Source organism: Bufo gargarizans, chromosome 2, assembly GCF_014858855.1.
Source record: "Bufo gargarizans isolate SCDJY-AF-19 chromosome 2, ASM1485885v1, whole genome shotgun sequence".
NCBI lineage: Eukaryota > Metazoa > Chordata > Amphibia > Anura > Bufonidae > Bufo > Bufo gargarizans.
The window spans coordinates 34,608,934-34,681,022 of record NC_058081.1 but is presented as its reverse complement, the minus strand read 5'-3'; the positions used below and the strand labels follow the sequence as shown (position 1 = coordinate 34,681,022).

General features: G+C 45.6%; 1 protein-coding gene across 2 annotated transcripts; it reads right to left on the bottom strand.

The window, feature by feature from the left end:
* Positions 1-23,020: 23,020 nt before the first annotated feature.
* LOC122927163 (histidine N-acetyltransferase-like) lies at positions 23,021-63,677 on the bottom strand. 2 transcript variants are annotated; one of them, XM_044278760.1, is made up of 4 exons: positions 63,573-63,677; positions 40,131-40,346; positions 27,627-27,851; positions 23,021-24,578 (listed from the first exon to the last, which is right to left on the bottom strand). In XM_044278760.1, exons 2-4 carry the CDS (start codon positions 40,311-40,313, stop codon positions 23,961-23,963), a joined length of 1,026 nt encoding a protein of 341 aa, XP_044134695.1. In that variant the 5' UTR covers positions 40,314-40,346; positions 63,573-63,677; the 3' UTR covers positions 23,021-23,960. The 2 variants fall into 2 exon arrangements, with proteins under 2 accessions (XP_044134695.1, XP_044134693.1); XM_044278758.1 differs by lacking the exon at positions 63,573-63,677 and adding an exon at positions 57,401-57,503.
* Between the last annotated feature and the right edge of the window lie 8,412 nt (positions 63,678-72,089).

Genomic DNA, 72,089 nt, shown 5'->3' with positions numbered 1-72,089 from the left:
GATTGGAGGTGACTTTCAGGTCATCTTCCTTATTGCAACAACCAGCTGTGTGACAAAGGATCTGTCATTCTTCTGTGAAGTTTCTGACCACGCTTAGGGTGTTAGGACCCCTGCTGTGCCGGGGCCGCTCAGACTATAGAGAGGGCACTTTTATGGGGTTTTGTCAAGACAATATCAGATTGATGGATGTATAACCCAGCATGGGGTCAGGAAGAATCTTTGACAAGGATTTGCTAATTTACCTCTGCTCTGTGAGCTGTAACTGAAAGTTTTAACTGTTTGTGTGAATGAGAGGGCACTTGTGATTTTTGTAATTTTAAAACCAGATGCATTCATGATTTATTCATATTGCCAAGATCGCAAAGCATCACAGTAGGGTATCATTTTTGCGGGATGAGATAACGGTGTGATTCTTACAACTTTTTGTGATGTAAGATGAGGAAAACAAAACAAAAAAACGCTTTTTTGACACCGTTTTTTTTTTTTTACGGTGTTCACCTGAGGGGTTAGATCATGTGGTATTTTTATAGAGCAGGTCGTTACAGACGCGGCAATACCTAATATGTATAGTTTTTTATTTATTTTTTTACATTTAACACAAAAGCATTTTTGAAACCAAAACACATAAAAATCATTTTTTAGTGTCTCCATAGTCTGAGAGCCATTTTTTTTTTTTGGGGGGGGGTGATTGTGCTATGTAGGGGTTCATTTTTTTGCGGGATGAGGTAATGGTTAGATTGGTACTATTTTTGGGGGGCATACCCTTTTTTGATCACTTAGTGTTTCACTTTGAGTGATCCAAGATGACAAAAATTGCTTTTTTTTTTTACACAGTTTTTAATTATTTTTATTTTCTATGGTGTCTATTGGACAGGGTGGAAAAGGTGATATATTTATAGAGCAGGTCGTTACGGACGCCGTGATACCTAATATGTGTGTTTCTTCTTTTTTTCAATTTTTATTATAAAATCAATGGGCTTTTTCTTTTTTTTTTTTATTGAAACTTTATTTATTTTTTATTGAAAACACTTTTTCTTACTTTTTTTAAAACTTTATTTCTGTCCCAACTTTTGGGAGACTGATCCCCTCTGCAATGCATTACAATACATCTGTATTGTAATACATTGCCTGTTAGTGCATTACACTGAGTAATACACTAACAGATTGCCTAGGAGACCCAGTCTGTGGCTGGATCTCCTGGGCACCCGTAGAAGGCAGTAGTGTTAAGTGCGAATATTTGTATTACGCATTTTTATCGCGAATAACGGCATTTCGAGAATTCGCAAAAATTTCGAATATAGTGCTATATATTCATTTTTTATTTTAACACAGTACACATCAGGTGATCATCCCACCCGTCTTCTACCTTGTGGGCCAATGAGAAGGCTTTGTCACAGCTTAGCAACATTCCTAGCAACCAATAGAAAAAAGTTACCTACCCCTTCACTACTGCATATAGAGTGAGAGAGTGAAGGTGGAAATACTATGCTGTGCTTTTTCAAATTACATTCCAAATTGCATATAAATATTACAGATAGTTAGTGTTAGATAGTAATAGGTTATAGTGTGTCGCAGGAAAATAAATGTGCAATGTGAGATTTCTCTGCTGTCCATACATACATGCTACAGGAATAGTGCTGTGATGTCACAACAATACTAAGTTCAACAATCGTATTATGTTGTCAGACCTGATTAAAAGGTGAAGTTGTATGTATTGCGCTAAAATATTTGAATCAATAGTGGCGATTTGTGCGATCTCAAAAACTTAGAGTTTTTCTATCTGCATATAAAGCTATTATTACATGCATGGAATTTTTATCTAAAACCGTGCTGTAATGTACAATTACTTACAGTGATCAGGAGTAGAGTTGAGCGAACACCTGGATGTTCGGGTTCGAGAAGTTCGGCCGAACATCCCGGAAATGTTCGGGTTCGGGATCCGAACCCGATCCGAACTTCGTCCCGAACCCGAACCCCATTGAAGTCAATGGGGACCCGAACTTTTCGGCACTAAAAAGGCTGTAAAACAGCCCAGGAAAGAGCTAGAGGGCTGCAAAAGGCAGCAACATGTAGGTAAATCCCCTGCAAACAAATGTGGATAGGGAAATGAATTAAAATAAAAATTAAATAAATAAAAATTAACCAAAATCAATTGGAGAGAGGTTCCATAGCAGAGAATCTGGCTTCCCGTCACCCACCACTGGAACAGTCCATTCTCAGATATTTAGGCCCCGGCACCCAGGCAGAGGAGAGAGGTCCCGTAACAGAGAATCTGTCTTCATGTCAGCAGAGAATTAGTCTGCATGTCATAGCAGAGAATGAGGCTTCACGTCAGCCACCACTGCAACAGTCCATTGGCATATATTTAGGCCCAGCACACACACAGGCAGAGGAGAGAGGTCCCGTAACAGAGAATCTGGCTTCATGTCAGCAGAGAATCAGTCTGCATGTCATAGCAGAGAATCAGGCTTCACGTCAGCCACCACTGCAACAGTCCATTGTCATAAATTTAGGCCCAGCACCCAGGCAGAGGAGAGAGGTCCCGTAACAGACAATCTGGCTTCATGTCAGCAGAGAATTAGTCTGCATGTCATAGCAGAGAATCAGGCTTCATGTCAGCCACCACTGCAACAGTCCATTGGCATATATTTAGGCCTAGCACACAGGCAGAGGAGAGGTTCATTCAACTTTGGGTAGCATCGCAATATAATGGTAAAATGAAAATAAAAATAGGATTGAATGAGGAAGTGCCCTGGAGTCCAATAATATATGGTTATGGGGAGGTAGTTAATGTCTAATCTGGACAAGGGACGGACAGGTCCTGTGGGATCCATGCCTGGTTCATTTTTATGAACGTCAGCTTGTCCACATTGGCTGTAGACAGGCGGCTGCGTTTGTCTGTAATGACGCCCCCTGCCGTGCTGAATACACGTTCAGACAAAACGCTGGCTGCCGGGCAGGCCAGCACCTCCAAGGCATAAAAGGCTAGCTCTGGCCACGTGGACAATTTAGAGACCCAGAAGTTGAATGGGGCCGAACCATCAGTCAGTACGTGGAGGGGTGTGCACACGTACTGTTCCACCATGTTAGTGAAATGTTGCCTCCTGCTAACACGTTGCGTATCAGGTGGTGGTGCAGTTAGCTGTGGCGTGTTGACAAAAGTTTTCCACATCTCTGCCATGCTAACCCTGCCCTCAGAGGAGCTGGCCGTGACACAGCTGCCTTGGCGACCTCTTGCTCCTCCTCTGCCTTGGCCTTGGGCTTCCACTTGTTCCCCTGTGACATTTGGGAATGCTCTCAGTAGCGCGTCTACCAACGTGCGCTTGTACTCGCGCATCTTCCTATCACGCTCCAGTGCAGGAAGTAAGGTGGGCACATTGTCTTTGTAGCGTGGATCCAGCAGGGTGGCAACCCAGTAGTCCGCACAGGTTAAAATGTGGGCAACTCTGCTGTCGTTGCGCAGGCACTGCAGCATGTAGTCGCTCATGTGTGCCAGGCTGCCCAGGGGTAAGGACAAGCTGTCCTCTGTGGGAGGCGTATCGTCATCGTCCTGCCTTTCCCCCCAGCCACGCACCAGTGATGGACCCGAGCTGCGTTGGGTGCCACCCCGCTGTGACCATGCTTCATCCTCATCCTCCTCCACCTCCTCCTCATCCTCGTCCTCCTCGTCCTCCAGTAGTGGGCCCTGGCTGGCCACATTTGTACCTGGCCTCTGCTGTTGCAAAAAACCTCCCTCTGAGTCACTTCGAAGAGACTGGCCTGAAAGTGCTAAAAATGACCCCTCTTCCTCATCCTCCTCCTCCTCCTCCTGGGCCACCTCCTGTTCCATCATCGCCCTAAGTGTTTTCTCAAGGAGACATAGAAGTGGTATTGTAACGCTGATAACGGTGTCATCGCCACTGGCCATGTTGGTGGAGTACTCGAAACAGCGCAACAGGGCACACAGGTCTCGCATGGAGGCCCAGTCATTGGTGGTGAAGTGGTGCTGTTCTGTAGTGCGACTGACCCGTGCGTGCTGCAGCTGAAACTCCACTATGGCCTGCTGCTGCTCGCACAGTCTGTCCAGCATGTGCAAGGTGGAGTTCCACCTGGTGGGCACGTCGCATATGAGGCGGTGAGCGGGAAGGCCGAAGTTACGCTGTAGCGCAGACAGGCGAGCAGCGGCAGGATGTGAACGCCGGAAGCGCGAACAGACGGCCCGCACTTTATGCAGCAGCTCTGACATGTCGGGGTAGTTGTGAATGAACTTCTGCACCACCAAATTCAGCACATGCGCCAAGCAAGGGATGTGCGTCAAATTGGCTAGTCCCAGAGCTGCAACGAGATTTCGCCCATTATCACACACCACCAGGCCGGGCTTGAGGCTCACCGGCAGCAACCACTCGTCGGTCTGTTGTTCAATACCCCGCCACAACTCCTGTGCGGTGTGGGGCCTGTCCCCCAAACATATGAGTTTCAGAATGGCCTGCTGACGTTTACCCCGGGCTGTGCTGAAGTTGGTGGTGAAGGTGTGTGGCTGACTGGATGAGCAGGTGGAAGAAGAGGAGGAGGAAGCCGAGAAGGAGGAGGTGGCAACAGGAGGCAAAGAATGTTGCCCTGCGATCCTTGGCGGCGGCAGGACGTGCGCCAAACAGCTCTCCGCCTGGGGCCCAGCTGCCACTACATTTACCCAGTGTGCAGTTAGGGAGATATAGCGTCCCTGGCCGTGCTTACTGGTCCACGTATCTGTGGTTAGGTGGACCTTGCTACAGATGGCGTTGCGCAGTGCACACTTGATTTTATCGGATACTTGGTTGTGCAGGGAAGGCACGGCTCTCTTGGAGAAGTAGTGCCGGCTGGGAACAACATACTGTGGGACAGCAAGCGACATGAGCTGTTTGAAGCTGTCTGTGTCCACCAGCCTAAATGACAGCATTTCATAGGCCAGTAGTTTAGAAATGCTGGCATTCAGGGCCAGGGATCGAGGGTGGCTAGGTGGGAATTTACGCTTTCTATCAAATGTTTGTGAGATGGAGAGCTGAACGCTGGCGTGTGACATGGTTAAAACGCTTGGTGACGGAGGTGGTGGTGGTGGTGTTGGTGGTACATCCCCTGTTTGCTGGGCGGCAGGTGCCAACGTTCCTCCAGAGGCGGAGGAAGAGGCCGAGGCGGCAGCAGCAGAATAGGCCGAGGCGGCAGCAGCAGAAGAGGTAGCAGGGGGAGCCTGAGTGACTTCCTTGGTTTTAAGGTGTTTACTCCACTGCAGTTCATGCTTTGCATGCAGGTGCCTGGTCATGCAGGTTGTGCTCAGGTTCAGAACGTTAATGCCTCGCTTCAGGCTCTGATGGCACAGCGTGCAAACCACTCGGGTCTTGTCGTCAGCACATTGTTTGAAGAAGTGCCATGCCAGGGAACTCCTTGAAGCTGCCTTTGGGGTGCTCGGTCCCAGATGGCGGCGGTCAGTAGCAGGCGGAGTCTCTTGGCGGCGGGTGTTCTGCTTTTGCCCACTGCTCCCTCTTTTGCTACGCTGTTGGCTCGGTCTCACCACTGCCTCTTCCTCCGAACTGTGAAAGTCAGTGGCACGACCTTCATTCCATGTGGGGTCTAGGACCTCATCGTCCCCTGCATCGTCTTCCACCCAGTCTTGATCCCTGACCTCCTGTTCAGTCTGCACACTGCAGAAAGACGCAGCAGTTGGCACCTGTGTTTCGTCATCATCAGAGACATGCTGAGGTGGTATTCCCATGTCCTCATCATCAGGAAACATAAGTGGTTGTGCGTCAGTGCATTCTATGTCTTTCACCGCTGGGGAAGGGCTAGGTGGATGCCCTTGGGAAACCCTGCCAGCGGAGTCTTCAAACAGCATAAGAGACTGCTGCATAACTTGAGGCTGAGACAGTTTCCCTGGTATGCATGGGGGTGATGTGACAGACTGATGGGGTTGGTTTTCAGGCGCCATCTGTGCGCTTTCTGCAGAAGACTGGGTGGGAGATAATGTGAACGTGCTGGATCCACTGTCGGCCACCCAATTGACTAATGCCTGTACCTGCTCAGGCCTTACCATCCTTAGAACGGCATTGGGCCCCACCATATATCGCTGTAAATTCTGGCGGCTACTGGGACCTGAGGTAGTTGGTACACTAGGACGTGTGGATGTGGCAGAACGGCCACGTCCTCTCCCAGCACCAGAGGGTCCACTAACACCACCACGACCATGTCCACGTCCGCGTCCCTTACTAGATGTTTTTCTCATTGTTATGGTTCACCACAACAACAAATATATTATTTGGCCCAATGTATTGTATTCAAATTCAGCGGGATATAAATTTGAGGCCTAGTATTTAGGCGCTGGGTGACCGGTATGGATTTAGTGACAGAATTAGACTTGGAAATGCACAGAAGCGTGTGTGTGAAGTTATTCTGAATGACCCAATGTGCACCTTGAATATTATATACCCTTTTTGGGATAGATTTCAAATAGCTCTGATATAGCAGGAACCACTAAATTATGAAATTGCTAAATTGGGAATTGTACTTCAACCCAGAACAAAAAATGTGCTTTGACGGGCACTAAATAACTTTCCCAGCTACAACAGGACAGCGGTAACGAGAGATTTAGAGGGATTTAAATTTGAGGCCTAGTATTTAGGCGCTGGGTCACCGGTATGGATTTAGTGACAGAATTAGACTTGGAAATGCACAGAAGCGTGTGTGTGAAGTTATTCTGAATGACCCTATGTGCACCTTCAATATTATATACCCTTTTAGGGATAGATTTCAAATAGCTCTGATATAGCAGAAACCACTAAATTATGAAATTGCTAAATTGGGAATTGTACTTCAACCCAGAACAAAAAATGTGCTTTGACGGGCACTAAATAACTTTCCCAGCTACAACAGGACAGCGGTAACGAGAGATTTAGAGGGATTTAAATTTGAGGCCTAGTATTTAGGCGCTGGGTCACCGGTATGGATTTAGTGACAGAATTAGACTTGGAAATGCACAGAAGCGTGTGTGTGAAGTTATTCTGAATGACCCTATGTGCACCTTCAATATTATATACCCTTTTAGGGATAGATTTCAAATAGCTCTGATATAGCAGAAACCACTAAATTATGAAATTGCTAAATTGGGAATTGTACTTCAACCCAGAACAAAAAATGTGCTTTGACGGACACTAAATATCTTGCCCAGCAACAACAGTACAGCGGTGGGTAACGAGAGATTTAGAGGGATTTAAATTTGAGGCCTAGTATTTAGGCGCTGGGTCACCGGTATGGATTTAGTGACAGAATTAGACTTGGAAATGCACAGAAGCGTGTGTGTGAAGTTATTCTGAATGACCCAATGTGCACCTTCAATATTATATACCCTTTTAGGGATAGATTTCAAATAGCTCTGATATAGCAGAAACCACTAAATTATGAAATTGCTAAATTGGGAATTGTACTTCAACCCAGAACAAAAAATGTGCTTTGACGGACACTAAATATCTTGCCCAGCAACAACAGTACAGCGGTAACGAGAGATTTAGAGGGATTTAAATTTGAGGCCTAGTATTTAGGCGCTGGGTGACAGGTATGGGTTTAGTGACAGAATTAGACTTGGAAATACACAGTAGCGGGTGTGTGTGAAGTTATTCTGAATGACCCAATGTGCACCTTCAATATTATATACCCTTTTTGGGATAGATTTCAAATAGCTCTGATATAGCAGGAACCACTAAATTATGAAATTGCTAAATTGGGAATTGTACTTCAACCCAGAACAAAAAATGTGCTTTGACGGACACTAAATATCTTGCCCAGCAACAACAGTACAGCGGTAACGAGAGATTTAGCGGGATATAAATTTGAGGCCTAGTATTTAGGCGCTGGGTCACCGGTATGGATTTAGTGACAGAATTAGACTTGGAAATGCACAGAAGCGTGTGTGTGAAGTTATTCTGAATGACCCTATGTGCACCTTCAATATTATATACCCTTTTAGGGATAGATTTCAAATAGCTCTGATATAGCAGAAACCACTAAATTATGAAATTGCTAAATTGGGAATTGTACTTCAACCCAGAACAAAAAATGTGCTTTGACGGGCACTAAATAACTTTCCCAGCTACAACAGGACAGCGGTAACGAGAGATTTAGAGGGATTTAAATTTGAGGCCTAGTATTTAGGCGCTGGGTCACCGGTATGGATTTAGTGACAGAATTAGACTTGGAAATGCACAGAAGCGTGTGTGTGAAGTTATTCTGAATGACCCTATGTGCACCTTCAATATTATATACCCTTTTAGGGATAGATTTCAAATAGCTCTGATATAGCAGAAACCACTAAATTATGAAATTGCTAAATTGGGAATTGTACTTCAACCCAGAACAAAAAATGTGCTTTGACGGACACTAAATATCTTGCCCAGCAACAACAGTACAGCGGTGGGTAACGAGAGATTTAGAGGGATTTAAATTTGAGGCCTAGTATTTAGGCGCTGGGTCACCGGTATGGATTTAGTGACAGAATTAGACTTGGAAATGCACAGAAGCGTGTGTGTGAAGTTATTCTGAATGACCCAATGTGCACCTTCAATATTATATACCCTTTTAGGGATAGATTTCAAATAGCTCTGATATAGCAGAAACCACTAAATTATGAAATTGCTAAATTGGGAATTGTACTTCAACCCAGAACAAAAAATGTGCTTTGACGGACACTAAATATCTTGCCCAGCAACAACAGTACAGCGGTAACGAGAGATTTAGAGGGATTTAAATTTGAGGCCTAGTATTTAGGCGCTGGGTGACAGGTATGGGTTTAGTGACAGAATTAGACTTGGAAATACACAGTAGCGGGTGTGTGTGAAGTTATTCTGAATGACCCAATGTGCACCTTCAATATTATATACCCTTTTTGGGATAGATTTCAAATAGCTCTGATATAGCAGGAACCACTAAATTATGAAATTGCTAAATTGGGAATTGTACTTCAACCCAGAACAAAAAATGTGCTTTGACGGACACTAAATATCTTGCCCAGCAACAACAGTACAGCGGTAACGAGAGATTTAGCGGGATATAAATTTGAGGCCTAGTATTTAGGCGCTGGGTCACCGGTATGGATTTAGTGACAGAATTAGACTTGGAAATGCACAGAAGCGTGTGTGTGAAGTTATTCTGAATGACCCTATGTGCACCTTCAATATTATATACCCTTTTAGGGATAGATTTCAAATAGCTCTGATATAGCAGAAACCACTAAATTATGAAATTGCTAAATTGGGAATTGTACTTCAACCCAGAACAAAAAATGTGCTTTGACGGACACTAAATATCTTGCCCAGCAACAACAGTACAGCGGTGGGTAACGAGAGATTTAGAGGGATTTAAATTTGAGGCCTAGTATTTAGGCGCTGGGTCACCGGTATGGATTTAGTGACAGAATTAGACTTGGAAATGCACAGAAGCGTGTGTGTGAAGTTATTCTGAATGACCCTATGTGCACCTTCAATATTATATACCCTTTTAGGGATAGATTTCAAATAGCTCTGATATAGCAGAAACCACTAAATTATGAAATTGCTAAATTGGGAATTGTACTTCAACCCAGAACAAAAAATGTGCTTTGACGGACACTAAATATCTTGCCCAGCAACAACAGTACAGCGGTGGGTAACGAGAGATTTAGAGGGATTTAAATTTGAGGCCTAGTATTTAGGCGCTGGGTCACCGGTATGGATTTAGTGACAGAATTAGACTTGGAAATGCACAGAAGCGTGTGTGTGAAGTTATTCTGAATGACCCAATGTGCACCTTCAATATTATATACCCTTTTAGGGATAGATTTCAAATAGCTCTGATATAGCAGAAACCACTAAATTATGAAATTGCTAAATTGGGAATTGTACTTCAACCCAGAACAAAAAATGTGCTTTGACGGACACTAAATATCTTGCCCAGCAACAACAGTACAGCGGTAACGAGAGATTTAGAGGGATTTAAATTTGAGGCCTAGTATTTAGGCGCTGGGTGACAGGTATGGGTTTAGTGACAGAATTAGACTTGGAAATACACAGTAGCGGGTGTGTGTGAAGTTATTCTGAATGACCCAATGTGCACCTTCAATATTATATACCCTTTTAGGGATAGATTCCAAATAGCTCTGATATAGCAGGAACCACTAAATTATGAAATTGCTAAATTGGGAATTGTACTTCAACCCAGAACAAAAAATGTGCTTTGACGGACACTAAATATCTTGCCCAGCAACAACAGTACAGCGGTAACGAGAGATTTAGAGGGATTTAAATTTGAGGCCTAGTATTTAGGCGCTGGGTGACAGGTATGGGTTTAGTGACAGAATTAGACTTGGAAATACACAGTAGCGGGTGTGTGTGAAGTTATTCTGAATGACCCAATGTGCACCTTCAATATTATATACCCTTTTTGGTATAGATTTCAAATAGCTCTGATATAGCAGGAACCACTAAATTATGAAATTGCTAAATTGGGAATTGTATTTCAACCCAGAACAAGAAATGTGCTTGAACGGACACTAAATAACTCGCCCAGCTACAGCACTAGGGACAGATTTAGCTGGATATAAATTTGAGGCCTAGTATTTAGGCGCTGGGTGACCGGTATGGATTTAGTGACAGAATTAGACTGGGATATGGCCAAAAAATAAACAGACTATTGCTGGTTAAATGCACTTGGTGTGACAGCTTCACCCTGATGTAGGCTTTAGCCAAAAAACAACCACACCATTGAGGGTTAAATGCACTTGGTGACAGGCGCAGCTTGCCCCTGATTTTGTATATGGCCAAAAAATGAACAGACTATTGCTGGTTAAATGCACTTGGTGTGACAGCTTCACCCTGATGTAGGCTTTAGCCAAAAAACAACCACACCATTGAGGGTTAAATGCACTTGGTGACAGGCGCAGCTTGCCCCTGATTTTGTATATGGCCAAAAAATGAACAGACTATTGCTGGTTAAATGCACTTGGTGTCACAGCTTCACCCTGATGTAGGCTTTAGCCAAAAAACAACCACACCATTGAGGGTTAAATGCACTTGGTGACAGGCGCAGCTTGCCCCTGATTTTGTATATGGCCAAAAAATGAACAGACTATTGCTGGTTAAATGCACTTGGTGTGACAGCTTCACCCTGATGTAGGCTTTAGCCAAAAAACAACCACACCATTGAGGGTTAAATGCACTTGGTCGCAGCTTGTGCTGGCGCACCACAAGACACAAAATGGCCGCCGATCACCCCAGAAAAATGAGACTGACAAACGGTCTGTGCAGCCTAAAAACAGTGAGCAATTGAGGATCAGCAGCTCAATGATCCACAGCTGCAGATCGATCAGTTAATCAAGTCCTTTGGAGGAGTTAATCTGCCTAATCTCGCCCTACTGTCGCAGCCGCAACCTCTCCCTACGCTAATCAGAGCAGAGTGACGGGCGGCGCTATGTGACTCCAGCTTAAATAGAGGCTGGGTCACATGGTGCTCTGGCCAATCACAGCCATGCCAATAGTAGGCATGGCTGTGATGGCCTCTTGGGGCAAGTAGTATGACGCTTGTTGATTGGCTGCTTTGCAGCCTTTCAAAAAGCGCCAAGAAAGCGTCACAAAAGCGCCAAGAAAGCGACGAACACCGAACCCGAACCCGGACTTTTACGAAAATGTCCGGGTTCGGGTCCGTGTCACGGACACCCCAAAATTCGGTACGAACCCGAACTATACAGTTCGAGTTCGCTCATCCCTAATCAGGAGTTCTTCCTCACTATCTCGAAAATTGCTGCCAACCATTTTCATCACTTATGTAGCTAATAGTGCGTGCGTATTTGGTGAAAGCAGGTATATCAAACCCCTTAATCAGTATTTTGTGGAAGCAGGTGTATCACAGGCCTCAATCAATATTTGGTAGAAACAGGTACAGTGAGGAACAGAAGTATTTGAACACCCTGCGAAGTTCTCCCACTTAGAAATCATGGAGTGGCCTGAAATTCACATTGTAGGTGCATTCCCACAGAATAAAAAAAATAAAAAATAAATTCAGGAAATCACATTGTAGGATTTTTAAAGAATTTTTTTTTCTTGCACTGCTGAACATAAGTATTTGAACACCTGAGAAAATCAGTGTTAATATTTGGTACAGAAGCCTTTGTTTTCAATTACAGAGGTCAAACGTTTCCTGTAGTTCTTGACCAGGTTTGCACACACTGCAACAGGGACTTTGGCCCACTCCTCCACACAGATCTCCTCTAGATCTGTCAGGTTTCGGGGCTGTCGCTGAGCAACACAGTTTCAGCTCCCTCCAAAGATGTTCTATCAGATTTCGGTCTAGAGACTGGCTGGGCCACTCCAGAACCTTGATATGCTTCTTACGGAGCCACTCCTTGGTTATCCTGGCTGAGTGCTTCGGGTCGTTGTCATGTTGGAAGACCCAGCCACGACCCATCTTCAATGCTCTGAATGAGGGAAGGAGGTTGTTGCTCAAAATCTCACAATAAATGGCCCCATTCATCCTCTTCCTAATACAGCGCAGTCGTCCTATCCCCTTCGCAGAAAAGCACCCCCAAAGCATGATGTTACCACCATCATGCTTTACAGTAGGGATGGTTTTCTTGGGATGCAACTCATCCTTCTTTTTCCTCCAAACACAACAAGTGAAGTTTAGAACAAAAAGTTCTACTTTGGTCTCATCTGGCCACATGACTTTCTCCCATGCCTCCTCTGGATCATCCAGATGGTCATTGGCAAACTTCAGATGGGCCTGGACACGTGATGACTTGAGCAGGTGAACCTTCCGTGCAATGCATGATTTGAAACCTTGACAGCGTAGTGTTCTACCGACAGCTCTCTTCATGTCATTGACCAGCTCCTCTATTGTAGTTCTGGGCAGATTCCTTTCTTATCATTAGTGATACCCCACGAGGTGAGATCTTGCACGGAGCCCCAGTCCAAGGGAGACTGACAGTAGTCTTTAGCTTCTTCCATTTTCTAACAATTGCTCCAACAGTTGATCTATTTTCACCAAGCTGCTTGGCAATCGCCCCGTAGCCCTTTACAGCCTTGTGGAGGTCCACAATTTTGTCTCTGGTGTCTTTTGACAGCTCTTTGGTCTTGCCCATGGTAATAGTTGGCGTCTGACTGACTGTGGGGTGGACATGGATCTTTAAAGAGCTCAAACAGGTGCTACTAAGTTAGATTAATGCATGGAGTAGAGGTGGACTTTTTAAAAAGGCACAATAACAGGTCTTTGGGAGCCAGAATTTTTGCCTTTTCTCAGGTTTTCAAATACTTATGTTCAGAAGTGCAAGACAAATACATTGACACTGCTTAAGGACCGGGTCACCTTAAGGACCAGACTGATTTTTGCAAATCTGACCTGTGTCACTTTATGTGGTGATGACTTTAACCCCATAGGGACACAGCCTTATTTAACCTTAAGGACCAGGCCATTTTTTGCAAATCTGACCACTGTCACTTTAAGTGCTGATAACTTTAAAACGCTTTGACTTATCCAGGCCGTTCTGAGTTAGTTTTTTCGTCACATATTGTACTTCATGACACTGGTAAAATGAAGTAAAAAAATTAAAAAATTTGCACAAAATAATACTAAATTTACCCAAAATTTTAAAAAATTTGCAAATTTCAAAGTTTCAGTTTCTCTACTTCTGTAATACATAGTAATACCACAAAAAATTGTGATGACTTTACATTCCCCATATGTCTACTTCATGTTTGAATTATTTTGGGAATGATATTTTATTTTTTGGGGATGTTACAAGGCTTAGAAGTTTAGAAGCAAATCTTGAAATTTTTCAGAAATTTTCAAAAACCCAATTTTTAGGGACCAGATCAGGTCTGAAGTCAATTTGTGAGGCTTACATAATAGAAACCACCCACAAATGACCCTATCTAAGAAACTACACCCCTCAAGGTATTCAAAACCGAATTTACATACATTGTTAACCCTTTAGATGTTGGTTTTTGGAGGGCTGATTTTTATGGACCGGTTTATTTACACCGTGTCCTGTTTCAACCCCCCTGATGCACCCCTGGAGTAGAAACTCCCTAAAAGTGACACCCATCTAAGAAAGTACACCCCTCAAGGTATTCAAAACTGATTTTACATACATCATTAACCCTTTAGGTATTGCACAAGAGCAATTGGCAAATGGGGATGAAATTTGAAAATTTCATTTTTTTTGCCTTATTGTCCATTTTAACCCATTTTTGCCACTAACAAAGCAAGGGTTAAAAGCCAAACAAGACTGTATCTTTATTGCCCTGACTCTGCCGTTTACAGAAACACCCAATATGTGGCCGTAAACTACTGTACGGCCACACAGGGGGGCGTAGAGTGAAAGGTGCGCCGTTTGGTTTTTGAAGGGCTGATTTTCTATGGACTGGTTTATTTACACTGTGTCCTGTTTCAACCCCCCTGATGCACCCCTGGAGTAGAAACTCACTAAAAGTGACCCTATTTTGAAAACTACGGGATAAGGTGGCATTTTTTGGGGACTATTTTTAGTGTAAATATGGTTTTTGGTTAATCTATATTACATTTTTTTGAGGCAAGGTTACCAAAAATTGAAATTCTGAAATTTCATCTCCATTTGCCATTAACTGTTGAGGAACACCTAAAGGGTTAATAAAGTTTGTATAATCAGTTTTGAATACCTTGAGGGGTGTAGTTTCTTAGATGGGGTCACTTTTAGGGAGTTTTTACTATAGGGGGGCATCAAGGGGGGCTTCAAAAGGGACATGGTGTCAATAAAAAAGGCCATCAAAATCGGCCTTCCAGAAACCATGTCGATCCTTTCCTTTTGCGGCCTCCCTTTTACTGATACAGCAGTTTACGACCACAAATGTGGCATTTCTGTAAACTGCAGTATCAGGGTAATAAATATTAACTTTTGCTTGGTTGTTAACCCTTGTTTTGTTACCGTAAAAAACGTATTGAAATGGAAAAGTGCCAAAAATAGAGTTTTTAACACCATTTTTTTTTTTTAACCGTGTTTATCTGAGGGGTTAGGTCATTGGATATTTTTATAGAGGAGATTCTTACGGACGTGGCAATACCTAATAAGTCTATTTTTTACAATTATTTAGGTTTTTGACTATATTATCCTTTTTGATACCCAAATATTATTTTTGTATCTCTAAAGTCCAAGTCTCATTTTCTTTATTTTTTTTAATCCGATTATCTTATGTCGGGGCTCATTTTTTGCAGGACGAGCGGACGGTTTTATTGGCACTATTTTGGGGGCTATGTGACTTTTTGATCGCTTGCTATTAAACTTTTTGTTATGTAAGCTGACAAAAAAATTCTTTTTTGCACTTTTCTTTTACTTAATACTTAATAAGTCTACTTTTTTACATTTGTTTAGGTTTTAGACTATATTATCCTTTTTGATACAATTTTTTTTTTATATCTCTAAAGTCTAAGAGTCATTTTCTTTTTTTTTATCCGATTATCTTATGTGGGGGCTCATTTTTTGCGGGATGAGACAACGGTTTAATTGGCACTATTCTGGGGGCTATATGACTTTTTGATCGCTTGCTATTAAACTTTTTATTATGTAAGGTGACAAAAAAAAACTACTTTTTTTGCACCTTTTTTTTTCTGGACCGTGTTAATCTGGGGGGTTAGGTCATGGGGTATTTTTATAGAGGAGATTATTACCGACGCGGCAATACCTAATATGTCTACTTTTAATCCATTATTTTAGTTTTTTGGGGTGTCTCAAGTCTGAGAACCAGCTTTTTTTTATCCGATGTCAGTGCTAAATTGGGATATAAATTTAGTACTCCATGGAAGTGTGATACTCCCTGAAGCAACCAATAATGCAGAGGCCCGGATGATCAGGGCACGTGTCACATTGAGTTGTGGTGTCCTTCCGTATCCCCCTCCTGTGACACTCTTTTTTGGGTTCGTCCCTTCTTTCCAGTATGGTGGACCACACCTGGAAAGTGTTGGCCAGGGACGATCGGGGCGCCTACAGTTCCCGAGGTACTTCAGCCTGCTCTTTCCCGGTCCAAAAAGATCAGGGCCTTGAGGACTGCCTCATAGAACTGGAGGAATGTCCCTGTGCTGCCAGCGCTTCGGGAGAGCACAAAAGAGTTGTACATGGCAACCTGTACCAAGGAGACCGCAACTTTTTTGTACCATGCCTGGGTTTTGCGCATGGCGTTATATGGCTTGAGGACTTGATCAGAGAGATCAACTCCTCCCATATACCAATTGTAGTCGATGATACAATTGGGCTTTAGGACCGTTGCCGCGGTACCTCGCACAGGGACAGGGGTGATGCCTTTACCATGAATTGTGGACAGCATAAGGACATCCCTCTTGTCCTTATACCTGACCAGCAACAGGTTTCCAGTGGTAAGGGCACGGGTCTCACCCCTGGGGATAGGTACCTGGAGGGGGTGGGCAGGGAGGCTGATTTTTCTGCACGGTCCCACAAGCGGACGTGGATCTGGCAGCAAGGGACTGGAACAAGGGGATACTGGTATAATTATCCACGTACAGGTGGTAACCCTTATCCAGCAGTGGGTACATAAGGTCCCACACAAGTTTCCCGGTAACACCCAGAGTGGGGGGACATGCTGGGGGTTGAATCCGGAAATCTCGCCCCTCGTATACACGAAATTTGTAAGTGTACCCTGAGGTATTCTCACAAATTTTATATAGCTTCACGCCATACCTCGCCCACTTGGAGGGCACATACTGGGGGAAAATGAGTCTCCCCTTGAACGCAATGAGAGACTCATCAACCGCTACCTCCCTTCTAGGTACATAGGCCTCCATGAATTTGGCCCCAAAGTGATCGATGACCGGCCGTATCTTATACAGACGGTCATGGGCAGGATCACCTCGGGGGGGACATGCTGCATTATCGGAATAATGCAGACATTTCAGGCCTCAAACCGGGAGCGTGTCATGGCCGTACTGTAAAGTGGGGTCTGGTATAGGACATCCCCACTCCAGTACAGCCTGACACTGGGTTTCTTGACCAGGCCCATATGCAGCACGAGGCCCCAAAATGTCCTCATTTCGGCTGCACTGCCAGCGTCCAGCCACCAGCCCTGGCCAAAAAGGAGCCCGGGTGTTGAGCAAAGAACTGTTGGGAGTACAGATTTGTCTGCTCCACCATCAGATTTACCAGTGGGTCACTGAAAAAATGACAACAAAAAAAAGTCATATTCAGTGTAGTCCACTGTGGAAATCTGGATTCCTGATTGGCCTACAAAATCAGGAATCACGGGCTCGTATCGCTGTAGGCTACACCAGACTAGTTCACCGGCAGGGCACTCCTGTGGCTTTAACCGGTGGGCCGGGAAACCAGTACGAGCCCCAGAGCTGCTCGTACTAGGCTGGGCCACAGGGTCCCTAACATGGCGATCCCCTTGCTCCACCGCCTTGGGGGCTCATCATCATCTCTGGATGATGAGGAGGACGTGGATGACAACAGGAATGTGGGGGTCATCTTCGTCCTCACAGGGACTCTCTGAGTCAGAGGCAAGGTGGGCATATGCCTCCTCGGCCGAGAACGTCCGGTGGGCCATAGGGCAGTGTGTGTCTGCGTGTGTATGTGCGTGTGTGGAAATCTTTATTTTGTGTGTGGGGGCACGGGTGTTCACAAACTCACCCTAAAACTAACAGAAAAAAGAAAAAAAAATAACTAAAAAAAAGGCCAAAAAATGTGAAAAAAAAAAAAAAACATCCGAAGTTGATCAGCGGTGGGGTGTGCGATGCGCTAACAGTGGCTGGACACTAAGAGTGCCGGCCACAGTCAGCGTACACAAAAAAATAAAAAAAATCCTGCACCCCCAAAAAAGTGGGGGAGGGGGAAGCGACAGCACCCCTGGGGGGTCTAGGGTTACAAAGCTGTGCTGTGGACCCCAGACACCCTAACTTAGGGTGATGCAATGAAAGTTGAACAAACTAACTTTCCCATTTTTTTTCCCTGCCTAACCCAAACTTTCCCTATGCTTTCCCTATGTACCTGCTGTTCAGATGGGGGGGGGGGGGGTGCTGGGGCACAGATCGGGTCCTGGGTGGCACAGACTGACGACGTCCAGGCAGCTCCTCTCTCCTCCGGCTCCGGAACACAAAAGGAGGAGGAGAGGAGCGCCTGCATCTTTTGAATCTGCCGCCGTCCCGACCACAGACCAATCAGAGGCGATCCTGAGTGGTGATGTCACCATCACCACTCAGGATCGCTGGATAGTGATTGGTGGGGTGAAATCACACCACCATCACCATCCTGTTCCGGGTTATCGGGTCTTCAGAGACCCGAATAACCCGGAAATGCTGAAAACCGCAGGTCTGAATTGACCTGCGGTTTTCTGCGATCACCGACATTGATTTGAGCAGGCACAGGGTTCCGATCACCGCCCGCCTGGCGGCAGTGATCGGAACCATACATGTGTCCTTAAGTCCCAGGACATCAGGACGTACCAGTACGTCATGTGTCCTTAAGAGGTTAAAACGCTTTTACTGAGAGTTTTTCTCGTCACATACATATTGTACTTCATGACAGTGGTAAATTTGAATCAAAATATTTCATTTTTTTTATAAAAAAAAAAAATAAATACCAAAATTTTGCAACTTTACAAATTTCTATTTCTCTGCTTTTAAAACAGATAGTGATATCTCATAATAGTTATTACTTTACATTTCCCATATGTCTACTTCATGTTTGGATCCTTTTGTGAATGCCATTTTAATTTTTGGGGACAGCTTAACATTTTTCAGAAAATTTCCAAAACACACTTTTTTTTTAAAAAAAAAGGACCAGTTCAGGTCTGAAGTCACTTTGTGAGGCTTACATAATAAAAACCACCCACAAATGACCCCATTTTAGAAACTACACCCCTGAAGGTATTAAAAACTGATTTTTACAAACATTGCTAACCCTTTAGGTGCTCCACAAGAATTGATGGAAAATGGAGATGAAATTTCAGATTTTCACTTTTTTTGCAGATTTTCCATTTTAATCATTTTCTTTCCGCTAACAAAGCAAAGGTTAACAGCCAAATAAAACTCAATATTTATTGCCCTTATTCTGTAGTTTACAGAAACACCCCATATGTGGTCATAAATAGCTGTACAGGCACACGGCAGGCTGCAGAAGGAAAGGAATACTATATGGTTTTTGGAGGGCAGATTTTACCAGGATAATTTTAACTTATGTCACATTTGAAGACCCCCTTTTGCACCCCTAGAGTAGAAACTACAAAAAAGTGACCCCATTTTGGAAACAACGGGATAAGGTGGCAGTTTTGTTGGTACTATTTTAGGGTACAGATGAATTTTGTTTGCTCTATATTACACTTTTTCCGAGGCAAGGTAACAAAAAATAGCTGTTTTGGCACTTCTATTTTTTATTTTATTTGCAACGGTCATCTGACAAGTTAGATTATGAGCTATTTTTATAGCCGCATGTTGTTATGGAAGCGACAATACCAAATATGACTACTTTTTTTTATGGTTGTTTGTTTCAGTTTTACATAAAGAATTTTTGAAAAAAAATATTTTTGTGTTTCCATATTCTGAAAGCCATATTTTTTTTTATTTTTTGGGTGACTGAGTTATGTAGGGGCTAATTTTTTTCAGTATCAGACGACGGTTTGATTGGTACTATTTTGGGGTGCGTATGACTGTTTGATCGCTTGCTATTACACTTTTTGTAATGTAAAGTGACAAAATGACTTTTTGATACCATTTTTATTAGATTTTTTTATTTATTTTTACAGTGTTCTGATCACTGGACGTTTGAATTGTTGTATACTTAAAATGTTAGACTTTAATGGTATACCTTAAAATATAGAACGAGAGTGATGTCCTAAAGGGACTAGTATTCACCTGAGGGGTTAGCTCATGTGGTATTTTTATAGAGCATGTTGTTACGGATGTGGCGATACCTAATGGTTTTTTTTTTTACATTTAACACAATAAAAGCATTAACAAAATGTATATAAATATATTATATTTTAGTGTCTCAGTCTGAGAGCCATAGTTTTTTATTTATTAGCGGGATGAGGTGACCATTAGGTTGGTACTATTTTTTGGGGCATATGCCTTTTTGATCGCTTGGCATTTCACTTTTAGCGATGTATGGTGACAAAAATTGCTTTTTTTTACGGTATCTATCGGACAGGATGGATCATGTGATATTTTTATTATAAAATATATTTTTTTTCTTTTTTAAACTTTTTTTTAATCGAAAACACTTTCATTTTTTTCTGTCCCACTCTGAGACTTCAACTTTTGGAGGTCTGATCCCCTCTGCAATGCATTACAATACATTTGTATTGTAATGCATTGCCTGTTCGTGTACCACAGTGAGTAGTACACTAACAGTTTGCCTAGGAGACCCAGCCTAAGGCTGGATCTCCTCGGCACCCGTAAAAAGGCAGGTCCCGATGCCGTGCAAGGCATCAGGCTGCCTTCTGACACATTGAGTCCACGCCACAGCAGTGCGGGGACTCGATGCACTCCTTCACCCGCCGCAAACCACTTCTATGTCGCGGTTAGTGATACCGGCGGATACAGCAGGGGCCCGGCTACCAGGGACTGCCAGACCCCTTGCGAATCACAAACGTGCAAAGATCACCGCGAAACGACTGCCAGGCAAACCACAAGGCCATCTCTAATGCTGACCAAGTGAAGGAGGACACAGAACGGATCCGTTTGTGGGTTATTGTTGTGACTGATCAGAGGAAGGGCAAAATAATCAGTGATGTCAACACAAACCTACTGCTGACACCCTCTCCACTCTGTCCGGGGGCTCTACTTGTATAAGCGTTTAATAGAACAGATGTAGATGTCTGTAGACATCTATGTGGAATCAGCTGACGACAGTGTAAAAAGGAGTGTGCTTCTTCTTTGCGCCAACATCGACCTGTAAGGCTCATGCTTGAGTTATTTGGCCCCCGTGACTCCCCAAATAAGTGAAGTGTGCAGTGATTCTAAGAGCGGCGCCTGTCATCTGCAGGCCTTGTAGCTGTTGGAGAAAGTGAAGGAGGAGGATGAGGAGCCTCCAGTAGAGGAGGTGGCAATGGAGGAGTTGGTGGTGCAGGAGGTTGAGGCCGATAATGAAGACATTGTCCATGATGAACAATCATCACAGTGGTGGGCGGAGCCCAAAAGAACTAGGTCTTCGGGCATGCTGGAGAGCATTGCAAACTGTATGCTTGCAGGTCATTAATAGGATAGAGCAGTTTTCTTCATGTGCCGCATCAGGCTGATGAAAATCAGCAAATTGAGATATACTGCCTGAACACCAAGGTTCAGCCCTACCAAGACTCTGGCCTCTCTTTGGCACATACCATGTTCCCCGACCCCATGGACGTCTAGGCCAGGAGATTGGAACAGTGGCCAGTACTGGCTGCTTTACTGTCTTGTCCAGGCTCCAGCATCATCTCAGAGAGGGTATTCAGCTCAGAAGGTGGCATCATCACTCCCAAACAGACAAAATTGTCCTCCACAAGCATACAAAACATTTTTGTCATAATAAACCTGCATGGATCAGTTAGGATTTTCACACACATTTGATTGACGCCAATGCCTAGATCAGCCATTGCTGACGGTTGCTATTTATCGCCAGCCTAATCATGCCACTGTCTGCCTGTCATAATGTTGCCTACTGTATAGCTGCTGCCAATATCACTGCTGATCCCCCTTCTGCCACTACCCGTACACACCCACCACTACTATGCCGCCTATACAGCCACACTCACAACTTCTTCCTTGTCTGTCCCATGCTTTGCCGCTACTATTCCTAAACACTTTAGCCTTTCTACATCCATGCTGTACCCAAATAAATTTTTAAAAAATAGACTATTTTTTAGGCTCATTTAGAACAAGCACGGCCTCTACATAACTTCAGCAGATCCACCGTTGCTTCTAAATCTACGTCAGTTCTTTTGCTGGTGTAAAATTAGATCATTTTCTACACCTAAAACAATTGTACAAAATGATGAGATGGACCTGCTGGCCTGTCCCCCTTTTTTAGACCTGGCGTGAGAAAAAGTCGTAGATTGCAGCGCAAATGACCTTTGCACTGCAATCTGTGCCAGAAACACCCCTAATGGACATATTTCTGGTTAGTAAATGACCCCGTGTGTATTTAAGCAGCATCTGCCCCCAATATGGAAATTTTTAAAAAGGGGTTTCCAGGATTAATATTAAAAAAAACTAGCAACTCAATTGGTTACAAAACTTTGTTTTAATGCTGTACATCCGAAGTTGTGCACGACTTTGGTGAACGTCGGCCTTCGATTCTACGACTTGAATTATTATTAAAACAGGAATCCAAAGTCAAACAGGTACCAACCTCTCCTTCTCTTCAACCAGCTGATTGATGGGGGTCCCAAGTGTCAGACCCCCACCGATCTGATATTCATGACCTATCCTGAGGATAAGCCATTGATATTAAAATCCAGGAAAACCCCTTTAGTTTAAAAAGCATAACAAATGTGACGGTGCAGTGTGTTAGTTAACATCAACTAATAGACAAATCTAGTGGTGCAGGTACTGCAGTGGATGGCAGATACGCGTCACAGAGGTTCCTGGCCTCAGTGACGTAAGAGCTGGGTTTTGTGTGTTAACAGCATTCCAGAACCAGTTTTTGGAGCTGGGATTTAGATTCCCAGGCAGCAACCTCAGCTGTGAGAAGGAAGGGGGAAAAAAAAAAAAAAAAAAAAACACAACACCACACACACTATTATTTTTTATTACACACTATATCCAGTGTCACACTGCCATTTACTATTGCAGTCATTGAATTAAAGTGCTTAAAAAGGAGGAGTGAAAAAGCTAAATTTAGGTGAAAAAAAAAAAAATATAATATATAAAAGGAGTCCTAGGAGACCTCAGTGTCATACCAATCAGGCCAGTCGGAGCACTTTTGATTGACTTCTACCCCAAACATGAATTCAACTTTGACAAATTCTGTCAAATCGGACTCAGAATTTCAACAAATGAGCTCATCCCCCATTTGCCAATCATATTCCCAAAATATATATATTTTTAAACAGTTTTTATTAGGTTTTAATCAGGATACCATAAATTGTACAGCCAGCACAACAAATAGATTTTTTTTATAATTTTTTTTTCTCCAAGGTCTTCATAGGAACATAGCTGTGGAATCCTCAGCTCATTCAGGAGGACCAAGGCTACTGCACCAACCAAGCCGCTTCCTCAATCCCCACTATGGGGATCTGTTTAATACATTAGCATCAGGTATCCGTTTAAAACAGCAGGCTCCTGGCAGCTATGGTGCTCACAAGCGGGCACCATCTTTAAATACCCGACTCCCAAGGTATATTTACATTGTGTGGTCAGGAGGAGGTCCAGTGTGTCACTCAACTAAATCTGCTACTGTATCATAAATAGCTTGTTCCATTTGTAATATTTTTTTTTTTTTTTTGGTAGAAGCACTTTTGGGCGCCCAGGCACTAGATCTGGGATTACTACCCTGTAACCTCCATGGAAGGAGAAAACTTATGTGCCACCAGTTGTCACCCAGTTTAACCTCTATTGTGCCAACAGCACAATAGAGGTTAAACACCGGTCCTCCTAATCTTTTTGGTTGAAGGAATGGAAGACAGATTCATAGGAATCAAGGTTTTGAAAAACTTAGCACTGCATTTTAACATCAAACCTATAGGCGCCTTTCACACGAACAAAACTGATTGTATCCCGAGCCAAATCAGTGAAATTTGTACCATTTCGCAAGCAATTCAGTTAGTTTGGTCTGCAATTGCACCTGCGCCAAAAAAAAAAAGTCATGAACACAGACCCATTGAAATGAGAGGGTCAGGATTCAGTGTGGGTGCCATGGTTCATGTAGCGCATCACACCCGTGCGGAAAACCAGCTCGTATGAAAGAGGCCATAGAAATGGGGTCTTTGGACAGATTCTTAAATGCAAAATAAGAGCTTGCCAAGACTGGGAAGTGGAATTCAATCAAGCTTGGTCTCCCTTTCAAAAATATTCTGCTCCTTCAAAAAATAGAATATATTCAACCCTTCACACAGTTGGACAAGCTCAGTCCGGAGACTCTCCTCTGCATATATGATAAATAGTATACCACTCCCTGACGGCAATCCTTTTACTCCGATTTTCAACTGCTCTAGAACATGGACCTTAGCACAAGATGGATCGTTTCCAAACAGGTCGATATCTATATAGTATACTTTGTCTGCAATAGGCACTAGAAATGGTTTAGAACCAAGGCTAAGAAACCCTTCTGGAGAGGCTTGGGGGCCATTACTGCCAGGTGTGACCTTGGAAGAAGATGCAGAATCACTAGAATCCCCAGGATGTGAATAAATCCAGACAATCTCTCGTTTCAGTAGAAGATCTAGGTTGGACTTCTGAGCGGCAATAGGAAACCAACCTTGAACTAGCAATCCACCAGGAAGCAATTGTTCTTTTGTCTTGGACTCAAAGAATCTGAGAATTTCCTCTGGTCCCAGAACAGATAGCTTTTTGGATCTATCTTCATTATTCACTCGAGACTCCAGTAACCTGAGTTTTGCTTCCAACTGGTCAGCAGTAACACGTACAGGTATCACTGCCTATTGGGAAACACAATGAACATAGGAGAGAGGTTCAGATTCAAAAGATTCAATGCAAAACATAGATGAATTGTTATAAAAGTAGAAGAGGAACAAATGGAAAACACGGCTAGTTTTGAGCGAAGCAGTCAAAGTGGACTTCAATCCAAATTTCAAGGAAAATTAAATTTGCCGCAAAGCCAAAATTCCTCGTGCTTCATGGTAACAAATCAATTTTCTCTGAAATGGCATTAAAAATAAAAATCAATCATACTTAACTCCATTTGAGAGTGAAGAGGCTGCTGCAGCCATCTTGCTTGACGTTCCAGCGCAAAATCTTGTGCGCGGTGACGCATGACATCCCCTGCCGCATGAGATTTTGTGCTGGATCTTCAAACAAGATGGCCAGGACGGCCTCTTTATGCTCAAATGGATAAGGCAAGTACAATTTTTATTTATTTTTTTAAACTGATCAACCCCCTGATCAGACCTTAATATTCATTTCAGATGCCACAATCCGCAATGAACCTGGCACCCGAGGGTTGAGTGACAGGTGAAACAATAGCCACCCCCAGTAGTCATTGCGCCCGGTACTTACAAAGAACTGTGCTTTGTGACAAAACAATTGGTCAAGCAAATTTTTTGTAAGATTCAGCAACGCAGCCGAAGCGATACCAAAAAAAAAAAAAAAAAAATTATTTGACCATTGGTTGGAATAACTTGATTTTTTAAATCTGTTTATTCTTAAAGTTTGTAAATTGAAGAAGATTGAACATTCAAACGCTCTGCTCTACTATTATAGTATTATTGATGATCCCAGTTTAATACACTGGACATTTACTGACAAGGTGCAGAAACGCATTACAACATTGGTTTGTTAGTCTAGTTAAATATTAGCGTTGATAAAGATATGGTGGGGGGGGGGGGGGGGGGAAGAGTTTATTTTGCTATACTTGATTAAGGGATCTGTTAATTGGTTTCGGGGTGAGATTGGATTCTCCACGAGCAAAGCGATGAATGGTTTTCTTCCCTGTGCAGACAGGCTGAAGGTGCCATTTTGGAATACTAAAGGGGCTAAAAAGGTAGGCTTAAGCTTATGGCAGTGTTTTAGCCAATTAAAAACAGACCAGGTACAGTTGTGGTAGCAGAAACTCATCATATGATGTAAGGAAATACTATGGTCACAGTTAAGAACTTCAGTCAGCAAAATTAGAAATTGCCTGTTAATAGTAAGCTGAAGCTAACACTAGGTTCTTCACCAGAATTTGCTGCAAGGCCAGTTGGACATTATGTCTGGAGTAAGGCCTCATGCACACGACCGTAGTTATGGTCCCCATCCGAGCCGCAATTTTTTTGCTGCTCAGATGCGGACCTATTCACTTTAATGGGGGGGGGGGGGGGCACAAAAGATGCAGACAGCACTCAGTCTGAGGCTCCACCCCCCCCCAATATTATATTTTATATATAATTATTTTTTTTCGTTATTTAGAATATTCACATTTTTATTCCAATCTGTATGGTCGTTCGCATACTCAGATAGTATTTTCTAACCCACAGGCATTCCCATGGTGACAGGAATGCTTGTCAGGGGAGGAGTATGCGAACGACTGTACAGATTGGAATAAAACCAAAACCGAATATTCTAAATAACTAATATATTCGCTATATTGTTATAACTTAGTTTTTTAGAATATTCATCATTCTAATTTAGAATATGACATTCTAAAAAATAAAAAAAAAAAGTTATAGCGATACAGCGAATAGTCGTAAAATACACATTACCCACAGCTAACAAATAGGAAAGTTGCCTTATACAGTTAAGAAAATCGCAATACGCGAATAATCAAATCTCATTATTTGCAATATAGAATAATGACAAATATTTGATTTAGACAAATATTTGCGAAATATCGCAAAGTCGAATATGGCACCTCCCGCTCATCACTATTCTCCACCTACTTAGCACAATTTAGCCTGATGGCCATTACACCATCATGCCCTGCCCAGTACTCCTTGGAGCATGCTCAGTCCCTTTTTCACGGTCCAGTATGGGCACTTCCTACTCTAGTACTGTGCGTTTCTTCGCCCCATTAGCCTCCTGCACTATATCTCAGATACACCAGAGAAGGAAACTTCTCCCAGCTTCACCATTTGCAGGCCTGTGCCCCAGCAGCAGTACTGATTTGGTGACATGGCACCTGCTATGCTCAGTAGGACCCACACAGGCCTGGGGATGATGTGCTGTGTTCACCAGGGGAGATATTTTTGTTTTAACTAATTAAACTAACTTAAAACTACAGGGACAGCACAACTGTAAGGGGCGACATTAATGGGAGAGAACTACTGTTAGTAGGTCTCTTCAGGGACAGCACAGTTTTAGGCTCAACTGGAGATGAGCGAATTTGATGAAACATCCGAAGTCAATTCGCATAAAACTTTGTTTCACTACTGTACGCAGAGAGCCCTGTACAGTATTAGAAAAAGCGATGGCCTCTCTGGTGGCCAGGACCATGGGGAGCGCACATAGGCTGGTGCTTTTTTCCTACAGTGTGCAAGCACGACCACCGCTGCTGGATTGCAGGGTGGTCGTAACCATGGAAACGATCAGTGTATAATCTAATGGAAAAAGAAATCCAAAAGGAAGCAACAGCGACAATCACAATACATTAGTAAGTGCCTTGTATTAACTTCCTCTACAGGATAAATGTGACTTGAAGACCCTTTGATTTATTGCATACATGGCAACTGCACGGTTCTGGCTTTCACGTAACACCGATACACTAAGATAGCTGGAAAATAATTTAAACCCATTTATAAATTTAACTACTTATGAGGCATTTTTTGACTCTTGGATGCCGTGGTTGAATCAAAAACAAGAGTGATCTAGCAAAAAAATAAAAATTTTCCTCTCTGCCCATGGGAAGGAACACTTACATTGTGGGTTTTGCATTTTTTTTTTCTCTTCTTGCTGAAATGCCATTAAATAAAGAGCAAAAATAAATAATATATATATATATATATATATATATATATATATATATATATATATAAATAAATGATTGAACCTACCTTACAGGTGATCCTGTTGCATGTTTCCACCATAATAGCTGGTGGATTCTCAGATCGAGAGAATCGAACTCTTATAACCTCCGGGTAGTCGGAACATATAACATCCCAGCAAAACCTCTCAATCACTCCACCCACTCCACGTCTTCTCATCTCAGCGGCTACACGAAGACCTTCCACCACAGCAGTAGTTCCATCATCAACCACTATGAAACACTCGAAGCCCACCTGACGATCCATAAGGAGAAGAACAAGATGAGCATAGAGTAGGTCATGGAGTTTCTGCTCTAAGATCTGACCATGCAGGCAGTACTTTGTCATATTTTATGAACGCATCTTAAATTTTCTAGTATACTAGGTTAGAAATCCTTTTGACAGTGAATGGAAACTTTTTATATTATCAGTCCCAAACCCATCTGGTCCTCAAAACATAATTGCAATGTAAGGCTAAGGTGACCTTGGTGGGGCAATGTCAAGTCATGCATCTCAAAAACACGTGCAACTTGTCTGTCGTCATCTGACCATTTTAGAGGTGGGGAACTTTTAGACCTTCAGGGCCAAGCCAGTTTTGACCATAAGGACCATGTCACATTTTGCAAATCTGGCATATTTCACTCTTTGGTAATAAACTTTGAAATGCCTTTACTTATCCAAGCAATTCCGAGACTGTTTTCTTGTGACACATTTACCACTAACATGAAGTACAATGAGTTTATTTTACCTTTATTAAAAAAAAAAAAAAAAAAAAAAAAACACACACCACACACTACGGGTAGTAATACCTCAAAATATTTATTACTTAACATTCACCATATGTCTATTTCATGTTGGTATCATTTTGTAAATGACTTTAGGACATTAGAAGGCTTAGAATTTTAAAAGCAATTTTTAAAATGTAACCCCCTTCGTTACCAGGCCGTACAAGTATGGCGCTAGAGCGATGTGCAAACATAGTGCTTGCTTGCACGTGTAGTGGGCACCATGGCCAGAAGATCTTTGCCGTTTCAAACGGCAGAGACCTGCGGCTAATTACGGTGACTGGCAATAATGCCAATCGCAGTAATTAAATGCCATGACCAAGTGAGATCATGGAACCCAAGTGTGCAGAAAGCCGCGCTTCCTACCAATTTCTCTACTTTTATAATAGATAGTGATAACTCCAAAATTAGTTATTACTTTGCATTCCCCATATGTCTGTCTACTTCATGTTTGGATCATTTTGGGACAGAAGCCCTTTAAAAGAAAATTGAGATTAAATTTCAGAATTTCACTTTTTGGGCAGAATTTCCATTCTAACGATTTTTTTCCAGTAACAAAGCGAGGGTTTAAAGCCAAACAAAACTCAATATTCATTGCCGATTCTGTAATTTACAGAAACACGCCATCTGTGGTTGTAAACTGCTGTACAGGCCCACGGCAGGGCGCAGAAGGAAAGGAACGCCATATGGTTTTTGGATGGCAGATTTTACTTGGATAATTTTAAGTTGCCATGTCACATTTGAAGACCCCCTGATGCTCAAAGAAAATGACCCCTTTTGGAAACTATGGTATAAGGTGGCAGTTTTGTTGGTACATATGATTTTGGTTTCTCTATATTACACTTTGTGATGGCAAAAAAAATATAAATAAATTTAAAAAAAAAAATCTATATATATATATTTTGTTATTTACAATATTAACCTGACAGGTTAGATCATGTGGTATTTTTAAAGAGCAGGTTGCTTATTTTTTAAAACACAATACAAGCATTCCCCAGTATTTATAATACCTCCTACTGTGATAATGCTCACCCTGAAGTAGCCGTCCGTTGCATATGAAAAGGGAATTTGAGTGGTGGGATCAAGAAAGAGATTGAGGTATTACGTTGAATAACAGTATTACTTGAATAAACGTTTCTCCAACAGTTTACAGACCATCCTGGTTCTCAGCAGACTTTGCCATTAATTCTGGCAGGCGAACACATTCGGTTCTGCTACATCTGTTACTCTTTGGCTCTTCTGTGCTATCAGGATTAAATAGGAACTATTCCTTTGCTGTATGCTGCAACTTAACGTTCTGTAATCTGGCTCTGTCTTTATCTAGGGAACTTTTCCTCCTGGCTCCTGAGGCTTGTAGCTGGAACCTCCACATCCAGCATTGCCGATAGTGCTCTGCTGGCCTAAGCAGGCCTTGTCCAGAAGGGACGAGCTCTCAACAGCACCTCCTCCCTTGGAGAGGGTGTAGGCCAGTCTGACCTTCACTAAACTCCTCCCTCTGACTAAAGAGGGCTAGAATGGAAGGAAAGGTTCCAGTCGATATAAACTAGCACTGCCATTGTTGCCGCCATCTGCTGGTGAACCAGGCACATTACACTTTGACACAACAGTTGCATAGAAATACATGAAAACATTTTGAAGGATCTAGAAATAAGTGCATTGATGACATTATATTAACCATAGAAGATAGTGGCGAGGCATAAAAAGGTGGTAATGACACTCTGGGGTATTACATTAGGAACCATCTTTCTAACCATGGCACAACCACAGAGCTAGAAAGAGCCTATAAGATATTTGTGATTATTATACTGGGGTCGGCCTTAAATTTTGAAAAACAGCTTCATGCTTAAAATAAAAAGCTACTCAGCAGGTTCTCACAAGATACAACTAAACTATGAAACATCTTCCTAACTTTTCTCCTGTTTAATTGGAACATGCTGACATATCATAACTAGGGATGAGCGAACTCGAACTGTATAGTTCGGGTTCGTACCGAATTTTGGGGTGTCCGTGACACGGACCCGAACATTTTCGTAAAAGTCCGGGTTCGGTGTTCGTCGCTTTCTTGGCGCTTTTGTGACGCTTTCTTGGCGCTTTTTGAAAGGCTGCAAAGCAGCCAATCAACAAGCGTCATACTACTTGCCCCAAGAGGCCGTCACAGCCATGCCTACTATTGGCATGGCTGTGATTGGCCAGAGCACCATGTGACCCAGCCTCTATTTAAGCTGGAGTCACATAGCGCCGCCCGTCACTCTGCTCTGATTAGCGTAGGGAGAGGTTGCGGATGCGACAGTAGGGCGAGATTAGGCAGATTAACTCCTCCAAAAGGACTTCACTTGATTAATCGATCGATCTGCAGCTGTGCATCATTGAGCTGCTGATACTCAAATGCTCACTCACTGTTTTTAGGCTGCCCAGACCGTTTGTCAGTCACTTTTTTATGGGGTGATCGGCGGCCATTTTGTGTCTTGTGCGGTGCTGCGACCAAGTGCATCCAAGCTGCGACCAAGTGCATTTAACCCTCAATGGTGTGGTTGTTTTTTGGCTAAAGCCTACATCAGGGTGAAGCTGTCACACCAAGTGCATTTAACCAGCAATAGTCTGTTCATTTTTTGGCCATATACTACATCAGGGGCAAGCTGCGCCCGTCACCAAGTGCATTTAACCAGCAATAGTGTGGTTATTTTTTGGCCATATCCCAGTCTAATTCTGTCACTAAATCCATACCGGTCACCCAGCGCCTAAATACTAGGCCTCAAATTTATATCCCGCTAAATCTCTCGTTACCGCTGTCCTGTTGTGGCTGGGAAAGTTATTTAGTGTCCGTCAAAGCACATTTTTTGTTCTGGGTTGAAGTACAATTCCCAATTTAGCAATTTCATAATTTAGTGGTTCCTGCTATATCAGAGCTATTTGAAATCTATCCCTAAAAGGGTATATAATATTCAAGGTGCACATTGGGTCATTCAGAATAACTTCACACACACGCTTCTGTGCATTTCCAAGTCTAATTCTGTCACTAAATCCATACCGGTCACCCAGCGCCTAAATACTAGGCCTCAAATTTATATCCCGCTGAATTTGAATACAATACATTGGGCCAAATAATATATTTGTTGTTGTGGTGAACCATAACAATGAGAAAAACATCTAGTAAGGGACGCGGACGTGGACATGGTCGTGGTGGTGTTAGTGGACCCTCTGGTGCTGGGAGAGGACGTGGCCGTTCTGCCACATCCACACGTCCTAGTGTACCAACTACCTCAGGTCCCAGTAGCCGCCAGAATTTACAGCGATATTTGGTGGGGCCCAATGCCGTTCTAAGGATGGTAAGGCCTGAGCAGGTACAGGCATTAGTCAATTGGGTGGCCGACAGTGGATCCAGCACGTTCACATTATCTCCCACCCAGTCTTCTGCAGAAAGCGCACAGATGGCGCCTGAAAACCAACCCCATCAGTCTGTCACATCACCCCCATGCATACCAGGGAAACTGTCTCAGCCTCAAGTTATGCAGCAGTCTCTTATGCTGTTTGAAGACTCTGCTGGCAGGGTTTCCCAAGGGCATCCACCTAGCCCTTCCCCAGCGGTGAAAGACATAGAATGCACTGACGCACAACCACTTATGTTTCCTGATGATGAGGACATGGGAATACCACCTCAGCATGTCTCTGATGATGACGAAACACAGGTGCCAACTGCTGCGTCTTTCTGCAGTGTGCAGACTGAACAGGAGGTCAGGGATCAAGACTGGGTGGAAGACGATGCAGGGGACGATGAGGTCCTAGACCCCACATGGAATGAAGGTCGTGCCACTGACTTTCACAGTTCGGAGGAAGAGGCAGTGGTGAGACCGAGCCAACAGCGTAGCAAAAGAGGGAGCAGTGGGCAAAAGCAGAACACCCGCCGCCAAGAGACTCCGCCTGCTACTGACCGCCGCCATCTGGGACCGAGCACCCCAAAGGCAGCTTCAAGGAGTTCCCTGGCATGGCACTTCTTCAAACAATGTGCCGACGACAAGACCCGAGTGGTTTGCACGCTGTGCCATCAGAGCCTGAAGCGAGGCATTAACGTTCTGAACCTGAGCACAACCTGCATGACCAGGCACCTGCATGCAAAGCATGAACTGCAGTGGAGTAAACACCTTAAAACCAAGGAAGTCACTCAGGCTCCCCCTGCTACCTCTTCTGCTGCTGCCGCCTCGGCCTATTCTGCTGCTGCCGCCTCGGACTCTTCCTCCGCCTCTGGAGGAACGTTGGCACCTGCCGCCCAGCAAACAGGGGATGTACCACCAACACCACCACCTCCGTAACCAAGCGTCTCAACCATGTCACACGCCAGCGTTCAGCTCTCCATCTCACAAACATTTGATAGAAAGCGTAAATTCCCACCTAGCCACCCTCGATCCCTGGCCCTGAATGCCAGCATTTCTAAACTACTGGCCTATGAAATGCTGTCATTTAGGCTGGTGGACACAGACAGCTTCAAACAGCTCATGTCGCTTGCTGTCCCACAGTATGTTGTTCCCAGCCGGCACTACTTCTCCAAGAGAGCCGTGCCTTCCCTGCACAACCAAGTATCCGATAAAATCAAGTGTGCACTGCGCAACGCCATCTGTAGCAAGGTCCACCTAACCACAGATACGTGGACCAGTAAGCACGGCCAGGGACGCTATATCTCCCTAACTGCACACTGGGTAAATGTAGTGGCAGCTGGGCCCCAGGCGGAGAGCTGTTTGGCGCACGTCCTTCCGCCGCCAAGGATCGCAGGGCAACATTCTTTGCCTCCTGTTGCCACCTCCTCCTTCTCGGCTTCCTCCTCCTCTTCTTCCACCTGCTCATCCAGTCAGCCACACACCTTCACCACCAACTTCAGCACAGCCCGGGGTAAACGTCAGCAGGCCATTCTGAAACTCATATGTTTGGGGGACAGGCCCCACACCGCACAGGAGTTGTGGCGGGGTATTGAACAACAGACCGACGAGTGGTTGCTGCCGGTGAGCCTCAAGCCCGGCCTGGTGGTGTGTGATAATGGGCGAAATCTCGTTGCAGCTCTGGGACTAGCCAATTTGACGCACATCCCTTGCTTGGCGCATGTGCTGAATTTGGTGGTGCAGAAGTTCATTCACAACTACCCCGACATGTCAGAGCTGCTGCATAAAGTGCGGGCCGTCTGTTCGCGCTTCCGGCGTTCACATCCTGCTGCTGCTCGCCTGTCTGCGCTACAGCGTAACTTCGGCCTTCCCGCTCACCGCCTCATATGCGACGTGCCCACCAGGTGGAACTCCACCTTGCACATGCTGGACAGACTGTGCGAGCAGCAGCAGGCCATAGTGGAGTTTCAGCTGCAGCACGCACGGGTCAGTCGCACTACAGAACAGCACCACTTCACCACCAATGACTGGGCCTCCATGCGAGACCTGTGTGCCCTGTTTCGAGTACTCCACCAACATGGCCAGTGGCGATGACACCGTTATCAGCGTTACAATACCACTTCTATGTCTCCTTGAGAAAACACTTAGGGCGATGATGGAAGAGGAGGTGGCCCAGGAGGAGGAGGAGGAGGAAGAGGGGTCATTTTTAGCACTTTCAGGCCAGTCTCTTCGAAGTGACTCAGAGGGAGGTTTTTGGCAACAGCAGAGGCCAGGTACAAATGTGGCCAGCCAGGGCCCACTACTGGAGGACGAGGAGGACGAGGATGAGGAGGAGGTGGAGGAGGATGAGGATGAAGCATGGTCACAGCGGGGTGGCACCCAACGCAGCTCGGGTCCATCACTGGTGCGTGGCTGGGGGGAAAGGCAGGACGATGACGATACGCCTCCCACAGAGGACAGCTTGTCCTTACCCCTGGGCAGCCTGGCACACATGAGCGACTACATGCTGCAGTGCCTGCGCAACGACAGCAGAGTTGCCCACATTTTAACCTGTGCGGACTACTGGGTTGCCACCCTGCTGGATCCACGCTACAAAGACAATGTGCCCACCTTACTTCCTGCACTGGAGCGTGATAGGAAGATGCGCGAGTACAAGCGCATGTTGGTAGACGCGCTACTGAGAGCATTCCCAAATGTCACAGGGGAACAAGTGGAAGCCCAAGGCCAAGGCAGAGGAGGAGCAAGAGGTCGCCAAGGCAGCTGTGTCACGGCCAGCTCCTCTGAGGGCAGGGTTAGCATGGCAGAGATGTGGAAAACTTTTGTCAACACGCCACAGCTAACTGCACCACCACCTGATACGCAACGTGTTAGCAGGAGGCAACATTTCACTAACATGGTGGAACAGTACGTGTGCACACCCCTCCACGTACTGACTGATGGTTCGGCCCCATTCAACTTCTGGGTCTCTAAATTGTCCACGTGGCCAGAGCTAGCCTTTTATGCCTTGGAGGTGCTGGCCTGCCCGGCAGCCAGCGTTTTGTCTGAACGTGTATTCAGCACGGCAGGGGGCGTCGTTACAGACAAACGCAGCCGCCTGTCTACAGCCAATGTGGACAAGCTGACGTTCATAAAAATGAACCAGGCATGGATCCCACAGGACCTGTCCGTCCCTTGTCCAGATTAGACATTAACTACCTCCCCATAACCATATATTATTGGACTCCAGGGCACTTCCTCATTCAATCCTATTTTTATTTTACCATTATATTGCGAGGCTACCCAAAGTTGAATGAACCTCTCCTCTGCCTGTGTGCTAGGCCTAAATATATGCCAATGGACTGTTGCAGTGGTGGCTGACGTGAAGCCTCATTCTCTGCTATGACATGCAGACTAATTCTCTGCTGACATGAAGCCAGATTGTCTGTTACGGGACCTCTCTCCTCTGCCTGGGTGCTAGGCCTAAATATATGCCAATGGACTGTTGCAGTGGTGGCTGACGTGAAGCCTGATTCTCTGCTATGACATGCAGACTGATTCTCTGCTGACATGAAGCCAGATCCTCTGTTACGGGACCTCTCTCCTCTGCCTGGGTGCTGGGCCTAAATTTATGACAATGGACTGTTGCAGTGGTGGCTGACGTGAAGCCTGATTCTCTGCTATGACATGAAGACTGATTCTCTGCTGACATGAAGCCAGATTGTCTGTTACGGGACCTCTCTCCTCTGCCTGGGTGCCGGGGCCTAAATATCTGAGAATGGACTGTTCCAGTGGTGGGTGACGGGAAGCCAGATTCTCTGCTATGGAACCTCTCTCCAATTGATTTTGGTTAATTTTTATTTATTTAATTTTTATTTTAATTTATTTCCCTATCCACATTTGTTTGCAGGGGATTTACCTACATGTTGCTGCCTTTTGCAGCCCTCTAGCCCTTTCCTGGGCTGTTTTACAGCCGTTTTAGTGCCGAAAAGTTCGGGTCCCCATTGACTTCAATGGGGTTCGGGTCCGGGACGAAGTTCGGATCGGGTTCGGATCCCGAACCCGAACATTTCCGGGATGTTCGGCCGAACTTCTCGAACATCCAGGTGTTCGCTCAACTCTAATCATAACCCAAAAGTAATAGATGTAGGACATCAACCTAAAGATGAGTTCACTCCTTACAGAAGACTTAATATTGTTTCATAAACCCTTTCGCTACCAGCTCCCTACATGTACGATGGAGTGATGTGGAGCAAAGTTTAAACGTGGCGTCAGCTTGTGCATGCCATAGTCAGCTTGTCTCTGCTGTTTCAAATAGCAAAGGCCCGCGGCCAGGGGTGTAGCTAAAGGCCCACGGGCCCTGGTGCAAGAGCTCAGCTTGGGCGCCCCCCCCCCCGTGTTGGTAAACCTAGCTTTTCTATTGCCCGAGGCCAATATTGAACCCTCCCCATTCTTCATGCCGAATTCTCAACCTAACCCCTTCCCTCCAGTCCTACTGTTAGAAGGGTTGTCCTCTTTACTACTGATGACCTATCTTCAGAATAGGTCATCAATATCCGATCGGCCAGGGATAGAACGGCGGCACGGCAAAATAGCGGCAGGATGGATCTGACAGGGCGAACAGCCTGTCGGATCTGTCCTGGCGCTAGTGTGAAAGTACCCCAAGCTACTGAGCTGAGGCACCATTTTATAAACTAAACAGTGCCTGGCCTGCTGCACCACTCAGACCAGTCAGGGAGGGAGGGCGGGCAGCAGTAGGTCTTCAGTTTAACGATTGCTTGCTGCCCAGAGGTAATTTGTGGGGAAAGTGTCTCAGCCCAGCCTCAGGAGGAGTCATACTGGACCAGTATTAATAATGGAGGCCTAGGTGGAATATGCACAATGAGTAGTACTAGTAATATTCTTTCCCATAGGCCTATTGTGCAGCAGATTCCACCTAGGCCTCCACAATAATCATCCTTGGTATTCATCCATTGTTAGTCCTCATTAGGCCCCATGCCCCAGCCAGGCCTCACTGAGAATCTCAGAGGGCAATTTACATTAATACTAATACAGAGGGGGCCATTATAATATACAGGGGGAATAATATTATGGGGAACCATCGGTCTGGCTCTAGCACAGTATTGGGGGGCAGCAGGATGAGGTTGAGACTCCAGGAAGGAGAGGATGATAGTAAAGTGAGGAACCCAAGTTTTTTTCTGTGAAACTCTGCAGAGACGAGAAACGGCTGAAAGAAGGTGTCATGGTGGTCTTCTCTGAATGAAGTTGAGGAAAGTCTACATCAGGCATGTCCAAAGTGCGGCCCTCCAGCTGTTGCAAAACTACAACTCCCAGCATGCCCTAATAGCTTACAGCTATCCAGGCATGCTGGGAGTTGTAGTTTTGCAACAGCTGGAGGGCCGCACTTTGGACATGCCTGGTCTACATCATAGGAGATGTCACTGGATGTAACAGGTATGGGGCGGTATTCTACTGTAATAATAATGTCCATGCACACATCTGTTTCACGGTAGGGGGATTGAGAATATGGCCCACTCTGCGACATCCTGGCCCCAGACTTCAGGTCACACTGTGTTCTGAATTCTGGGGCCTCACACCCATCTACTACATTATCTGTACTCAGAGTTATCACTGTGTTATCTAATGTGTTACATAGGACTGCAAGTGATCTACTACATTATCCGTTTAAAGGGTTGTGCCCACAGGCTGGGGGGAGGGCAAATGGGAGTGTCCTCAGCCAGCAAAAAAATAATCATCATCTCCATAGTCTAAGGCTACTTTCACACTGGCGTTTCTGGGTCCGCTTGTGAGATCCATTTCAGGACTCTCACAAGAGGCCCAAGAGGGATCAGTTCAGCCCCAATGCATTCTGAATGGATAAAGATCCGTTCAGAACGCATCAGTTTGGCTCCGTTCCACCTCAATTCCGCTCTGGAGGTGGACACCAAAACGGACACCAGTCTTTTGGTGTCCGCCTGGCGATACAAAGCCAAACAGATCCGTCCAGACTTACAATGCAAGTCAATGGGGACAGATCCGTTTTCACTGACATATGGTGCAATTGAAAACTGATCTGCCTCCCGTTGACTTTTAGTGCATTAGTTAATTTTTATTTTTGTTAATGGTAACGCGAACAGATACAAGCGTTTGCCTGATAGGCGCGGATCCGTCTGGTATCTGCACAGACGGATCCGCACCCAACGCAGGTGTGAAAGTAGCCAGAGTCAGTTTTTTTTGCCAATTGTCCTAGGTAGGGGCTAATTTTTTTTGCTGGATGAGGACTTTCTGGGCGATTGTCTGTGGACAAATAGAATTAAAATTGGGGAGGGGGGGGAATAATAAATTTAGTACCCCATGGAAGTGTGGTACTCCCTGAAGCAACTGTCAATGCAGAGGCCCGGATGATCGGGGGACGTGTTACACTGAGCGGTGGTGTCCTTCTGTATCCCCCTCCTGTGACACTCTGCACCTTCCGGGGCGCCTCCAGTTCCTGAGGTACTCCGGCATGCTCTTTTCCGGTCAGAAGAGATCAGGGCCTTGAGGACTGCCTCATAGAACTGAAGGAATGTCCCTGTGTTGCCAGCACGTAAAAAAAAAAAAAAAAATTAATGTTGTACAAGACAACCTGTACAAAGTAGACCGGAATTTTTTTTGTACCATGCCCAGGGTTTGCGCATGGTGTTAGATCAACTCCTCCTATATACCAATTGTAGTCCACGATACAAATCGGGCTTGAGGACAGTTGCAGTGGTACCTCGCCCAGGGACAGGGGTGATGCCGTTACCGTGAATTGTAGACAGTACAAGGACATGCCTCTTGTCCTTACATCTGACCAGCAACAGGTTTCCACTGGTAAGGGCTTGGGTCTCATCCCTGGGGATAGGTACCTGGAAGGGGGTGGGTAAGGAGGCCGCGTTGATTTTTCCGCACGATCCCACAAGCAGACATGGATCTGGAACAAGGGGATACTAGTATAATTTTTATTTATTTTTTTAAGTCACCCGCGTACAGGTGGTAACCCTTATCTAGCAGTGGGTACATAAGGTCCCTCACAAGTTTCCCGCTAACACCCAGAGTGGGTGGGAACAATATGGAACATGCTGCATTATCTAGGCATTTCCGGATGGCCTCAAAACGGGAATGTGTCAAGGCTATACAGTAGAGTCTGGTAGAGGACATCCCCACTCCAGTACTGCCTGACACTGGGTTTTTTGACTAGGCCCATGTGCAGCACAAGGCCCCAAAACGTCCTCATCTCGGCTGCACTGACCGGAGTCCAGCCACCGGGCCTAGCCAAGAAGGAGCCCAGGTGTTGAGCAATGAACTGTTGGGCTAATAAGTTTGTTTGCTCCACCATCAGATTCAAAGTGGTCACTGAAAAACAAAACAAAAAAAACAAAAAAAAAAAAACTCAAACTAAGTCATTCAGTGAAGCCCACTGTGGGAATCTGGATTCCTGATTGTTGGCCAACAGAGTCAGGAATCACAGGCTCAAAATCCTCTGGGGAACACCATGCAAGTTCACCGGTAGGGGGCTTAGGTGGACTTATCCGGTGGGCCGGAAAAACTAGTATGAGCCCCAGGGCTGCTCATACCCCGAGAACGTCTGGCGGGCCATAGGGGAGTGTGTGCGCGCGCGCCTAAAACTTTAGTGTGCGTGTGATGGGGTGAAGACTAAAATAATAAAGTAACTTACCTCTCCTGCCACCACCCTCTGTCCTGGTTGAGCGAACTTGCAAGTTCGGGTTATCCAAGAGTTCCGTAATGGATTCAGTCACCACTGACCATAATGGAATTCTATGACGGCGTGCACCACGGAATCCTTTAAGAGGCACTCAGTCATAATAGAAGGCTATGGCCGGCCTAGACTTTCATTATGACAGAATGCAATACAGAACGTCTCTTATAGACTTCCTTAGTGCATGCAGTCATAGGATTCCATCATGGAAACTCAGTTTCAGAGAAGGCACACTGCTATATAGGGTAGGTTCCCCAAAGTATAGCCATCCCTTTCTTGTTTAAATCTGGTCCCCTAAGCCTGAAAAATCATTTAATTTTAAGCAAATTAGGTTTTTGGTGCACTTCGGGTGGGGCACTCTATGCAGTAGACCTGGCGTCTGTGTCACCACTACCAGCTATAAATTCTCAGGGACTGTCCATCAAACAAGAGGGGGATGAGCCTGGCCGCATCACTGGCCAAGTGATAATGCATGAAATGGAGCGACCCCGCCCACAGGGGCTAAAAAATGATTGGACATGCTGGATTTCAACATGGCTGATCCTATGGTCCTGCAGGAGATAAGACTCTACCAGAGGTGTCTAGCAGTGACTTATTTCCCCCTCCCTATTAATATTCTTCATAAATGTGACCATCAGTCATCGATAATTTACTCTTTTCTACTCACCACTTTCCCTTCACACCTGGCCACGAACATTCTTCTCTGGGGTTCCTTCAGCCATTTATGGTACATCACAGGAAAATAGTCTGTTCCATTGAATAACCCACTAGAGATAGACATCAGTTCTTCATAGTCTTCTGCCGTTGCAGGCGAAAAATCAATTTTTGGAACTGAAGTCGGAACAGACATGGTGTCACTGCGCGATATAGACCAGAGTCTCAGCTGAAAGGAGAAGAGAAGTTTAATTAGGCAAAGTCTACCATCATTCTTGAGATTGATAATGTCTGACTGCTGGGAACCTTATCACATACTTGTCCCTTAGGCCTCATGCACACAACAGTATTTTTTCACAGTCCGCAAAACGGGGTTCCGTGATCCGTTTTAGTGCGTCTTCCTTGATTTTTGGAGGATCACCAGACATAAAGGAAAGTGAAAAAAACAAACAAAACCAAAGTCTAGTTTGCCTTGCAAATGATAGGGGGGAAAAAAAAAAAAAAAAAAAAAAAAAAAAAAACAGACACGGATCACTGACGACAATCTTGAGTGCATCCATGTTTTTTCACGGACCCATTGACTTGAATGGGTCCACGAACCGTTGTCTGTGGAAAAAAATAGGGCAGGTCCTATTTTTTTCACGGACGACAAACGGTGCATTTTCTGAATTTTCCACGGACCCATTGAGTGTCAATAGGTCCGCAGAAAATCACGGAAAACAGAACAACGGACACGGGACACAACAACATGTGCATGAGGCCTTATACTGGGGACAGTGATGGCCAGTTTGCAGTGTTCACCCGCAAACAAATGCGGGCTGCCATCTTTACTCACAAGTCCTGCGATGTACAGGTAAGCCCTTATCTGTGCCGGTCTGAAACAAATCCGGTCACCGGGAGCAGGCAGTTCCGAGAACAGCCGCCGGGGACCTTCATCGGAACTGCCTGCTCCCAGTGACTGCATTTGTTTCAGACTGGCTCGCGGCACAGGTAAGAGCTTACCTGTACATCGCCGGACATGTGAGTCAAGATGGCAGCCTCCATGTGTTCGCGGGCAAACACTGCGAACTTGATCAGAGTGTATAAGCCCACTCACCACGCCAAGGTTGTCTCAAGTGTGACCGACACTAATGTGGTACAGCACCACGTGATGCCCACCAGCACTGCACCAGTGGGAGGTGGGACCCAGCAGTAAAACAGCACCCCTGCTCCTAGAGTGGGACCTATTCTAATGTGGCGCAGTACCACATGGCAACTACTGACGCTGCAGTAGAGATGTCCAGTTCTTGAACGAATAGTTCTTTTGAATTGATTCCTTTCACTGAACTGGAGGAGTCGATTCATCTGACTGAGCTGATCCATGTGAGGTAGCAGAGACACCAGCAGGTCTTGAGTAACATGATCCTAAGGCCTCATGCACACGACAGTATTTTTTTCACGGTCCGCAAATCGGGGCTCCGTTGGTCTGTGACCGTGCCACCAATGAGTTAAATACAATACAATGAAATGAAATGAAATGAAATTGAAACTGGGGGTGGGGGGGGGGGGTGTCTGCCTCCTGCTGCCTGGATCTGTTACAGGGGGCTATGATACGCACAATTAACCCCTTTAGGTGCGGCCAGGCAGCAGGGGGCAGTCATGTACACAGTTCGTAGTATATTCTTGTAAATATTTTATTTTCAATCGCCAAGGAAAAAGGCAATTATAAATTTTTGAACACAGTTCGTAGTATATTCTAACTAGAGGCGTCCCCATCACTATGGGAACACCTCTGTGCTAGAATATACTGTCGGATCTGAGTTTTCACGAAGTGAAAACTCAGCTCTGAAAAAGCCTTTATGCAGCCGGATCTTCGGATCCGTCTGTATGAAAGTAACCTACGGCCACGGATGCCAATCTTGTGTGCATCTGTGTTTTTTCACGGACCCATTGACTTGAATGGGTCAGTGAACCGTTGTCCGTCAAAAGAAAAATAGGACAGGTCATTTTTTTTGACGGACAGGATACACGGATCATGGATGCGGCTGCAAAACGGTGCATTTTCCGATTTTTCCACGGACCCATTGAAAGTCAATGTGTCCACGAAAAAAATAAATGGCACAACGGCCACGGATGCACACAACGGTCGTGTGCATGAGGCCTAAAGCAAAGCCTGGGCCCTCACAACCCACCAGGTCTGCAACCATTTTAATTACCCCTCTCCTTCAGTCATGAGTTTTCCCCACCCCCTGGATGTTTTTTTAGGCCTTGTTCACACTTCAGTTATTTCCATCAGTTATTGTGAGCCAAAACCAGGTGCTGGTCAAAAACACAGAACTTTTCATTATCCCTTATCTCTGTGTAGCCTCCATTCCTGGTTTTGGCTCACAAAAACTGATGTAAATAACTGACGTGTGAACAAGGCCTAAAAAAAAAACAAAAAAAAAAAAAAAAACAGCCGACTCAGCAAGTAAATCGAAGATTTGATTCACGAGGGTACTTTCACACTAGTGCTTTTCTTTTCCGGCATTGGAGTTCCGTCACAGGGGCTCTATACTGGAAAACAACAGATCAGTTTTATCCCCATGCATTCTGAATGGAGAGCAATCCGTTCAGGATGTCTTCAGTTTAGTCGTTTTGACTGATCAGGCAAAAGATAAAACCGCAGCATGCTACGGTTTTATCTCCGGCCAAAAAAACTGAACACATGTCTGAATGCCGGATCCAGCATTTTTTTCCCATAGGAATGTATTAGTGCCGGATCCGTCCTCCCGGTCTGCGCATGCACAGAACAGTAAAAATGTGAGAAAATAGATAAAATAAAAATATCGGAACTGAGCCATTTTTCTGTATGACGGATCCGCATCCAGATCTTACTACAAATGCTTTCCGTCTGCATGCGTGTTACCAGATCCGGCAGGCAGTTCCAGCGACGGAAAGATTCGAACTTCCCGTCACTACATCAGCAGGTGGCAGAACCCATCAGCCAAACAGCTGCCATAACTGCCGATCCGGCAGGCAGTGCCGGCGATTGAACTGCTTGCCGGATCACTCCACCTCAAGTGTGAAAGTAGATTTGTTGGTTCTTTTAAACTAATTAATTTATTTAAAAGATTCCAACTTCCCATCACTACACTGCATCAGCAGATGGCAGAACCCAGCAGCCAAACAGCACCCCTGCTGCTAGACAAAGCCACCCGGCACTGGGGCACAGCAACAATGGCAACCACGCATTACAGCACCATGTGAACAGACACCCAAAGCTCACCTTCTCCTCTGCTCTCAGGAACCACAGCTGAGAACTGGGAGGAGGTCAGGAAACCTTATGAAGTCTCCAGCTAATTAAAATCAGCTGGGCAGAAAGGGAGGCGCGCTGACACCAGGGGAGCAGGGAAGACACTACTGAAATATCAAAAACATGGATCACACATTCACTCCGGCACTCCAGCTGCTGTGAAACTACAATTCCCAGCATTCACACAGAAGTGAATGGAGCATTCTGGGAGTTGTAGTTTCAGAACAGCTGGAGTGCCGATCCCTGGTCTATAACTGCCACACCAAGGTTGTTTCCTCAAGTGGGACCTAATCTAATTTGGCGCGGCACCACATGGTGACCACCGAAGAAGCGCTGCACCAGTAGGCGGAGAGACCCGGCAGTCAAACAGCACCCCTGCTGCCAGACCAAGCCACCTACCCTGGCACTGGGTCACACCAGCCAGCCAGCACGGCGACAAAGGCAGCCACGCAGTACTGCGCCATGTGAACAGGTGTCAAAAGCTTTTCAAATCTGTTCACGTAGTGTGGTGCTGCATGGCGTGGGTTGGTGCTGCCCAGTGCCATGGGGGCTTAGTCTGACAGCAGGGGCGCTGTTGGACTCCTGGGTCACGCCACTTGCTGGTGCAGTCCTGTAGTGTCGGTGGTCGCCATGTGACGCTGCACCTGAGAAGGCAACCTAGGTGTGGTGAGGGGGACCCTGCATTTTGATCAAAATGTATTCTAAAGCCTCGAGAAGACTATGTAGATTAGGGCTTGGTATACTGTTTAGGGCTCATTCACACGAGTCCGCATCCATTCCACAATTTTGCGGAACGGGTGCGGACCCATTCATTTTTAATGCGGCAGCAAAAGATGTGAACAGCACATCCGTGGTTCTGTTCCACGGCCCTGCAATCGCGGACAAGAATAGGCATTTTCTATTATAGTTGCAGCCATGTGCAGTCCGTAATTTGCGGGCCTGTATCCGTTTGCGCAGTTTTCGGATCCACAAAACACTGCAATGCGCCCTTCGTGCTTGTTCACACAGCACGAAGGGCGGTGATCCGTCCGTTCCGCAAAAAGATAGAGCAAGTTCTATTTTGATGCGTAACGGAAGCACTCCGTAGTGCTTCCGTTCCGTGCTTCCGTTACGCACAACACCTCCGTATTTGCAGATCTATTCAAGTGAATGGGTCCGCATCTGTGATGCAGAATGCACACGGCTGGTGTATTGCGGAACCGCCGTATGCGGGAGCGCAACGGCTGTGTGAACAAGCCCTTATGCTGAGAAGCTATTTTAGATCAAAGCACAGCATGGGGGGCATGCGATCCATGCTTTTTTCTCTTTTTTTTGCATGTTATCATAGTTTGTGGGGCACATTTACTAAGATCGCCTTTTTTTTGAGTATTGGCAAAGTCTGTCTTCAATTTGCGGCTCATTTATTATCCTTTCATAAACCTGGTTTGTCTTTTTTGGTTTAAGTCTGACCTCTAGTGGTCGTTTCCTTGTATGACAAATTCACATTAGCTAAACTGGTCTACATAGTACACGCATGAAAATGTGGCGCAAGTGAGCTGAATTTTGGCGCATGTCTCCATAAAAGTAAACAAACTGTGGCGCAACTTAACACTCAAAACAGAGATAGAAAAGTAAGCCAGCCCTGGGGTAGTGTAGAAAAATAAGGCGCACCTACATAAATAGGAGCAACAGGCGCAAAAACGGTAATTGAGACTTAAAAAATAAGACAGTCGTAAGCAGGCTTTTCACTCCTGAAAACCGGCGGCGGTACTTTAGTAACATGTCCCTGTCTCTTTCCTATGGTATCAGAGCTCCTCCTATTTGCTTTTAATTAGCAGGAGACTACAGAAGGGTTAATAAACTCCTACTAGGTCCCGGATTGTAGTTCCTGAGAGCACATGGAAAGGTGAGCACAGGGTGTGGCTGAGGTGCTGTGCGTTGGCGCTGCGCAGTGCCAGGGGGCTTAGGCCTCTTTAACATGAACGATACGGATCGGCTCCAGATGAGTTCAGTGAAACTCGCACCATTTTGCAAGCAAGTTCAGTCAGTTATGTCTGTGATTGCGTTCGGTTTTTTGGCATGAATCGCACGCGTTTTGATGCGTTTTTTAAGCGCGTGATAAAAAAAAAAGAAGGTTTACAAACAACATCTCTTAGACTACTTTCACACTAGCGGCAGCCTTCTCTGGCAGGTTGTCTCGGCAGGAGAACAGCCTGCTGGATACGTACTACCGATAGTGCACTGAGCCGTCCCATTTACTATAATGGGGGTGGGCCGGAGGTCCGTCCGCAACACGGCAAACATGCTGAGAGGCGGCCGGAATAAAACTACGACAAGACAAGTCGCTCCTGTGAAAGGGGCCTTAGTCTGACAGCAGGGGCGCTGTTGGACTGCTGGGTCGCGCCGCCTGCTGCTGCAGTGCTGTAGTGTCGGTGGTCGCCATGTGGCTCTGCACCAATTTAGAGTAGGTACCCACTCGTAGAGGCAACCTTGGCGTGGTGTGGGGGACTATACTAATGCCTCGTGTACAGTATGTAGATTAGGGCAGTATACTGTTTATGCTGAGAAGCAATGCACAGCGTGTTTTTTTTTTTCCCCTTTTTTGGAATATTTTCAAAGCATTTTGTATGCAATCAAATGAATTAAGTCCCTTTTATAAGGTGAAATTAAATGTAATAAAATGAAATTTAAAAAAGTCTCCCCAAAAATAACTAAACTATTAAAAATAAATAAATGAAAAATATTTATTAGTTTTACATAAAACTACATATTTGGTGCCACCACAGTCATATCCACCAGTCGAATAAAGTAAGGCCTCGTCCACACTTCTGCATACTAATCGATTTATTTTAATGTTTGTCCACATTTCCGTGATCCGTGTATCCACAAAAAATCCACGGATGCATGCACTACTTTCATCAGTGCCCCGGAACTGCCCACATTCATTAAAGTCTATGGGTCCGTGAAAATCACGACATCAACACGGACGGCATCTATGGTTCGTCCGTTTTTTCACAGAAGCCAGATAGAAAATGCCCATGAAATAAATTTTCATCTGTGCAACGTCCGTGGATTACAGTCGAGACAGAGTAAAAGCTGACGAACCGACCACGGATCCTTCACGGACATCGTCACGGATTATATGACGACGTTTTAATTTGCGTACGTCATACTGACATGGAAGGGTGGGCGAGGCCTAAGCATAGCTCTCAGACAGCTACATATAATGACTAGTGTTGAGCGAATCGAAGTCCATGAAGTAGACCTCGATCCGAATTTCAGGGAAAATTAAAATCGCCATGAAGCTGAATGTCCTTGTGCTTCGTGGTAATTAATAGATTTTTTCTGAATGGCGGTAAAAAAAAAAAATCATACTTACCTCATCCTTTTGAGCCCAAAGAGATGGTCGCCGCCATCTTGATTGAAGAACCCGCGCAAAATCCTGTGGGCAGTGATGCGTGACACCACCACGCCGGTCAACATGATGATGTCATCATGGGCCTCAAGATGGCGGCGGCTGACTCTTCGCGATCAAATGGATGAGGGTAAGGGTTCAAGTACACGAATGCGGAACCATTCATTTCAATAGGTCCGCAAAAAAACAAAGTTTTTCTGTGTGCATTCCGTTTCCGTATGTTCGCAAAAAACTAGAACATGTCCTATTATTGTCCGCATTACGGACAAGGATAGGGCTGTTCTATTAGGGGTCGGCTATTCCGTTCTGCAAAATACGGTATGCACACGGACGCCATCTGTGTTATTTGTGGATCTGTTTTTTGCGGACCATAAAATACATACGGTCTTGTGTAGGGATGAGCGAATAGACTTCGGATGAAACAGACGAAGTCGATTCACATAAAACTTTCATTACTGTACGGAGCGGCTAATCAAATTTTTCCTGAAATTCGGAATTAAATCAATTTGTTTGGCTTCAACTTGCTGAACACGACTTGGAACCGAACCCGAGTTTGGAGAAAAGTTTTTAACAGTATAAATCAATTTCTGAAGTTATTATGCGACGTCTCGCAAGACTTTAACTTCGGCTCATCGGAGCCAATCCGGAGCGCTCGCTCCATATACAGTAATGAAACGAAATTTTATGTGAATTGACTTTGGATGTTTCATCCAAAATTGATTCGCTCATCCCTAGTCGTGTGCACGAGCCCCAAGTATGATTTTATTTATTTATTTTTATTACACTGTGTTATTAATGTCAGATGCCGCGATCAGCTATGAACGCGGCATCTGAGGGGTACAACGATGGGGAGCAGCGCAATCACCCTTCCCACTATGCTTCATGATGAAGAAATTCGTCCTAAAATTACACTTTATGTGTGTGACGGTGCTCCTACCTGGATACGACTGGGCCCGAGGCTTTGGCTCCAAAACAATAAATGGGGGGAATAATTGAGGGATTTTAAAGAAACATTGAGTCTAGTACTTGTATGTAGTTGAATAGCAGCTTTACTTAAATAAACGTTCTGCAGAAACAGTCTCCAAACTTTGTCTTGTTCCCAGCAGGCTTTAGCATGAAACTGGCAGGCAAACTCGTTATCCCTACATCTGTTTCTCTCTGGCTCTGCTGTACTGACAGGCTGACTGTATGACTTTGCTTCATCTTGTATGCTGCACTTCTTTTTGTGGTCTGTCTCTAGATTAGGCCAGGGAACTTTCCTCCTGGCTCTTGAGGCTTTACGCTTTGGCCTCCATGGCCAGCAGAGCTGAGTGTGCTCTGGTTGGCTTGGGCACATCCAGCAGAGACATGCCCTGCACACCTTCCCCCAAGCAGGGGGTAAGATAAAAGTGACTAGAAACTGGGACCCACCCTTCCTGCAGGAAGTAGGACTTGCCCACTTCTCTCCGGGGTGGGGGTTAGAATGGAATGGAAAGCTCCATTCTACCTAACTGTAGCTCTGCCATGTTTGCTGCCACCTGCTGGTGAACCAGGCACATTACATTTGAACATAACAGTTACAAACATTAGCAGGTTGCAAAAGTGGTAATGCCACTCTGCGATTGCGTTCCGTTGTTTAGTTTTTATTGCGCGGGTGCAATGCGTTTTTGCACGCGCCTGATAAAAAACTGAATGTGGTACCGAGACCCGAACTTCTTCACAGAAGTTCAGGTTTGGGTTAGGTGTTGTGTAGATTGTATTATTTCACCTTATAACATGGTTATAAGGGAAATAATAGCATTCTGAATACAGAATGCATAGTACAATTGGGCTGGAGGGGTTAAAAAAAATTAAAAATGATTTAACTCACCTTAATCCACTTGTTCGCGCAGCCGGCATCTCTTCTGTCTTGTTCTTTGAGGAATAGGACCTTTGATGACGTCACTACAGTCATCACATGGTCCATCACATGCTCTTTTTACCATGGTGATGGATCATGTGACGGACCATGTGATGAACGTAGTGACGTCACCAAAGGTCCTATTCCTCACAGAACAAGACAGAAGAGAAGCCGGGATGCGCGAACAAGTGGATTAAGGTGAGTTAAATTATTTATTTAATTTTTTTAACCCCTCCAGCCCTATTGTACTATGCATTCTGTATTCAGAATGCTATTATTTTCCCTTATAACCTCTGGTCTCCATCCCGATCGTCTCCTAGCAACCGTGCGTGAAAATCGCACTGCATCCGCACTTGATCGCAAACTGGAAACAGAAGCATGTCATATACAGTATACAGTAATTACATTGAAAAATTGGGCTGGACATCCATTTTTGCGGAACTGTCTATTGAAAATTGTAATGGATTCGGAAGACATACGGATGCATTCCGTAACAGTTTCATTTTTTTACCGCCCCATTGACTTGAATGGAGTCACGGAATGGGATTTGCGGGCAATAATAGGACATGTTCTATGTTGGAACGGAAATAAAGAAACGAAAGGCATACGGAGTGCCTTCCGTTTATTTTGCGGATCTATTGAAATGAGTGGTTCCATATACGGAATGCAAAAAAAGGAACGGAAATGGGAAAAAAAAAAAACCTTTGTGTGCAGGAGGCCTTAGGGTCCATTCACACGTCCGTAGTGTATTACGGATCTGCAAATTGTAGATCCGCAATACATCCGTCCGGCACCCCCTTAGAACTGCCTATTCTTGACCGCAATTGTGGACAAGAATAGGACATGTTCTATATTTTTCCGGAGCTGCGGACCGGAAGATCAGGGGCGTGCTCCAGAGTGCTGTCCGCATCCATACCTGCCCCATAGAGAATGAATGGGTCCGCACCCGTTCCACAATTTGCGGAACGGATGCGGACCCATTTCGGCCGCAGATGAAGATGTCCGTAGTACTATGTGTGTGTAAATATATATTAATAGAAATAAAAAGCAGAGCAGCACTCCAAATTGTAGTAGAAAAAAAGAGGATGGGCCAGATTTATCATTAGCTCAGGTCAGAATAATGGAGTGAAAAAGTCCCCAAAAAAGTCCCAAACGCTAAAACTGCGCACAAATTTGCGACTTTTTTCTGCTCTGCACTATGCTCGCCAGTTTTCTGAAAGTGGGCGTGTTTTCTTATGTAAATGAATCTCTACACAGATTTACTATTGGGACTATTTAAAAAGTCGCTAAAAAGTCGCAATTTCACTCCAGTGAGGACCAAGCTTATCTTATGAGACTTTTTAATAGAACATGCGACTTTTTTGTAAAGATGTGCGACTTTTGTAAAGCTGCTTACTGACGGATAAACTGCTACCGTCCAACCACATTTATTACAGTCTTAAAGGGCCGATCATAAATCTGACTTGGCTAAAACGGACTTTAGCCATATGTGAAAGTGGAGTGAGCTGTCAGAGTCGTGATAAATCTGGCCCGATGTGTTTATTCACCCATAAGTGATGCAACGTTTCGGCTCCAACATGAAGCCTTTCTCGAGCCTTGAGAAAGGCTTCATGTTGGAGCCGTAACGTTGCGTCACTTATGGGTGAATAAACACATCCTCTTTTTTTCTACTACGATTTGGAGTGCTGCTCTGCTTTTTATTTTTATATTCTGGGCAAACTTTTTCCCCTTGGAGATAGCCCCCATCTTTAAATACAGGTTGGTGCTGCCATTATTTTTATTATATTATATATATATACGCACACACCAGCACAACCACTAACTCCCTGCTACACCTACATAACACACATAGGTTTAACCAGCCGTCAGCACCCTAGTGTGTCCCCCTCCCCCTCTGCAACTCTGCGTATGAGCGATTAGATAACGGTCATATGTCCCTGTGGGAGATGGGAATCCCAACAGCTCATGGAGTTTGCTCTACCTTGCAGGCCAGGGCTCTCCAGGTCAGTGGTCAGGAGGTCCGAGCAGTGAAGCACCTTGCTGGGCCCTCTCTCTCACACAGTGCTCTGCTGCTGTAGCGATACTAGGCAGGGGAAACAGCAGAGCACAGCACAGGAGAGGATTTGGTGGCTGGCTGCAGGGCCAAGGAGGAAGGGAGACTTACTTCGATTGGAAAGGGGGCAGGGCCAATCAGCCTGCTCGGGCCCCATAGCAACTGCGTGGTCTGCCGCCATGAACCTTATCTGGACCACATCTGTCTGGATTACCACGAGCTGCGTTAAGATGTTCTGTATTAAATCTCATATTATTATTTTTTACCGCGGCCAGGATTTATTTTAGTGGGGCAGGCTCCACAAAAGAGGAGTCATTTAACTCTTCCCTCCTCACCTCGTCCTTCTGAAGATCCTCCTCCATTAGTTCACCCACTCTGGATCCAGCATTTTTATTTATTTTTTACCATTTATATCAGCCGTCCCTTTTTGTCCTGCTCTTGTAATTACATTTGAAGACTTTAAAAACTGGTCTATTTTTGCAGCTTCTAGTGTTTTCTGCCCCATTTTTTGAGACACATGTTCCTCTGAAAATCGGTTTTGTTTAGGGGCCATCTCCTTCCCCCTTTTCCCTTCCTTTCTTTATGTGTTTTTTTTTTTTCTTCTCTCTTTTTTTTTTTTTTTTTCCCCAAAAATGTTTTAACTAACTTTTTCCCCTCTTCCCTTTTACTTTCCATTCCACCTTCCCTCTCTTCCTTCCTTCTCTCCCTTCTTTTCCTCTGTTTCAGTTATATTTCAATACTGTAAAATGAAGTTGAGGAGCAAGAGGGGAGGAAGAAAAAACTAAGCCAAAGAAAGCAAAAATAAAAAAAATTGCCTCAATATAAACCGTTCCAATAATTTCCAAGTAGGTTAAGAAGATTCAGCAACAGTTCATACAAATCGGTCCCAATGCTTATTCGATGTCAGAATCAAGAGTATCACAAACGGCACAGGCTGTGAGCACTTATTCACATAGATATGTCCAATAAACGGCCGAGGGGTCAAGGAGACACATTCAAAGCTCATAAGAAGGGTAACTTATTCATAGAGACGGAAGATGGCTTTTCATAAAGCCAAGAGCCAGGAGATGGCATTAAGGGAGATGAAAACAGATAAAAACGAAAAACTCAGACAGCCGAATCTTCTGATGCTATCAGGAGTGAAGTGGAGGCAGGAGGAAGCGTTGAGTCAGGAGGAGGCAGATATAGACGAAAGAGTCAGACCGCCAGCCTTCCAGTCCTGTCTATGGTAAGTGGAGAGGACAAAGAGAGCCTGTGGGAGCCAGTGGAGGCCCACAGCCTCCTAGGTCCAGGGAGCGCCAACAGGCAGCATGGCAGCACCACCATTATCCAGAGTGGCTCTGTTCCATGCAGATGCCATGCGGAGGAGAGGCGCGACGTAGCTCCTCCATACGTCATCACGTCACCTTCCACCTTTTTCTTTTCAGAAACCAGTTGCAGTTTTGCTGCTGATAAAGGAAATTTGTCTTGGAAAATGGGAGATTTATATGTAGGTGTTCCGTCCCGTTGTTTTGTTCCTTGGCTGTTTGTTTCCTATATAACCCCCTTTATTGTGTGTATAACAGAGGCCCTCCAGTCCTTCATACACCTCAGGGGACAACCCTCACAGATACTTGTATACCGTATTTTATGCCTAACTTCCCCCCCACTTCCTAAGTGGGGGGAAAATGTCCCTGTGTCTTATGGGGTGAATTCAAATGAGTGATTAGTACCAGCTCTCATTAGTACCACAGGACTGGGAAGTGGTAAATGCAGCCCTTCCCAGGCTTTGTACTCACCGCTTCCTGGTCCTCTGCCATCGGCTGTGCTGTGACTTCAAACAGCGTGAGGACGCTCTGTGACCCGCCGCGGCAGGAAGAAGAAAAGAGCTGGTTCGGGCCTCTGCTTGTGAGCTCCGTTTGAAGGCTCTCACAAGCGGCCCCGAACGGATCCGTCCAGCCCTAATGCATTCTGAGTGGATGTGGATCCGCTCAGAATGCATCAGTCTGGCACCGTTTGTCCTCCGCTCCGCTCAGCAGGCGGACACCCGAACACTGCTTGCAGCGTTCGGGTGTCCGCCTGGCCGTGCGGAGGCATGCGGATCCGTCCAGACTTACAATGGAAGTCAATGGGGACGGATCCGTTTGAAGTTGACACAATATGGCTCAATTTTCAAACGGATCCGTCCCCCGTTGACTTTCAATGTAAGTCTGGACGGATCCGTCTGAGCAACTTTCACACTTAGAATTTTTTCTAAACTATAATGCAGACGGATCCGTTCTGAACGCAAGTGTGAAAGTAGCCTTACTGTGCCTGATATTCCTAGTTTGCTAAATCTAAGTTTGATCGCTGTTAGCATTCTGCCATTTGTCAGTATCTAATCTGAAACACTCCCCATTGCTGCTGCTAATGCTCTCACTGAGATCTGCCTAAAACTTAGCGCAGTTCCGTCGCCAAAACTGCTTGCCGCATCCGGCAAAACGTATGCCAACTGATGGCATTAGTAAGGCTACTTTCACACTAGCGTTGTTTGAATCCGGCGTTTAATTCCGACACCGGAACTGCCCGCCGGATCCGGAAAAACGTGTGAAAACTGATTACATTTGAATCCTGATCAGGCTTTCGATCACAATGGAAAAATGCATTGGAAAAAACGGATCCGCCATTTATGGACTAACTTTTTTTTCCTATTTTTCGGGTTTAACATGCAAAAGCCGGATCAGTTTTGACTGAACACACGGCGCCGGATCCGGCGTTAATGCAAGTCAATGGGAAAAAAGGCGTTCAGTCAAAGTGTTCAGGATTTATGGCCGGAGGTAAAAATACTGCATGCTACGGTTTTCTGAAAAGCCTGATCAGTCAAAAAGACTGAACAGAAGACATCCTGATGCATCCTGAACGGATTTCTCTCCATTCAGAATGCATGGGGATAAAACTGATCAGTTCTTTTCCGGTATTGAGCCCCTGTGACGGAACGCTATGCCAGAAAAGAAAAAACGCTAGTGTGAAAGTAGCCTTATAAGCTCCTCTTAAATCCAACTTGGAGAACACCTTGGCTCCGACAATTTGATCAAATAGATCAGAAATCAAAGGAAGGTGATACGGATCACGGAGCATAATGAGATTCAGTTCCCGGAAATCTAAACACGGTAAAAGTGATCAGTCTTTCTTTTTTACGAAAAAGAAGCCGGCGGCCACAGGGGGCTTAGATGGCCTAATATGTCCCTTTGCCAAACTCTCTGCAATATACTTCCGCATAGCCTCTCTTTCGGGTTGGGAAAGGTTGTATAGTCAAGATTTTGGCAGTTTAGCTCCAGGGATGAGATTGACCGGACAATCATATTCTCGATGGGTAGGCAGCTCCAACCTCCGAGAATACGTCTGCAAAATCAGAGAGAAACTGAGGTAGGACCGTAGTGGACACCCCTGAGATAGAAGCACACAGACAGTTGTCCGAACAAAATTAACTCCAGCTACTGATTTGTCTTGTTTGCCAGTCAATAGTCGTATTATGCTTTATCAACCACGGTAAACCCAGAACCATCAGAGCAGGCAAGCCCTTCATAACAAAACAAGAAATGGGCTCAACATGTGAATCACCCACCCTTAACTGAATATATCACAGTAAATTAACACTGTAGATCTGTTCTGGCTTCCGCCGCCCTGGCTGGTCTACCTTGTAGTTCACCTCTCCAACATTCTCGATTACCTCGTAGGGCCTCTGCCACCTAGCCAGGAACTTGTTGTCCACGGTCAGTACCAGAACCAAAATCTGATCACCTGGGTTAAAGATCCTGACCCGAGCCTGCCAATTATAGACCCAACTCTGGGCTCGCTAAGCTGCCTCCATATGCTCCTTAACAGGAGGCAACATTGTCTCTATCCATTCTTGCATCTGGGTAACATACTCAAAAACACTTATACGGAGTGGGCTGTTGTTCCCATGCCTCTTTGGCTACATCCAAGAGACCATGAGGGTGTCTGCCATATAGCAGTTTGAAGGGTGAGAACACAGTAGAGGACTGGGGTACCTCTCGCACTGCGAACATGAGCTAGGGCAGAAGAAGGTCCCAGTCCTTCCCATCTTTAGCCACCACCCTTTTCAACATATTTTTTAATGTTTGGTTAAACCTTTCTACCAGACAGTTTGTTTGCGGATGGTAAACAGCTGTTTTATGTGCAACTTGCAGAGTTCCCTCATCACCTTGGACATAAAAGGGGTCCCCTGGTCAGTCAGAACCTCTTTAGGTATCTCCACTCGGGAGAACATTTCAATTAGTTCCTTCAGTTTAGCCGAGGTCCATAGCGATACGCTCAAACGGTACCTCCATGATCGGGAGAGGTACCAAGGGATTACGGAAAAGGTGCTGGGGGCTAGTTGCCTGGCAGGTTGGGCAAGACTTTCAGAATTTGTCTACCTCCCTAAACACACACCCAAAGGCAAGTTAATAAAACAAAAGTCACCTTGCCTCAGAAAGTTCAAATACAGGCTTTAGGCGGCCTGTTCCCTTGACACACGGGTCTCTGTTCTCCAGATTAGCACAGGCCCCAGATCCCAGTACACAGACCTCCTGAGCTCCACTGTCAGACGGAGGTAATCCTCTCCACCTGGCAGTGCTGGCTGGTTTTTATGCCTTGCAAAACCAGACCTGGAACGTGGGGAGTAGTCACCCACCCATCACTTTGACTACTCCCAGTAAGAGCCGCCCCGGATCAGCTACTACAGCCATGCTAAGTAACAAGGTGTCAAACAGCAACTGCTGCTGACACATAAAAACATAAAAACCGGCTCTTACTCCACCACCGAGGCCAGAAACCTTGGTTATCCACGATGATTCTTTGTACCTTCTTTATTTATTTATTTATATATATATATATATATATATATATATATATATATTCATCTACTAGATATACACTTCTAACTAACTCACCTCCAGCATCTGACCATTAGTACATGTACATTCAGAGACGTGTGCATATACAGTACAGACCAAAAGTTTGTACACACCTCATTCAAAGAGTTTTCTTTATTTTCATGAATATGAAAGGCATCAAAACTATGAATTAACACATGTGGAATTATATACATAACAAAAAAGTGTGAAATAACTGAAAATATGTCATATTCTAGGTTCTTCAAAGTAGCCACCTTTTGCTTTGATTACTGCTTTTCACACTCTTGGCATTCTCTTGATGAGCTTCAAGAGGTAGTCACCTGAAATGGTCTTCCAACAGTCTTGAAGGAGTTCCCAGAGATGCTTAGCACATGTTGGCCCTTTTGCCTTCACTCTGCGGTCCAGCTCACCCCAAACCATCTCGATTGGGTTCAGGTCCGGTGACTGTGGAGGCCAGGTCATCTGGCACAGCACCCCATCACTCTCCTTCATGGTCAAATAGCCCTTACACAGCCTGGAGGTGTGTTTGGGGTCATTGTCCTGTTGAAAAATAAATGATGGTCCAACTAAACGCAAACCGGATGAAATAGCATGTGGCTGCAAGATGCTGTGGTAGCCATGCTGGTTCAATATGCATAAATTTTCAATAAACACCCAACATGGTCACCAGTAAAGCACCCCCACACCATCACACCTCCTCCTCCATGCTTCACGGTGGGAACCAGGCATGTAGAGTCTATCCGTTCACCTTTTCTGCGTCGCACAAAGACACGGTGGTTGGAACCAAAGATCTCAAATTTGGACTCCTCAGACCAAAGCACAGATTTCCACTGGTCGAATGTCCATTCCTTGTGTTCTTTAGCCCAAACAAGTCTCTTCTGCTTGTTGCCTGTCCTTAGCAGTGGTTTCCTAGCAGATATTCTACCATGAAGGCCTGATTCACACAGTCCCCTCTTAACAGTTGTTCTAGAGATGTGTCTGCTGCTAGAACTCTGTGTGGCATTGACCTGGTCTCTAATCTGAGCTGCTGTTAACCTGCGATTTCTGAGGCTGGTGACGCGGATGAATTTATCCCCCGCAGCAGAGGTGACTCTTGGTCTTCCTTTCCTGGGGCGGTCCGCATGTGAGACAGTTTCTTTGTAGCGCTTTGATGGTTTTTGTGACTGCATTTGGGGACACTTTCAAAGTTTTCCCAATTTTTCGGACTGACTGACCTTAATTTCTTAAAGTAATGATGGCCACTCGTTTTTCTTTACTTAGCTGCTTTTTTCCTGCCATAATACAAATTCTAACAGTCTATTCAGTAGGACTATCAGCTGTGTATCCACCTGACTTCTCCACAAGGCAACTGATGGTCCCAACTCCATTTATAAGGCAAGAAATCCCACTTATTAAACCGGACAGGGCACACCTGTGAAGTAAAAACCATTTCAGGTGACTACCTCTTGAAGCTCATCAAGAGAATGCCAAGAGTCTGCAAAGCAGTAATCAAAGCAAAAAGTGGCTACTTTAAAGAACCTAGAATATGACGTATTTTTGGTTGTTTCACACTTTTTTTGTTATGTATATAATTCCACATGTGTTAATTCATGGTTTTGATGCCTTCAGTGTGAATCTACAATTTTCATAGTCATGAATGAGAAGGTGTGTCCAAACCTTTGGTCTGTACAGTATATCATACATAAATGTACATATCCATAAACACATAACTACAGGCTACAAATATCTAGATGTACACATATAAAATCTCCTGAGATATTATACCTACAGTATGCACATACACAGAAATCAGACACATAATACAACCTGTTCCTGAAGTAAGAGCTGTTCATCCAGGGGTGGCAAGAAGAAGACTGAAAGCCCTTGTGCTTTGCGTCGTCTGTGTGTTCCCGTGTCTCAACCCCCTCCATTAACTCCACCCTGTGACTACACACATAACTTACAATTTACAGACCAAGAGAATGTTATCTGTCAGCATTTTCTACCAGCTTGTGTCCTTCAGGCACTGATGACCTTTGGAATGCTGACAAGTAACACAATAACGAAATTGTCTCTGGGCGTATTGATAGTGAAGAGAAACTAGGATGGGAGGAGTGGTAGTGGCTATGATGGCGTGCAGTGAATGGAGGGCACATCTTTTCTTCCCTCTGGACAAACCTTGGTATTGGGGTATCTGTCCGATGTTAGGTGAGGTTCCCTTGATGTGTGGTTTTGGGGTGCTAGATTGTTCTCCCTCGTGAAGCAGGCCATGCAATGGTGGGCCAGTGAAGGTGATGGATGCAAGGTAATAATGAGGCCAACAGTTCCTTTTCCTGAGGTAGTTCAGGCAGTCCGTAACACAGGCAATAATAGTATTCAGTTCAGTCGTCCCAGGATACACCTACAATACATCTAAAGTGGAACATTGTGTAACCAGCAGTGAGATGGCTGGCTCAGAGGTACACATTGTACTAAAATCCCCATACTGAGGTGTAGCTAGTCCATGGTAAACATATGATGGCGTCCAAGGCGGTGTACCCGTTCCACACATTGTCGGACCAATTTCTGTCCAATCAGACCAATAGTTGGTGTGTATAACAAAAGATCTGTGTGTGTAAACGGCCATCTGACCAATCACTGGTCATATAATCTGTTGGTGTAATACATCCCTAAGGCCTGTTGTTGGATAAAGCCTGTATTACACTGCCTGATTTTTCGGCATATATAAGCTCACGAGCATTCGCATGAACAATGATTAGCGATCATTTGGCGGTGTAATACTGCCGCTGATTGCCTGATGAAAAACAAATGCTCGATCATTGGGCAAAACAAATCTTTTGACATGTTAAAAAAAAAAACATTGTTTGAAGGCAGCAGATTGTGGTGTCTAATAATGAACTGCTGCCGGCAAACCACTAGACGGCATGGGGACGAGCAATGACATAGTGATCGCTCCTCCACATGTTGTGGAGGAGATTATTGTATGTAATAGCAGCGGTCTCCACTAGCAAACATGCTTCCCTCCCAACAACTAAAAAGTCCTTCTTTCTCAGAGGGTGATGGTGGTTGGTTGGCATGCAAGGATGAAGGTCTTACTTCTAAGAAAAGAAAGAAGATAAGTCTTTAATGTAATTTATATTGTAAATTAAGCAGCATTTAAGCTGGATTTACATGGCCCGATGTTTGGACCAGTTATCGAGAATGAAAGTTCCTGCGAATAACCAATAATCTGCCCATCTAAAAGGTGCTGCACATCACCCGATGAACGCGCAAAACTCTCTTTCACTAGATGAAATTATCTGAGGTGCGGACAACTCAATCCTTGTTCCCGGGAAGTAGATGGTCTAAAAGTGATTGTCTGGAGGAAAGCATCCCCTTCCGGCAAACGCTTGCTAGCTAGTGGAGGAAACCAGTGCTGTTACATGCAGAGATCTCCTTCCCAGCATACTGTCTAGTGTCATCGGGCAATCGGTGCCAGTATTAAACTTCAAGATGATCGCTAACGAGCGTTCATGAGAATGCTCCTTAGCGATTATCGGCCGAAATAGTGGCCAGAGTAAAACACCCTTAAACAGCACTCTACTGCCCAAGAACAATAATTTTGTAGAGGGACAAGCAATAGCATTAGACATCGCTTGTCCTTATACTGTGGAGGTAATCGATTAATGTAAATGTTTCCTAATTCAAGGGGGGGGGGGGGGGGGTGGGAGCAGCTTCCTTCCTGCTTATTAGAACACAAAATCATTCCATCAAATCGTTTCCATTTCAGGTCTTGGTTAACAAACATCACATAGAAAATGTGCATTAACAATGGACATTAACCCAATAGTAGCAAATTAGTCCATTTCAGTAGCCCTCTGGGGTAATTACACTTCCAGAGTTCCTAGTAGTTGTGTAGTCACACAACCGGTCTTTAACTGTGGTCTGACTATCCTCCAACTTGTAAGTGATGTTAGTACTAGAGCCATTTGGACATTATGACTCTCTGAGCCATGTTTAATTAGCAACAGACCTTAGCTCAGATACATCAGGACTAGAGTCGAGCGGACACCAGGATGTTCGGGTTCGACGGGTTCGGCCGAAGTTCGGAAAAAAGTTTGATTTCGGGACCCGAACTTGACCCCAAACCCGAACCCCATTGAAGTCAATGGGGACCCGAACTTTGGAGCACTAAAATGGCTGTAAAAATGTCATGGAAAGGGCTAGAGGGCTGCAAACGGCATCAAAATGTGGTTAAGAGCATGGCAAGTGCTCTGCAAACAAATGAAAATGACTTTAAATAACATAAAATACGTAAAAATTAAAAATAATAATCTTGATCTAGGAGGACGAGGAGTGGATGAGGATATGGAGTAGGAGGTTGACTAGGCAGTGTAGGTGGAAGCGGCGGTGGAGGAGGAGGTAGCCTACACTGCTTTTTTGTTTTTAAATTTATTTTTATTTTTTAAAATTAGGGTACACCCCAAAACATTGGGAAATATAACCTGTGATAACCACCTCCAGTCGTGCTAAAAACACGTTCAGACAATACACTGGCTGCAGGGCAGGCCAGCACCTCTAAGGCGTAAAGGGCAAGCTCAGGCCATGTGCCCAATTTGGAGACCAAGAAGTAGAAGGGGGCAGACCCATCGTTCAGTACGTGTAGGCGTGTGCACACATACTGCTCCACCATGTTGGTGAAATGCTGCCTCCTGCTAAGACGTTCCATATCAGCTGGTGGTGCTGGTGTGTCGTTTGTTCTGTTTGTTTTCCTGTGTTTGGTTATTTCCCCGCTTACCTACCTATCGTGACACAAAGGCTGCAAAATTTAGTTTTTTGCCCTAAATGGGCGTTTTTTTACTAACACAAAATGACAGCAGTATATAATGCTTGGATTTCACACGTGCAGATGCAGCAAGGGCTGTAAAATTGTATATTTTGCCCCAAAAGGGTGTTTTTTAAAACCCAGAAAATTATAGCTGTATTTCTAGCTTAAATTGCACACTGACTAATTGTCATGCTCATATTGGTGTTTGACCGTGACGCGGTTGCCATGCAGACTGGTTGCCAGGGGCAACGTGTAATTTGTGGTTTGTACGTGTACTTCCCCTTTAAGGTGTGCCTCCCTGCTGTTTGGTGAGCAAGGGGTTAATTTGGCTAGTGGGGATTAAGGTGTTTCCTGGGTGTGGCTGCAAGCTTGATATAAACCTGTGGCTTGCTGGCTGGGTGCAGTTGTACTACAGCCTTGCTTGGTGTTGGAGCTTTGCTCCTTGCCTGGGTGTTCCAGCCCAGTCCTTGAGGGCCACCTTTTGGAACATAAATTGTCCTCCCTTTTGTACCCTCCTTGTACCTTTACCCTGACTGTTGTATGTGTGGTGTGGGTTTATGTTCTAGGTGTGTGTAGAGTTTTGTTGGTTGTTATATGTCTGGGCTTTTGTTGGTGTTGGTCCTTGCATGTATGCTATACGTCACCCGGTATGTTGATACCTCCGTGAGGGGGCTGGTTTCCTGGAGGGGTGAACCATTAGTCTGTATGCAGTGCTGCCGTGCTCCTTGCGGCATGGGGTCCAGGCAGTATCAGGAGTGCTGGATACCTGTGTTGTCTGTACGGTGTCCTGTTTGGTGTGTGGGCACCTGTACTTATGCTCGGGTTCGTAGTGGCAGTGGCAGGTAAGTGAGTATTCCGGTGTTCTTACCTGCCGATCCAGATGCTGCATATGGTCATTTCCCTTCCACCTGTTACTAGGCAGCTGGAGATTTCGGTTCATCTGAGTCCCTGAGGAACCGGTTGTCTCCTATTCCTGCTCCCTATGCCAGGGACCGTCAGGGTCAGCAGGATCCAGGTTCCAGTGCATGAGCCCTACCACTTTCAGGGTTTGCTCATGCGGTCAGGAGATCAAGGTCAGGATTAGCTCCCACTATTAGCTCCCAGATGGAGGTTATTGCCAAAAATGGGTGTTTTTTCAAAGCCAGAAAATTATTGAAGTATTTCAAGCTTGTTTTTGACAATCACAGATGCTGCAAGTATTTTGCCCAAAAAGGATGTTTTTATTTTTTTTACTAACACAATATGATAGCAGTATATAACGCTTAAATGTCACATGTGCAGATGCAGCAAGGGCTGTAAAATGGTATATTTTGCCCAAAAAGGGTGTTTTTTAAAACCTAGAAAATTATAGCTGTATTTCTAGCTTAAATTACACACTGACTAATGCTGCAAAGGCACCAGATGTAGGATATTGCCTAAAAAGGGTGTTTTTAAAAAAAACGGATTATTATTGCAGTATTTCAAGCTTGGATTTGAATGTCACAAAATCACATATGCTGTGATGGTGCACTGAGCTTGCATAAAATGGCCGCCGCCGCCGCCCACCTAACTAACAGATAAAAGTTATTTTCTTTGTCACCGGGCTCAGGGCAGGGTAAAAAGATTGTGCACTGCACCCACACAACTAAATCTATGTAGATCGCTGAGTTCAATTGGAGTTCTGATCACAGATTCTGTCCTATTCTCTCCCTCACAGCAGCAGCATCCTCTCCCTACACTAAGCACAGCAGAGTGATGTGCAGCCCTACGTGACTCCAGCTTATATAGAGGCTGGGTCACATGCTGCACTGGCCAATCACAGCCATGCCATTAGTAGGCTTCTAAGCAGAGGCATACATTGAAATCATGGGGCCCCATAGCCAAACTTGGCATTGGGCCCCTCCCCCCTCCACAAATATAAAGTGCGATTTATGTTAAAAAAATATATATATATATATTTATATGCATATGTAGGTATAATGGTTATTGCTGTCTCTGCAGAGTTCAGCACACAGACATCTTAGGTTCCTCACTTTTCTTATCATCCGTCTCCTTCTTGTGCCCGAACATTGTCATCCTGCTGCCATCCCTAATATTGTGGACCATGTGCTCCCCAGTCCCCAGTGCCCCTAAATACTATACAAATTACACTGCCATAAAGATAGTCCCCCCCCATAACAAAAGTGCTCTTAGATTGCCCCGAATATTAATAGTTGCCCCGACAGTACCCCTCAAAACAACCACTTAATTTGTAATGTCCTCTATATTGTGCTTAGAGATGAGCGAATTTCCGCTTATGAAATTCATCCACACTTTGTTTTGTGGTGAAAGGTGAATTGCGTTATGGATTCTGTTACCACGGACCATAACACAATTCTATGACGGAATGCATAACGGAATGTCTTTAGAGGCCCTCAGTGCAGTATATATAATGCCCCTCTCTGTATTGGCGCTATATATATATATATATATATATTAGAATAACTGTATATTGAGGACAGTGTGTGCGTGTATATTGTTCAGGTTCAACTAGTGTGTGTGTATATATATATATATATATATATATATATATAAAATTTATATATTTTGAATCCCAACTGGTTACAATTAATTCCTAAATAGGGATGAGTGAACTACTTGTGTTTTTTTTTAGGTTTGGCGTACAAGGTTCGGATTATCTAAGAATTCCATCATGGATTCCGCTACCGCGGACAATAACTAATCGTCTGTGTTAGCGGAATCCATAACAGAATTCTTAGATAACTCGAACCTTGTACGCCAAACTTGAAAACAGAAGTTCGCTCATCCCTATTCTTGCATGATAAATATTTAAAAACAACACACAAATCCTTATAATTTAAGGAATGAAGTACCGGTAGTATATAAATGCCTTGAACATTATTATTTTTTTGTTTTGTTTACCCAAGAAGACCTCCCTCCCTGCCATTACCTCTGCTTGCTTCTGATGCTTAGTGTGCGCCAGGCAGATTACACAGGGGAGGGGGGAGGATTCTGCTTAGGGCACAATGTCCTGTATATAAACAGCAGCTAGAAGAGTTCAAAGGGGGAGGGCTGCCATGAACTCTGCTACTGATGCTTATATAGAGAAGTGTTTCCCTCCCAAAACAAACAAACAACTCTGGTCACTGCTGCTCAGGAAAGCAGAATCACTGCCCCCTCCAACAACCAGGCCATGAACTTCTTGTTACTCACTCGGGGGTCCTGTCCGGCAGTCAGCCTTCACTGAGACAGGCTGGGCCAGCGTGGTGTCTCACATGGAGCAGCAGGCCTCACTCTCTCTGGCTTCTGTATCTGTCGGCTGCGCTGATTGGCCAGTCCAGCGCTCAGCTGACAGAGGAGAGAGCTTGGCTTACAGCGGGGACAGTCTGTAACTACGGCAGCCACAGAAACATACACAAAGTTTGTAAGTGGGTAGGGACCCTGGGAAGAGGGGAAGCAGGTCCCACCAGAGCCCCAGGTAGGGACTCAAGCAGTATCTATTGTTATTGTAGTATAATCAGGGGGCCCCCTGATTAGGGGGGCCCCGTAGCAGCTGCGTGGTCTGCCTATATTAGAGGTACGCCACTGCTTCTAAGGTCACAGAGTTAAACGCTTGTTGATTGGCTGCTCTGCAGCCTTTTTAAAAAGCACCAAGAAATTGCCGAACACCGAACCTGAACTTCAACTGAAATGTTCGCGTTCGGGGTCCAAAAATCCTAAAGTTCGGGAACCAAAGCTCAACCCTAATAAGGACCCCAAACCACCATCTTCAAGAACGTACTCTTAAATAGGTATTCCAGTTTTGTGATATTGATGACCTAATGTATGCTCAGGATAGGTTATTAATCGCAGATCAGTGGGGGGTCTGTCTCTCAACATCAGATTGGGGGGGGGGGGGGTGACAGGATTTTCAAGCTGGGTTACTTCCGTATGGATCTGTAATGGAGTCTGCAGAATACAAAACCCTCCTCAATACTACATACTGCCACGGTGATAGGCCTCATTACTCGAGCACGTGAGGCTATTATGGGTCATCAGTGGACATATAGGGAGAGGGGTATTAAGGAATACTACAACTCCCAGCAGGTCCAGACTGTTATGGGACATTAGTGACCATTATAGGGACAGGAATACAAGAAGAGAGAATTACAACTTTGAGCTAGACTGTTATTTTGGGGCATCAGTGGACATGACATGGAGAGGGATATGAGGATAGGACTACAGCTCCCAGCATATCCAGACTGTTATGTTGGGGCATCAGTGGACATGACATGGAGAGGGATATGAGGATAGAACTACAGCTCCCAGCATATCCAGACTGTTATTTTGGGGCATCAGTGGACATTACATGAGGAGGGTTATAAGAGGACAGAACTACGTCCAGCATGTTGAGACTTTTTTCACAGGGTCACATGACAGGGTTTGAGGTGCTCTGGTAATACAGATTAGTAATATAATATAACTGACCGTCATGATGGTGTTAATGGTGAGGCGCATGATCACTATGGAATTGAGGCTTCCAGTGTCACATGACCCTGTGATGTCAAGGTGCATGGGATTAAGACAAGATGGAAGTAGAGTGGGGGAAGGAAAAGTTCTTTGTCTGCAATATCTCTCCTAAATGGCTTATGGCAGAAGCTTGAGGAGCACCATGTGGACGGCTGTATGTGCTCTACAGATTAAACATATGGTTGGGAGTGGTGGCTGTCTCCACAGATCTCCTCCTGTAAACTCCTCTGATATCACATAACAGTCTGGGAATGTTGGGAGTTGTAGTTTCCTTCTCTTATACTTCCTCCCTGTAATGTCCTCTGATATCATATTATCAGCCTGGAAATGCTGGGAGTTGTAGTCCTCTACTCTCACACTTCCTTCCTGTAATATCCTATGATATCACTTAATATTAGCCTGGGCATGCTGGGAGTTGCAGTTCTCTCCTCGTATACCTCCTCCCTGTAATGTCCTCTGTATCACATATTATCAACCTGGACATGCTGGGAGTTGTAGTCCTCTCCTCGTATCCCTCCTCCCTATAATGTCCAGTAGTAATCTCTTGGAGACAGGAGGCGCAGAGTCTGGTGAGAAAAGCAAAGATTGTTGTAGATTTCTAGTGTAATGTGTCTGACTGTGGGATATAGAGGATTGTCCCCCACTGTCCTGGGTGAGATGTCCTTCTTTTAGGAGTGAGATGTCCTTCTTTTAGGAGTGTGATGTCATCCTCCTTTTAGGGGTGTGATGCCCTTCTTTTAGGAGTGTGATGTCCTTCTTTTAGGAGTGTGATGTCCTTCTTTTAGGAGTGTGATGTCCTTCTTTTAGGAGTGTGATGTCCTTCTTTTAGGAGTGTGATGTCCTTGTTTTGGGGTTATGAAAGTGGCCCCCTACTGCAAGTACACATGGTAATAATGACCATTGTGAACCCAGGCGAGGCCCAGGCGATGTCCGTCATCCATTACGGCCCCAGGGGGAGAACTACTGTGTGGGGGCATTAAGGGGGAGCAATACTCTGTGGTGGCCCTAAGAAGGCCTAACTAATGAGTGGGGGGAGGTTTGGGGTGTCTTGACTAGCCATGGGAGGGAAAATTGCTCGGGAGTGGGGGGGGGGGGGGGTTAAAAATTTGCAGTGGGGCCCAGCCTTTTTTAGTTACACCCCTATGTGTGCTCAGAAGTGAAACATGTCTGTGCCCCTGTAATGGCATGGGTGGGTATGAGACACCCGACCTTACATACTTGAGAAGTCTCCGTGGACAGAACTGTTTTGTCCATACTGTAGACAGTGGAGGCAGCAGACATCCCCTTTTTCTCCAGATGAGGTACATTAGAGCAGACAGGTATTTGCCTACGAGCCGGTTTTACCTTTACCTTTTTTCCTCATTATTATGGTCTTACGATTATTTAGCACATCCCACCTGACCTGCTCTATCACCGGAGTCATGGCATCAAGTAACTCCTTGGCAGATACTGCTTTTTCTTTCTAAGGCCTCTTTCACACTTGCGTTGTCCGGATCCGGCGTGTACTCCATTTGCCGGAATTACACGCCGGATCCGGAAAAACGCAAGTGAACTGAAAGCATTTGGAGACGGATCCGTCTTCAAAATGCTTTCAGTGTTACTATGGCAGCCAGGACGCTATTAAAGTCCTGGTTGCCATAGTAGTAGTGGGGAGCGGGGGAGCGGTATACTTACTGCCCGTGCGGCTCCAGAGTGACGTCAGAGCGCCCCATGCGATCACGTCATCCATGCGCCTGGGGTGCCCTGACGTCACTCTGGAGCGCCCCGGGAGCCGCACGGACAGTAAGTATGCTGCTCCCCCGCTCCCCACTACACTTTACCATGGCTGCCAGGACTTTAGCGTCCCGGCAGCCATGGTAACCATTGAGAAAAAGCTAAACGTCAGATCCGGCAATGCGCCGAAATGACGTTTAGCTTAAGGCCGGATCCGGATCAATGCCTTTCAATGGGCATTCATTTCGGATCCGGCCTTGCGGCAAGTGTTCCGGGTTTTTGGCCGGAGCAAAAAGCGCAGCATGCTGCAGTATTTTCTCCGGCCAAAAAACGTTCCGGTCCGGAACTGAAGACATCCTGATGCATCCTGAACGGATTTCTCTCCATTCAGAATGCATGGGGATAATCCTGATCAGGATTCTTCCGGCATAGAGCCCCGACGACGGAACTCTATGCCAGAAGACAAGAACGCAGGTGTGAAAGAGCCCTAAGGCTAGTTTCCCACTTCTGGTGGGAATTCCATCAGTCTGTTCTGGCAGAGAATATACAGCAGTATGAACACCTTCTCACATAAGGAGACGGCAGGTGCTTATCTGCACAGCTTTCTCTACTGATTCTTCAGTTTTGTCTCTAAGCTTTAAACCTGTTTAACCCTTTCTGCACCACACTAGAAATGTAAAGTTTCAGAGACATTTTCCTCTGGCTTTCCGTGCTGCTTGACCTTCTCCAACTCACAAAGGGCCTCCTCAAAACTGCAGACCAGCCTAACAAGTGTGTGCAGCCGTTTAGAGGTTTGGTTTTACACACTACGTAATATGTAATCTGTGATAGGAATTGTCCTGGTCTGATGGTTCATACATGGTGGGTACTACAGGGTTAAAGTCCCAGAACAGAAAAAAAAAAAATGCGGGATTCGCCATTTTTTTAAAATGCGGAATGCACGTGGAGCTCCAGATATTGCAAAACTACAACTCCCAGCATGCCTGGAGTGGACAGCCAACGGGAGTTGTAGTTTACTGAGGGCAGTGATACGGCTGAATTCAGGAAAGCGCCCGCAACTGCTGGCCAAGTGCATAAGTACCTAAAGCTCCTAGCATTAAGTAATGCTGAGCGCATCAGATCATTATGATCTGTGGATGACACTGCTATTGGGGGGGGGGGGGGGGGATCAGTGAATAACACTTTTGGGGGCATCTGTGGATGATACTTATGGATGGGGATCTGTGGATGATACTTATGGGGGAATCTGTGGATGACACTTATGGAGGGGGATCTGTGGATGACACTGCTATGGGGGGGATCTGTGGATGACACTGCTATGGGGGGGGATCTGTGGATGACACTGCTATTGGGGGGGATCGGTGAATAACACTTTTGGGGGCATCTGTGGATGATACTTATGGATGGGGATCTGTGGATGATACTTATGGAGGGGGATCTGTGGATGATACTTATGGAGGGGGATCTGTGGATGACACTGCTATGGGGGGGATCTGTGGATGACACTGCTATGGGGGGCATCTGTGGATGACACTGCTATTGGGGGGGGATCAGTGAATAACACTTTTGGGGGCATCTGTGGATGATACTTATGGGGGGGATCTGTGGATGATACTTATGGAGGGGGATCTGTGGATGATACTGCTGTGTGCGGGGCCCGGTGTAATATAGTACAGTGACTGCACCGGGCCCCGCCGTGATTTTAAAACCAGTTCCCGGCCTCCACCCCCTGTATTGGGGGTCACTATTTACACAGAGACATGGTTATGGGGGGGAATCTGTGGATGACACATACGATTCTATATATGTATCATCCACAGATCCCCCCCCCATAGCAGTGTCATCCACAGATCCCCCCATAGCAGTGTCATCCACAGATCCCCCCCATAGCAGTGTCATCCACACATCCCCCCCATAACAGTGCCATCCACAGATCCCCCCATAACAGTGCCATCCACAGATCCCCCCATAACTGTGCCATCCACAGATCCCCCCATAACAGTGCCATCCACAGATCCCCCCCATAACAGTGCCATCCACAGATCCCCCCCATAACAGTGCCATCCACAGATCCCCCCATAACAGTGCCATCCACAGATCCCCCCATAACAGTGCCATCCACAGATCCCCCCCATAACAGTGCCATCCACAGATCCCCCCCATAACAGTGCCATCCACAGATCCCCCCCATAACAGTGCGTTATCCACAGATCCCCCCCATAACAGTGCCATCCACAGATCCCCCCCATAACAGTGCCATCCACATATCCCCCCATAACAGTGCCATCCACAGATCCCCCCCCATGACAGTGCCATCCACAGATCCCCCCATAACAGTGCCATCCACAGATCCCCCATAACAGTGAAATCCACAGATCCCCCCATAACAGTGCCATCCACAGATCCCCCCATAACAGTGCCATCCACAGATCCCCCCATAACAGTGCCATCCACAGATCCCCCCATAACAGTGCCATCCACAGATCCCCCCATAACAGTGCCATCCACAGATCCCCCCATAACAGTGCGTTATCCACAGATCCCCCCATAACAGTGCCATCCACAGATCCCCCCATAACAGTGCCATCCACATATCCCCCCATAACAGTGCCATCCACAGATCCCCCCCCATGACAGTGCCATCCACAGATCCCCCATAACAGTGCCATCCACAGATCCCCCATAACAGTGAAATCCACAGATCCCCCCATAACAGTGCCATCCACAGATCCCCCCATAACAGTGCGTCATCCACAGATCCCCCATAAGTGTGTCATCCACAGATCCCACTCACAGTGCCATCCACAGATCCCCCCCATAACAGTGCCATCCACAGATCCCCCTCACAGTGCCATCCACAGATTCCCCCCATAACAGTGCCATCCACAGATCTCCCATAACAGTGCCATCCACAGATCCCCCCATAACAGTGCCATCCACAGATCCCCCCATAACAGTGCCATCCACAGATCCCCCCATAACAGTGCTATCCACAGATCCCTCCATACCAGTGCCATCCACAGATCCCTCCATAACAGTGCCATTGACAGATCCCCCCCATAACAGTGCCATCCACAGATCCCCCATAGCAGTGCCATCCACAGATCCCCCCCTCACAGTGACATTCACAGATCCCCCCCTAACAGTGACATTCACAGATCCCCCCTAACAGTGCCATCCACAGATCCCCCTCACAGTGCCATCCACAGATCCCCCTCACAGTGCCATCCACAGATCCCCCTCACAGTGCCATCCACAGATCCCCCTCACAGTGCCATCCACAGATCCCCCTCACAGTGCCATCCACAGATCCCCCTCACAGTGCCATCCACAGATCCCCCTCACAGTGCCATCCACAGATCCCCCTCACAGTGCCATCCACAGATCCCCCATAACAATGCCATCCACAGATCCCCCCATAACAGTGCCATCCACAGATCCCCCTCACAGTGCCATCCACAGATCCCCCATAACAGTGCCATCCACAGATCCCCCATAACAGTGTCATCCACAGATCCCCCCATAACAGTGTCATCCACAGATCCCCCCATAACAATGCCATCCACAGATCCCCCTCACAGTGCCATCCACAGATCCCCCCATAACAGTGCCATCCACAGATCCCCACATAACAGTGCCATTGACAGATCCCCCATAACAGTGTCATCCACAGATCCCCCCCATAACAGTGCCATCCACAGATCTCCCCATAACAGTGCTATCCACAGATCCCCCATAACAGTGCGTTATCCACAGATCCCCCATAACAGTGCGTTATCCACAGATACCCCCATAACAGTGCCATCCACAGATCCCCCCCATGACAGTGCCATCCACAGATCCCCCCATAACAGTGCCATCCACAGATCCCCCATAATAGTGAAATCCACAGATCCCCCCATAACAGTGCCATCCACAGATCCCCCCATAACAGTGCCATCCACAGATCCCCCCATAACAGTGCCATCCACAGATCCCCCCATAACAGTGCCATCCACAGATCCCCCCATAACAGTGCGTTATCCACAGATCCCCCCATAAACAGTGCCATCCACAGATCCCCCCCATAACAGTGCCATCCACATATCCCCCCATAACAGTGCCATCCACAGATCCCCCCCCATGACAGTGCCATCCACAGATCCCCCATAACAGTGCCATCCACAGATCCCCCATAACAGTGAAATCCACAGATCCCCCCATAACAGTGCCATCCACAGATCCCCCCATAACAGTGCGTCATCCACAGATCCCCCATAAGTGTGTCATCCACAGATCCCACTCACAGTGCCATCCACAGATCCCCCCCATACAGTGCCATCCACAGATCCCCCATAACAGTGCCATCCACAGATCCCCCCATAACAGTGCCATCCACAGATCCCCCATAACAGTGCCATCCACAGATCCCCCCATAACAGTGCCATCCACAGATCCCCCCATAACAGTGCCATCCACAGATCCCCCCATACAGTGCTATCCACAGATCCCTCCATACCAGTGCCATCCACAGATCCCTCCATAACAGTGCCATTGACAGATCCCCCCCATAACAGTGCCATCCACAGATCCCCCATAGCAGTGCCATCCACAGATCCCCCCCTCACAGTGACATTCACAGATCCCCCCCTAACAGTGACATTCACAGATCCCCCCTAACAGTGCCATCCACAGATCCCCCTCACAGTGCCATCCACAGATCCCCCTCACAGTGCCATCCACAGATCCCCCTCACAGTGCCATCCACAGATCCCCCTCACAGTGCCATCCACAGATCCCCCTCACAGTGCCATCCACAGATCCCCCTCACAGTGCCATCCACAGATCCCCCATAACAATGCATCCACAGATCCCCCATAACAGTGCCATCCACAGATCCCCCTCACAGTGCCATCCACAGATCCCCCATAACAGTGCCATCCACAGATCCCCCATAACAGTGTCATCCACAGATCCCCCCCATAACAGTGTCATCCACAGATCCCCCCATAACAATGCCATCCACAGATCCCCCTCACAGTGCCATCCACAGATCCCCCCATAACAGTGCCATCCACAGATCCCCCCATAACAGTGCCATCCACAGATCCCCCATAATAGTGAAATCCACAGATCCCCCCATAACAGTGCCATCCACAGATCCCCCCATAACAGTGCCATCCACAGATCCCCCCATAACAGTGCCATCCACAGATCCCCCATAATAGTGAAATCCACAGATCCCCCCATAACAGTGCCATCCACAGATCCCCCCATAACAGTGCCATCCACAGATCCCCCCATAACAGTGCCATCCACAGATCCCCCCATAACAGTGCCATCCACAGATCCCCCCATAACAGTGCGTTATCCACAGATCCCCCCATAACAGTGCCATCCACAGATCCCCCCCCATAACAGTGCCATCCACATATCCCCCCATAACAGTGCCATCCACAGATCCCCCCCCATGACAGTGCCATCCACAGATCCCCCATAACAGTGCCATCCACAGATCCCCCATAACAG

Coding starts and splice junctions, on each gene's coding strand:
- LOC122927163 (XM_044278760.1), bottom strand. CDS start 40,313: ATGTCTGTTCCGACTTCAGTTCCAAAAATTGATTTTTCGCCTGCAACG. Junction 27,852..40,130: donor CCAGGTGTGAAGGGAAAGTG/GTGAGTAGAAAA, acceptor ATGGATCGTCAG/GTGGGCTTCGAGTGTTTCAT. Junction 24,579..27,626: donor GCAACAGGATCACCTGTAAG/GTAGGTTCAATC, acceptor GTTTCCCAATAG/GCAGTGATACCTGTACGTGT.